This window comes from Myotis nattereri (genome assembly GCF_964212035.1).
Source record: "Myotis nattereri genome assembly, chromosome: 9".
Taxonomy (NCBI): Eukaryota; Metazoa; Chordata; class Mammalia; order Chiroptera; family Vespertilionidae; genus Myotis; species Myotis nattereri.
The window spans coordinates 20,225,766-20,287,045 of NC_138084.1; the positions used below are offsets into that span (position 1 = coordinate 20,225,766).

A 61,280-nucleotide genomic window follows, 5' to 3' on the forward strand; every position below is an offset into this window, starting at 1 on the left:
GGGGGGGGTGCAGGAGGCAGCCAATCACTGATTCTTTCATACTATTGATGTCTCTGTCTCTTTCTCCCTCTCCCTTGCTCTCTGAAGTGAATACAAATATATTTTCTAATTAGATAAATAAAGGGAAGAGTGTTTCTGCAGAACTCAGTCCAAAGAGAACCATTTTGCAGATAGAGGTTCTTAAACTATTTAAATGGAACGCCCAATCTGGGGGGGGGGGGGGGGGAATCCTCCTGTGGAATTCAAAAGACCCCAGTCACAGCAAGTAGGCACTTGCCTTAACCACACACCAATCTGACTCCATTTTTATATCCTTTGTGTCACAATAGTCCTTTTCTGAATATTTCACATCCACTTGTTTATCTTGGGTACTTAGAACTTGTATACTTAAAACATTGCTTTTATGTATTTTCTAAATTATTATAATTTACAGAGTAAAGAATAATTAAGTGCATGCCTGTGCAATAAGATGTCATTTTGGACACACTGGCAATAACCTAAGCTATTCATGTGGTCATAACAACTCACTGGTTTTCAGACCTAATACCTGCCTCTATAAACCTGAATCCATTAAGGGAGAGTAAACACTTTCTGAAATAACAATTTTCATTTTTCCAAGCTACATGAGGAAGAGGAAACATGATTCAATGGATTTGGGAAATGGCACCAGAGTGAAAGAATTTATATTTCTGGGACTTACTCAGTCCCAAGACCTGAGTTTGGTCTTATTTCTTTTTCTGTGTTTTGTGTACATGACAACTCTGCTGGGAAACCTCCTCATCATGGTTACTGTGACCTGTGAGTCTCGCCTTCACACCCCCATGTACTTTCTGCTCCGCAATCTAGCCATCCTTGACATCTGCTTCTCCTCCATCACTGCTCCGAAGGTCCTAGTAGACCTTCTGTCGAAGATAAAGACCATATCCTATGCAAGCTGCATGACACAGATGTTTTTCTTCCACCTCCTCGGTGGGGCAGACATTTTCTCTCTCTCTGTGATGGCCTTTGATCGCTACATAGCCATCTCCAAGCCCCTGCACTATGCGACCATCATGAGGAGGGGGCGTTGCACTGCCCTCATTGCAGCCTCCTGGGCGGGGGGCTTTGTCCACTCCATTGTCCAGATTTCCCTGTTGCTCCCGCTTCCCTTCTGTGGACCCAATGTGCTTGACACTTTCTACTGCGATGTGCCCCAGGTCCTCAACCTCGCCTGCACAGACACCTTTGCACTTGAGCTTCTGATGATTTCCAACAATGGCTTAGTCACTACCCTGTGGTTCTTCTTCCTCCTGGTATCCTACACAGTCATCCTAATGATGCTGAGGTCTCAGGCAGGGGAGGGCAGGAGGAAAGCCATCTCCACCTGCACAGCCCACATCACTGTGGTGACTCTGCATTTTGTGCCCTGCATCTATGTCTACGCCCGGCCCTTCACTGCCCTCCCCACAGATAAGGCCATTGCTGTCACCTTCACTGTCATCTCCCCTCTGCTGAACCCCTTGATCTACACTCTGAGGAACCAGGAAATGAAGTCAGCCATGAGGAGACTGAAGAGAAGACTCATGCTTTCTGTGATGGAATAGAGTAAGCATCTCCAACCTCTTCTTCACCAAGGATTCCTTTCATGATTTTTCCTACAGAGTCATACTTCTGTACTCAAATATATTGTCAATAAACCAACTACACTTACCAGATGACATTTTATTTTCCTGTTTAAGTAATAGATTATTAATAACCCAACCTTCTGGTAAGCATGAAATAACTAGTATTATAGGATTAAGCTAATTGATGTATTTCCACTCAAGGACAACTATAAAACAGCGAAGAAATTAATTGAATTCAACTCCTTTTTCAAGAGGTAAGTAAATAGCCCAAACCAGTTTGGCTCAGTGGATAGAGGATCAGCCTGTGGACTGAAGGGTCCTGGGTTTGATTCCAGTCAAGGGCATGTACCTTGGTTGTGGACACATCCCCAGTAGGCAGCTGATTGCTCATTGATGTTTCTGGCTCTCTATCCCTCTCCCTTCCTCTCTGTAAAAATCAATAAAATATATTTTTTAAAAGAGGTAAGTAAATAGAAGCCTATCGATAGAGTGATTTGCTCAAGAACTTGTATAAATTCAATTACAGAGAAGTCTCCAGCTACCCAATCTACTGCTCTTCCGCCATGTGAATGTAATTTATTACATTACTAGATCTGTCTATGCCAAATCCTGTTCTAGAAAGCTCTCATGATCAGTGCCTCTGAAATACACATACCTGGGTACATGTCGCTTATCACAGATTAAGAAATTTTCTCCATTTAGTTGAACTCCATATGGTCTTGTGACCTAACAGGTACATAATGGTTGTCGTCCTGCATTCTTACCAGGAATGAAAAAGCTTGAGATTTCCCATAACGGCCTAACAGAATTTATCTTATGCAGTACTAGACATGTCAGATTCACAGTCTACTGGAATGCTTAGACAAAGGCAGAACCTCAGGATCCTACACCAAGAGCAATCCATTCTCACTATGCAAGACCTGATTTCTCCAGGTGCTGCCTTACCAGAGCCAACCTCAGATGGGCTTTACTATTGAGGATCTACACATTCTTCCCACCAGAGAGAGAAGGGACATGTTAAGGGAAGTAAAACTCTAATCAGTCTATCTTCCAATCTGCTGGTGTTTGTAAAGAGGCAGTCTAGGCTAGCACTTTCATCTGGGGAAGCATGATAAAAGTAAAGTGAAAAGGAAAGCATTCTAGCTGAAAGCTCTGGGATCTGAGTCAAACAGACCTGGGTCCAGATCCTACCTCTGCCATCCACCAGCTGTGAGCAAAGTATTGTAACTCTTCACAGGCCATAGTTCACCTATATAAAGGTACTTATAATATTCATCTCATGGAGTTATTGTGAAGATTAAAATGAGATGATACATGTGAAGATTAAAATGAGATGATACATGTGAAACATATGATGCCTGGCAGATGATAAATGCTCAAAGAGTAGTATCATTATTTTTAAAAAATATATTTTATTGATTTTTTTTACAGAGAGGAAGGGAGAGGGATAGAGAGTTAGAAACATTGATGAGAGAGAAACATCGATCAGCTGCCTCCTGCACACTCCCCACTGGGGATGTGCCCGCAACCAAGGTACAAGCCCTTGATCAGAATCGAACCTGGGACCCTTGAGTCCGCAGGCCAATGCTCAACCCACTGAGCCAAACCGGTTAGGGCATCATTATTAATATCATCCTTACTGCACTGTTACACTCTTCTCCTACGTGGCCTATAGTCCTCATTATTTAAAAACAAACAAATAAACAAAAAACCTGATGGGTCCCTGGCTGGTTTGGTTCATTGGATAGAGCATCGGCCTGTGGACTGAAGGGTCCTGGATTTGATTCTGGTCAAGAGCACACACCTGGGTCGTGGGCTTGATCCCCAGTAGGGAGCCTTCAGGAAGCAGCCAATCAATGATTCTCTCCCATCATTGATGTTTCTATCTCTCTCTCCCTCTCCCTTCTTCTCTGAAACCAATAAAAATACATTGTTAAAAAACTGATGGGGCCCTGACCAGTTTGGCTCAGTGGATAGAGCATCGGCCTGTGGACTCAAGGGTCCCAGGTTCAATTCTGGTCAAGGGCATGTACCTTGGTTGCGGGCACATCCCCAGTGGGGAGTGTGCAGGAGAGAGCTGATCGATGTTTCTCTCTCATCAATGTTTCTAACTCTCTATCCCTCTCCCTTCCTCTCTGTAAAAAAATCAATAAAATATATTTTTTAAAAAAACTGATGGGGATAGAAAGCATGGGAATGTATATTAAATTGAAAGCATCTACCATCTTAAAATGTCTATTTTTCTGTCATTAAAACTTGACAATAAGTTTGCTTGCTATTTATACAGCTTAGAGAGTTGCTCTAAAGCTGATGACATAGAGCATTGGAAAGATTCATATCAAAAAATTTAATGGCTCCAAGATAAATCCTGGCTTTGAGAGTAGAAAAAAGAGAGCAGACCAAGACATCAGACCTAGGAGATATAAAAGAGCTCAAGGAGAGTTAGTCAAAGAATAGTGAATGCTGAAGACAAACTTAACTGATGTCCCTCCTGGCATCTGGACTAGCCCCATAAGTATTCATAAACTAACTGGTTTAATTGTTCGCCATTCCTTGTCTCCTGATCTAACTTTTTACAATATTAACTTACTTCCCCTAATATGCAAAATCTAAGAATAATTTTTACTTTTCATCATGCATAGGTCAGGTAGCTCTCTGGTCTCAAGAGTCCGCAGGCTTCTCTTTTTGAAATTGCCTATGAAAAATGCATAACACAGACCACCTTATAGTCCATTTCATGAATTGTGTTCTTTCCATTCCTTCCTATCTCTTGTGACTCACTCAAGTCAGATTTTTGTCGCTATGTCAGAATTGGGTGGCACCAAAGATGTATGGGGTCTGAATCACTGTACCTCAGAAGCATAATCCCTGTCACAGCACTGCCCCTGAGACTTCCTCAAACCCGTGTAAACACACAACATAACCTGATTCAATAATTCAGGGGAAGGGGAAAGAAATTGCATTGGATTACAACACATATCATTTATCTGGATGGACATAAAATCACAAGCTGCGCTGCATTCCTCCCCTCTGAAAGCAGTTTTTGTCAGTTGATTAGAGCGCCATCCCCATACACCAAGGTTGCAGGTTTGATCCCTGGTCAAGGCACAAACTACAAGAATCAACCAATGAATGCATAAGTGGAACAACAAATTGATGTCTCTCTCTCTCTCTCTCTCTCTCTCTCTCTCTCTCTCGCTCTCTCTCTCTCTCTCTCTCTCAAAAGTCAATAAATACAAATTTTAAAAAAGAAATCAGTTTTTGTTATTTCTTAAGCTTTGCTGCTAAGAGCCATAGAAAAGTCAACCCATTCTGGGCATACACATGGCTTTCAAACTGCCTTTTCCTGCCTTGCTTCCTGAATCAAACATTTTAGCAGTCAACCTTTCTGGCTGCCCATGAACCCAATAACATAATTCTAAAGAAATTAAATTGATGAACATCAAGATCTGTCTCTATGCTACCTCTAAGTGAGCTGTGGATCTCAGAGATGCAGACTAAAATAATTGCATGGGGCAATGTACCCATCACATAAACTGAAATTGCACATATAAATCTACACTGTCCAGGCCCTGAGAGCTTCTCTGACAGCCGCCACAGAGCTTTGATTTTCCCATTGCTGCCTTTTATTGCAGTTTCATTTCTCAGCAGGTTGCAGCCAACCCCCAGGGAATCTGATGCAGGTGCCTTGGGCATCACCACACTCTGAGCAGCACTGCTCCAGGTCAGTGCTTTCAAGCTGCAGATCCTGAAACTCTAAGGGGTGTGATGCCATTAGTAGGTCTGAACATGCACTTTTTTTTAATGAAGTAGAATAATCTAGGATAAAATAGAAAAATCCCTACTTAATCAAATATATTTTTTAAAATTGTTCCTTGAAACCTTTATTTCAGACACACGTATGAGTACAGTGGTCTTGATGTAAATAAAGTGTATTTATTAGCGTGTGTTTCAGTGAAAAAGGGTTTGAAAGTCACTGGTCTAGGACATCCTCTCTTGTTACCATGCCCTCGTCCCCTTAAATATGCAGCAGCATACCTCATACTCTGCTCCTGCCCCTGTACTAGATCCGTCCAACGTCAACATTCAGGGAATGTGTAACAGTCACGAAAAGGAGTCAAATCCTGGATCCTGAAGGTCAGAGAGCCTCTATGACTAAACCAGGCGATTCATCAAATCTAAAAGTCTAAGAAAGTAGGGGAAGGGGAGGCCCCCAAGGACTTCAACACCATCAGAACCAACCTCATGGGCCTAAGAAATCACTCCATAAAGCCATGTGTCTTTGAGAAACAAGTGAAGTTGTTTCCAGTTCTACTGATATTGAGGCTGAAGGCCAGAAACTATTATAGACATTGTATCCAAACTGTCATGGACCAGCACCAGATGTTCTTTAAAGATGATAATGAGCTCTCTTCCGGGGACGGTGACTTCTGTCTAGGTATTCACCATGGTCCAGCGTTTGACGTACCATCGGAGGCTGTCCTACAACACAGCCTCCAACAAAACCAGGCTGTCCCGAACCCCTGGTAATAGGATTGTTTACCTTTATACCAAGAAGGTTGGGAAGGCACCCAAGTCTGCATGTGGCGTGTGCCCAGGCCGACTTCGCGGAGTGCGTGCTGTGAGAGCTAAAGTTCTAATGAGGTTGTCTAAGACGAAAAAACACGTCAGCAGGGCCTACGGTGGATCCATGTGTGCTAAATGTGTCCGCGACAGGATCAAGCGTGCTTTCCTTATTGACGAGCAGAAAATCGTTGTGAAAGTGTTGAAGGCACAAGCACAGAGTCAGAAAGCCAAATAAATTTAAAAATGAAGCTTTTTTGAGTAATAAAATAAAATAAAATAAAGATGATAATGAGGAAAAGGGGAAAGTCTTTTTAATTTAAATAAAGTATGAGGGCAGAGGGCTTGGAGTCCATCCACAAAGGAGGGAGGTGGCTTTTGGGATTATCCCTCAACTCAGTGGTAGCAGCAACATTTAAAAATAGCCCAAACTAAGTGAAATAAGCCAGTCAGAGAAAGATAAAGATCACATGCTCTCACTCATTTGTGGATTATAATGAACAACATAAACCGATGAACAAAAACAGATGTAGAGACAGAGAAGCATCGATCAGATGCTCAAACCTCAGAGGGAAGGTAGGGGAGGGTGGGGGTGAGGGGGAGAGATCAACCAAAGGACTTGCATGCATGCATATAAGCGTAAGTGATGGATGTGGACAACAGGGGGTGAGGGTGAGGGCAGGATTGGGAGGATGAGGGGACATTGGGGGGAATAAGGACACATTTGTAATATCTTAATCAATAAAGGGAAAATAAATAAAATCTTTAAAAAAAAATAGCCCAAGAAAGGCTTAGGAGGGAGCAGGCGGAGGGCCCAGCACACCCACCTGGGTTTGCTCTCTGGCTCTTACCCCTGTGCCACTCAGACTCCTACCTTCCCTCCAGGCTGGGGGACAGGCGTCCTGTGTTCCAGTGTTGGCTGGAACAAACAGTAAGTTTCTTAGCAGCCTTCAGGTTTCTCAGGCGCTTTAAACGGAGTTAGGGTCTTCCTAGGGACGCGGCTTTGGGCTGCTGGAAACGGAGTTCGCGTTGCTGTTTGTTCTGGTCTCTCTGGGCCGAAGTTGATGGACGTGGTTGAGAGGAGCGCTCGGAGGAGCCAGGCTAGAGTTTGGTCAAGGAGAAAACCTTGGTCAGAGAGACATCGTGTAAAATGCAGGGCTGTTTGAACTCTACCACAAGCATATCTTTTTTCAAAAAGTATTTTTAATTTAGGTATCAGTGGACTTGGAGTTAATCAACAAAGGAGGGAGGATACCCAACTACTAGTAAATGGTGGCACCTGCAAGGTTGAGAAGGGAGCAGGAGGGCCCAGGACTCCCGCCCTGACACCTGCAGGCAATGGCGCTGGCGCCGCGGCGCGCGGTGACTCGAGTTGGGTCAGGGCGCCTGCACCTCCCGGGAGCTGCCACACGGGGGCAGCCTTGTCGGCCGATCTACGGAGGCGCGCAGGCAAACGGAGACGGCGTGGCGAGACTAAGCGTGGAACACGGGACGAAACCGCAGCGTCTCCTGCTTCCTGGAGCAATAAAGGAAGATCAGACAGACAGAAGGAAACCCTACCCCAAGGTGTAACAAAATGGCTCCACTGGGGCTCGAACCCAGGACCTTCTGCGTGTAAAGCAGACGTGCTAACCGCTACACTATGGAACCGCACGTGGGGCGCTTGCTCGCCAAGACGGAATAACTCCACACAAAGACCTTTTTCTTTCCGCTGTGGAATGAGGCTGAAATGTGATTGATGTCAGGCGATCTTTGAGGGAAAGAAATATTCAAAAGAGTTTCAGACTCTCAAACACAACTCCGATCCACGCTTCTTCTTGGCAACACAGAGGACACGATTTCTTGGAGAAAAATATCATACCCTGGCCCGCCAGCGAGCAATCCCCGGTAGACACCACTCCTGCCATGATGTAAGCATCGCAGGAAACAATGCTGCTGCTTGGCTCTGTGGCGCAATGGATAGCGCATTGGACTTCTAGACAGGTTAGAGGCATTCAAAGGTTGTGGGTTCGAGTCCCACCAGAGTCGTTTTTGTTTTGATACGGGGGAGGGAAACTAGAAGTAAAAAGAAAAAAAGCAGAAAAAAACCCTACTCATTTAGTAGTAAAATCTCTAATCCGACTAGCCCACCATGAAAAGGAAAGAAACTGGCTCCAGTGCTTTTGTAAGGTCCTCATTGGTGAAGGTGTGAGAAATCCCACTACTCGGTCTTTTTGATGATTTTCATGTGGCTCCAGAATTTCCGTTGACTGAAGACGAAGAAAATAGCAGGATGTGATAAAGTTAATGAGATACTTTTCTCTCTGTACATTATTGTTCTTTTACATCAGGAATAAAAATTTTAAATTGTCCTGCAACTTTTCAGCAGCTCAGTCCTACTCAGATTATCAATCAATAAGAATAGGCTGGATAGGTTCCTGGGTGGCTTAATGGATAGGGCCTTGCCTTCAAGGATTAGTGGGTTTTGTGTTTTTGTGGGTTCAAACCCTGTCTCTGCTAGAAGCTATTCTGCTTTTACCAAGCAGAAACAGGAAAAATTTTTCCAAACTCCCGAATATGTAACCATGGTTAACTGTGTGTCTGTTGAGCAAGCCTAGGTTTTCCTCCAGGAGACAGTAGTCAACACAGTTAAGTGACAATGATCTTCCCACCTGAAAGTTAGTGACTTTTTGCCAGACATGGTTTGAAAAACAGAAAATGATCTGCGTGAAACTATCCTACATTATGGGGGAAGCACACTGTGCAGTAAAAACATTCACTCTCTGACATTAGTTCTTTCTTAAGATCCTGCCATGTGACAAGTACTATTCTAAATCCTGGGATTGTGGGCATGCAGAAATAAAAAATGCAAAACTAAACAAAAAATAACAGCAACAGAAAAGACCAGGTCCCAACCAACAAGGTTACTGCCCTGAGGCGTTTTTATGACAGGATAACAGAAGGGAGAGATGGTTAATAAACAAGCAAATAAGTGGAATCTCAAGCGGCAATAAACGCTGCTATAACGAAAATAAAGCGGGGTGGCGCGGTAGAGTGGCATAGAACTTTCTCAGGACAAATTTATTCCATTTGATGATGGAATCATTCACCTTGACAGGAATGTTCTCCCCTTCTCTCTACCAAGACCAGTTCTGCCCCTCATCCGACACTAAAAGCCTTCCCTGACCTTTGGCCCGCATCCAACTATCCATTCATTCATTCAGCAATGGTTTTTGAGAGCTTGCTGTGTGCCAGCCACTGAACCAGGCACTGGGGATATACAGGGAGTTTCTGTCCTCACAGCAGAAACATTCTAGAGGAAAGACAGACCCATTAAACAGGTGTTTAAGGTCAGTTGTGATGGGTGCAACAGTGACAGGCTCAGAGCCCCCAGTACCTAATTCCTTCTGGAGATGAAGCAGGGATCTCTGGGGCAAGTCCTGATCTCTGCCTCTCTTTACAGCAGGGGTCCTCAAACTTTTTAAACAGGGGGCCAGTTCACTGTCCCTCAGACTGTTGGAGGGCCGGACTATAGTTTAAAAAAAAAAAACTATGAACAAATTCCTATGCTCACTGCACATATCTTATTTTGAAGTAAAAAAACAAAACGGGAACAAATACAATATTTGTATTTGCATGTGGCCCACGGGCTGTAGTTTGAGGACCCCTGCTTTACAGATAGGATGGAACTTCTAAAACAAAGGTGGGAAGAAAATGGCATTTCAAGTGTGTGTGTGTGTGGGGGGGGGGGGATGTGACATAAAAAAGCGGAGGGTGGCACTGTGGTGTGTTAAAGGAAATACAAAGAGCTCCAGTTAACTGTCTCTATGCTAAGCAGACTACTAATATACTGTATTCAGTGTTTGGCTCCTGTCAGTCTAGTCTGTCCTAGAACAGGAAACGGGTCTTCATGCTCTCCTGCATTCAGAGCTGCACTCAGCAGCCATTGTGACGGCAGGACTGTTGTAAGAAGCTGAGCCAAAGGCTCACCAACTGCCCCCAGGACTGACCTCGTGGCCCAGGAGGCTGTCTTCCAGGGGGGCCTGGATTTAGTGTTCTTGCTTGAGCCCAGATTTGTCATCTGATTCTTAGGGCCCCACATCTTTATTTGTGGAAACTGTACCTAATTCATTTGTGATTTTTCAATACCAGCAACTCTCCGACAGAACCTTGAGGACTGGAGGGATTTCCTGCTGGGAAGGAAATACCAGCTTTTAACATTTCTCTGCTGGGATCTGTCGAACACACGGGATCTGGGATGCTTGGTCAGAAGAGCTGCCTATGTGATCGCAGAAGGTGGAATAACTTAACAGATTACTTCTTTTTTTGTTCTTCGTTTAATTTATTACAAGAAATACATGCTTGTTTTTTTGAAATCCAATAATACAGATGTACCTGAAGAAAATGGTAAGAGCCCCCCCCATTTTCAAACATCATATATATGCCAAATATATTAATATATATAGTTTAAGGATACATATACATATCTTTTAATTTTTTTCATAAATATAATACCATGCACATTGTTTAGCACCTTGTGTTGTTTTTGCTTTACATGGATATCTTTCCGTACGGATCACCTTTTATTTTATTTTTTAAAAAATATATATATATTTTATTGATTTTTTTACAGAAAGGAATAGAGACTTAGAAATATCGATCAGCTGCCTCCTGCACACCCCTTCCTGGGGATGTGCCCTCAACCAAGGTACATGTTCCTGACCGGAATCGAACATAGGACTCTTCAATCCGCAGGCTGACGCTCTATCCACTGAGCCAAACCGGTTAGGGCCAGGTCACCTTTAAAATATTGCTCATAGTTCCGGGTACATTTCTGCATGAAAGAATGCAGACCTCAGGGTGCCCTCACATAGTGGTGTCCCTGAACTCCCAGGAGGACTGAAATGCTTGTGAGGCTCCACCCCGTAGGATTCCCTTCCCGAGTGTTCACCCAATGCCTGAAGAAATGGCATGGCATGGCATGGCATAATAAAGGAGCAGGACGAATGAAAAAAACAAGACTCATTAATTATGTCCGGGACACAGCGGCCCAGGGTAACAGGACTCCCTAAAACTATAAATGTCAGCCTCTAGCTTGTCTGATCAAAGCCTCTCCAATGACAGCTTCAGGAAAACGTTCAGTCCTCAGCGCACGTGCTTTCCCGTGGGCTCAGGAGTCTCTTCCAAGCCTCCAGGGGCGCAGTCACCACGCTCAGCCCTTAGGCATCACCAGCCCCTGAAGACTTGGCGGCTCCTTGATTCCGGCGTTGGCCCGGTCCCCCGGGATCCGCAAGGCGGGCCTCCTACCATCAAAGCTTGGACTGGGTGCTTCTGTTCTTCGTGTCTTCCGCCCCATTTAGGACCCGGGACCCGGGACCGGGACCCGGTCTTTGCAGCTCCGCAAACTTGCTCGGGTTCCGGAGCGCGGCATGCACTCAATGAATGTCTGCCCAATAAACTGTTGGAAGCCTAATCAATTATTCGTGATGCTCCACCCACAAGACGCTCCCAATCTGCAAAGATTGGGATTCGGCCAAAACTGGGATGAGAAATCCCGGGACTGCTCGAGGCCCGCCCAAAGGTCCTCCGTCTGGAGAATTCCTCCTGAAGGGGCGTTCAGCTCCCTTAAGACGCGGAGGGACGGCAGGTCAGGCAGTCTGCCTGTGGTGGGAGAAGAGGAGGAATAAAGACTCCATTCCGCCGAACGCCTGCTCGGTTTGATTTTGTACTTTCACTTCTCAGTGAATCAGCCAAAAGATTCAGAATTTTAATCCAATAAGAACCGAACGTGGCCACTTGGCCTATTTTACTGCAGATTGGTGGGAGCAAGTTCCCCTTGTCAGAGCCCGGATAGCTCAGTCGGTAGAGCATCAGACTTTTAATCTGAGGGTCCAGGGTTCAAGTCCCTGTTCGGGCGGGTTTGTTTTTATACGCACACTACACTCTCCATTCACAGTGGATGAGAAAAACTTTCAAGTCCAGCGAGTTGACTGCACTGGAAACCAAACCCAACACCTTTCACCTATAACCCCGACGTTTTAGCCACCCCGCTACTCGTTACCAATTAATATCCAGTAGTCTAACTAGAGTGAGTGATTAAAGGACCGGGTGAAGATCATTGCGAGGTTTATGTTTTCTTTTTTCTTTCTTTTTTTTTTCCTTTACTTTCTTTGGTTCATGATTTCTTTAACAGGCTCAAGCTCTTAGATTCCTCAGTACTAAATACTGTAGTCTCGTTGTCAGGTGCCTGCTGAGACACTATAAAGAAAGACATGAACCCAGTCCTAACCAAAGATAGGTCTGCAAAAGACCTGCCGAAACCCGGGATCGAACCAGGGACCTTTAGATCTTCAGTCTAACGCTCTCCCAACTGAGCTATTTCGGCAAGCTTGAGAAAAGTTCCTATGCTGTTCAGGACACTTTTTTTTGTTTGTTTTTTGAGTTACATTTATTAAAGCTGAGGACAGTGAAATAAGGAAGGCCCTAGAATAGAAGACCCAATAGGAGAGAGCCTAAGCGGGGCTGCTTTTGGCTCACTGAGAAATAAAGTGAAAGCAGTGAGCCAAGGAGGGGCGGCTGCTATCAGCTCAGGGAGAGTCAGAGAAAAGGGGGAGCCTTGGAGGGAGATTCAGGGGGTTAGCCCGGGAGGAGCTGCTGCTGCCCATTGCTCCCCTGGTTGCAAATCTCCTGGGGTCCCTTGGAGTTTAGGAGATGTAGGTCTGAGAGGGAAGAAAGGCCTGGGCCTGCTCCCGCGAGGGAGAACAAGCTGTTCAGGATTTTTTTTTTTTTTTTAATCCATCATCATCCTTTCAATTTCTAAGTTCACCTTCCAAATTTAGCTCTGAGGTTTTGAAAGCTGTGAATGAGAAAACAGACCACAAAATATGCCTTGTAATGGTGAAAGCTAATCCAACGTCTTTCCCCCACTCTCTATTTCCCCATAACAGCAATTTTCCATAGAAACTACAAACAGGTATAAGCTCAACCTCTAGACATGATTGGGGTCTCTCTTCCTTCTAGTGAGGAAACTCCGTCTGTGGGGTGGCTTTCCTTGTTTATCCTCTCTGCTCCATAAACTTGCTTCCGCTTGAAACTCTATGCTGGCTTGGGTTTTAATTCTTTCTTGCCAAGCCAAAAACCATCTTGGCTCTGCTGGAGTCGCCCACTAGGGACTCGCCCCTTTGGCATCGTTACCAAAAGGCTTTCTTCCACCCAAGAACCCAGTGATTTGAGGGATGAAACCCCTCATCAGCTAGCATCCTGGCAAAGATTACAGCAAGTGGAGGGCATTTAACGGGTCCAAAGCAATACTTCTCAGTTTTGCCTTTTTCACCAAACCGGGTTTTGTAGGAGGTAAGAGCTGGGCCTCACTCCTCTCGCCCACGGCCCGCCTGCCAAGGAGGCGGAGAAAGCATTCCTGAAGCGTGTGTTCCATCACCTTTGCCTTGAATGCAGGGGCTCATCATCTTAAGAATGTTGTTTTTTTTTTTAATTAGGATCCTGTCCAAAGCCTCCAAATTCCCCTCTCTTCTGTCACCATCCCAAGCTAGTGTGGGCAACTCTGGAAGCCTGGGGACAGGTGAGAATAGGAAATATCGGACCCCCTGAGAAATCCAGTTCGCCCAGACTGGAGTTTGAGTATCTTCGCCCCAGGATGGAGGTGGGGGTGGGGTAAGAGGTGCGCACCCAGGTCAAAGCGGTCCGAGGATGCGATGTGCAGTAGTGGTTTGCGACTTAGTAAATAAAAGTAGTTACATTTGAGTTTCAGAGAAACAACGAATATGTATGTACTTTGTAATCGCAATATTTGTGAATGCTTATATTAAAAAAAAAAAATGTTCGCCAAACTAGATGGGGCTTCCGATCCCCACCCTCACCCGATCTCCACTAAAATCTGTCCCAAAGGGAAAAAAACACACCAAACAGTTCATTCCCTCCATGTCAACCCATGCACGCGCGAGTGGGACTGTCCACAGGGTGGCGACCTGGGACTTTGTCATAAAAAAGAGAGATCTGGAAAACCCTTGGTGGTGGCGTCTAAAAGCACTGCCGAAACCCGGGATCGAACCAGGGACCTTTAGATCTTCAGTCTAACGCTCTCCCAACTGAGCTATTTCGGCGACGCCTGGGCGGGGCCGTTCCTCATATGTGTAATAAACATTTGTTTCACTGTACCAAACTAGGTCAGTACAGTACAGAGGTCCGATCGGAGTTAGGCATTCAATAAATATCACAGAGGTGAGGAGATAGGACTGTTATAAGCTAGAAGTAATAACTACTTTTACTTTTCGCAGTTGTTTTATTAACTGTTCTGCAATCTGCTTTCCTCGTTTAAAAAATAAATCATGGACTTCTTTTCATGCCAGTTGTGTAGAATATTTTATTCTTTTTAACCCATACACAGTATTGAATTGTATGGATATAACACAATCCACTTAAACAAATTCCTAATGATGGACATTTTTACTCCCCCCTCCTGGTTTTCATTATTAAAAACAATATTTCAATAATTATCATTTTGTATTTATGTGTTATTCTTCTGAGAAGGCAGATTTCCCAAGGTCAAAAGATAGGAACATTTTGAATTTTTCACATAATTGTCAAATTGGACTCAGGAAATGTATGGAAGAGGACGGTAAAGCAATTTGTAAAGATTTCAAATGTGGACTTACAATAGTACCTCCAGGTGAGGCATACATAGTCATTATACCTCTATGTTAAAAGCATTGATTTGCTAAACCTAAATATTTAAAATATACCTCAATTTTTGTAAGTCCACATTGGCATTTAAAATTTTTTTAATATATAGACACTGTTAAAGAGTGGAATTGGCTCAGACTACTCTCAAACTTCTGGAAGCAAGCTGTGGTTTACTAATATCCCCTAATATGCTTGTTGTATTCCACCTCCTCCCATTTCATAATTTTGCATCATTTGTGTTTGTATAACCAGGTGGGGCAAAAGTGGATCTACAGTGGTTCATATGGAAAATAATACAATAATTAATAAATAATAATATCAGAATAAACTCTGTTTTATGCACTCACAATCATAAACGTACTTCTGCCCCGCCCTGTATATGTAATTGAACTAGCCTTGGCCCTCACTGAATCAGAAGCTCTGTTGATGGGGCTCAGGACTACATATTTCTAAGCTGACCAGGTGATTTTAATGTGCAGCCTCGCTCAGCACCCCATTCCTCAGTTCTCATGCGAAAATGTAGTAGTTAATGTCTTAATCGCTTGCGCCACCTCTCCACAGGTACCTCCAGCTCAGTATGTCCAAAAATGAATCCATCTTTCCCTCTAAACGTATTTACCTTACAACCACCTTCCATCTAAGTTTCCCAAGCCAGAGAAATACAAATTCCTTCCTCCCTTGTTCCGTCCGTCACCCATAATTGTACCCAAGTGCCGGTCATTTTCAGTTCATTATTTCTGGAATCCCTCTACTACTTCAGCGGTTCTCAACCTTGGCTGCACATTAGAATCACCTGGGAATCTTTTTAAAATCCTGATTTCTGGGCCTCATCCTCCGGAAATTCTGTTTCTTTGTTATGGGGTGGGGCCACAACATTAGTAACAAAGAAACAGAATTTCCGGAGGATGAGGCCCAGAAATCAGGATTTTAAAAAGATTCCCAGGTGATTCTAATGTGCAGCCAAGGTTGAGAACCACTGCTCTACTTCTTCTCATTCTCAAATCTTTTCCAACCTCTTAATTGATCTTCCTACTACAAATTAGTTTCCACGCTGGAATCCATCATCCAACTTAAAAATCTTTCACTGGCTCCCTCGCTGAAAAGAAAAACCAAGGCTTCTTTACACGGTACATGGAGACTTCCCTAAGGGGCTTTCCCACTCTTCAGCATCATATCTGTGCTCTCTCCTTCACTCTAAACTCTAAGCATCCATACAGCCATCCACACTCAGGATGCGTTCCTTGACTTGGCTCGTCATCTTTGTCCATGCAGCATTTTTGCTATTACCCTTCTGCTAACCTCCATTAAAACTTCAACTTTGAACTTCCATACTGTCTCCTAAATTCTAGAAACCTTCTCTGGCATATATCTTATCCCCTCCCTCCCCATCTCTATAGGCTAGTTGCTTTCACACCACTTATCGAACTGGATTGTAATTCTTTGTTTACCTGAGCTCCTTCTTGCCATTTGTATCCCTAATATATGTTACATAACAGGCTGGAGTAAATGTTCAATGAATGAGGACATTCCTAGCCATCTCAGGGCCAATTGGTTCTTTACTAACTTCTAAAATCACCTGGTCGCCTGCAGGTGTGGCTCAGCGTGGACCTATGAACTAGGACAGCGGTTCTCAACCTGTGGGTCGTGACCCCTTTGGCAGGTGAACGACCCTTTCACAGGGGTCGCCTAAGACCATCCTGCATATCAGATATTTACATTACGATTCATAACAGTAGCAACATTACAGTTATGAAGTAGCAACGAAAATAATTTTATGGTTGAGTCACAACATGAGGAACTGTATTTAAAGGGCTAGAAGGTTGAGAACCACTGAACTAGGAGGTCATGGTTTGATTCTAGTCAGGACACAGGTTTCCAGCTTGATCCCCATTAGGGGCATGCAGGAGGCAGCTGATCAATGATTCTCTCATCATTAATGTTTATCTCTCTCCCTTCCTCCCTGAAATCAATACAAAACATATTTAAAAATAAAATCACCTGGTCAAACGCAGGAGATGTGACCTCGGCAAGGCTATATATTCTGAGCTCTTTAGTTCTTGCCTTTAAGGATGCCTCATCTGGCCACCCTAGCTCCTTCCCCTAAGAGATCGCTGTGAACTAAAAGAGGGGCACTCTACTTGAAATGAGTAGAGGGGAAAGTCTGAGGAAAATACAACCAGATTATTTTGTGAGTTTTGGAAGAGAAAACCATAAAAGGCTTGGAATGCTTCCCACAGGGCAGGGCAGACTACTGGGCAAAAGCTTTATAAACTTTTAGAAGTGAGCTCTAAATTTTTATGACAATCTTAGTGTTTCACAAGGTATACCTTAATAGTGAATAAATTCCAAAGATTTTTTTATGCCACCTTGTAGGACTATACATTGGTTTTCACTCATCTTGCTATAAGTCAAGCAGACCCTTGAAATATATGGGATTCATATTTTTGTGGGACTTCAGAGGTCCCTCACAAGAATAGCAATTTCTGAGGGAGAAACCAAGATGGCGGCATAGGTAAACACCAGAAATTGCTGCCTCGCACAACCACTTAAAAACTACAACTAAAAGACAAAACAGACATCATCCAGAACCACAGGAAGGCTGGCTGAGTGGAAATTCTACAACTAGAAGGAAAGAGAAAAGCACACTGAGACTCAGAGGAGGTACGGAAGTAAAGTGCAGGTGCACGTGGTAAGGGCTGGCAACTGAGGACACGGTTGTCTTTGTCAATCGGGAGTCCCAAGCTCCCGACGGCTCTGAACTCCAGTTCCGGGTGAGTCTCTGAGGACCCAGACTCATACTGGGAGAAAATGGACTGTCTGGCATCGGGCGGAACTCAAGGGCGGCTTTCTCTGAGGTGCTTGCAGCGATTACCACAGGACACTGAGAACTGGGACCTCTAAGGGCAGGACTGAGGATCTGCCATACTGTTTGCTCCGCCCTGTTGATTCCTTGAGACCCCGCCCCACCCAAGCTGTGCACAGAGGCTTTTGCATATGAAAGGCCTGGCCCTTTGCAATCTGAAAATTACCTAACAAACTGCAGCTGGGTCAGAGAGACCCAGAACTTCCAAAAGAAGGCCCAAGGCCCCACAGCAGCTTGCATTGCTTCACAGCTGGGCCTCATCTGGGCACCTCCAAACCCCAAACAAGGAAGAGGAACCTGCAGATCTCTCCGTAGCTCCTCCTGGGTAGCCTTAGGCAGAGGCTAAATTAGCACCTCTCTAGAGATCCAAGAGCCAGTGTATCCAGTGGTCAGAGTGTGATCATCCAGATTACAACTCCTCAGACCCATAAGGGACACACTCAGGGGGCAGACTCAGTGAGCACCAAAGCCCCACTGAAGCAAGTCTTGCCCCAGAAGGGTGTCTCCAGCACAGAAGTTCTCCCACTATAGACAGAGCTGATTCTCACAGCCAATTGGCCTGGAGGTCAATTCCTCCCAGTGATAATTACAATAATCAAGGCTTAACTACATCAAGACTGTGCACAAAGCCCACAAAGGGGTGCACCAAGAGAGTCCACCTCAGGTAATTGGGGAGGCAGAGCCACTGGGCCCTTTAGGACACCTAGCACAGAAAGCCACTCTATCAACACAGGGAAGCATAAAAAATGTGGAGACAAAGAAACAGGTCACAAATGACAGAAATGGAGGAAAGCAAACTACTGGATATAGAGTTCAAAACCACACTTTTAAGGCTTTTCAAGAACTTTCTAGAAACTGCTGATAAATTTAGTAAGACCCTCAAAAAGTCTGATGAGACCGCTGGTAAATGTAGTGAGACCCTCAAGAAATCTAGTGAGACCCTCAAGGTTATGAAAAAGGACCAACTAGAAATTAAGCATACACTGACTGAAATAAAGGATATTATGCAGAGTTCCAACAGCAGACTAGCGGATCCCAAGAATCAAGTCAAAGATTTGAAATACGAAGAAGCAAATAACACCCAATAGGAAAAGCAAAATGAAAAAAGAATCCAAAAATACGAAGATAGTGTAAGGAGCCTCTGGGACAGCTTCAAGCGTACCAACATCAGAATTATAGGGGTGCCAGAAGACGAGAGAGAGCAAGATATTGAAAACCTATTTGAAGAAATAATGACAGAAAACTTCCCCTACCTGGTGAAAGAAATAGACTTACAAGTCCAGGAAGCACAGAGAACCCCAAACAAAAGGTATCCAAAGAGGACCACATCAAGACACATCATAATTAAAATGCCAAGAGCAAAAGACAAAGAGAGAATCCTAAAAGCAGCAAGAGAAAGACAGTCAGTTACCTACAAGGGAGTACCCATACGACTGTCAGCTGATTTCTCAACAGAAACCATGCAGGCCAGAAGGGAGTGGCAAGAAATATTCAAAGTGATGAATAGCAAGAACCTGCAACCAAGATTACTTTATCCAGCAAAGCTATCATTCAGAATTGAAGGTCATATAAAGAGCTTCACAGATAAGGAAAAGCTAAAGGAGTTCATCACCACCAAACCAGTATTATATGAAATGCTGAAAGGCATCCTTTAAGAAGAGGAAGAAGAAAAAGATAAAGATACAAATTATGAACAACAAATACACATCTATCAACAAGTGAATCTAAAAATCAAGTGAATAAATAATCTGATGAACAGAATAAACTGGTGAATATGATACAATCAGGGGCATAGAAAGGGAGTGGACTGACTGTTCTCGGGGGGGGGGGATGTGGGGGGTGCGGGAATAGACTGGACAAAAATCGTACACCTATGGAGGAGGACGGGGTGGGGGGGGGCGGTAAGGGCAGAGGGTGGGGTGAGAACCAGGTGGAGGGGAGCTATGGAGGGAAAAAAGAGGAACAACCGTAAAAGTCTGAACAATAAAGATTTAATTTTTTTAAAAAAAGAATAGCAATTTGTAATTTTGCTGAGTCATAAATTTTGATTGTGGTTGAACCCCTTAGGATCCATATCCCAACCCATCATGTCACAGTAGCCCATTAAAGGATTAAAGAAGGGAGTATTAAAATGTTTCAGGTATATTTGACTGCTGCTAGTGGAGGAAATTACTAGTATATACCACAGTGGTATTCAAGATTGCAGGATGCAGCTCTAACAAATGTAGAGGGTCTACTGGGATGGTTTTTAGCTTCCCGGAAAAAAAAAAAAAAACACTGCTGAAACTTAACATCTGGTCCAGCATTGGGAATCAGACAAATGACTTAAACAGATAAATGGCCTCTCCACAACCAGGCTAGAAAAACATCCCTGACAACGAGAGCCATGACACCTTAAGGAACCTGAGGCCGGACTTCAAGAATGCTCCTTCCTACAGGTGGAGCCCCGCCCCCCCCCAAGATGGCACTATCCACAGTAAGTCCGTGGAAACAGAAATGTGAACTTCTGCATGATGTGATCTAATCCAGGAGGAAACAACTATCAGCTGCTTTCCAACCCAGTTTCTCCCAGAACACAAGGTTGTAGGGGTCACAAATTCTGGGGTTAAACAAACTGGCTTTGAATTCCAACAATGTGACTGACCAATCAGCTATGTGACCTTGTGTGAATTTGTAGGTTAGCCATTTCGGTGCCTTTCTTCATATTCAACATGGTGATTGTAACATTAACCTCCTCAGATTGTTAAAGTGTAAACCAATGCGGAGTTCCTATCTCAGTACACACACACACACACACACATGCTCAGTAGGTGTGCAGGCCTCCACATCTCACAGGGCGGGAACTGTGCTTGCTCCCTAGGCCTCTCCAGGCCCCTTTGATTACTCTGCCCTGCTCCTCCCCTCCCTGAACTCTACAGAGAAAACCTAAACGAGCATTTTCACTGTTACTTCTCCCCAAGGTCTTTAAATACTTACTTGCTTACATTTCAAAATATAGATTTGAATTCCTGTATGAAACAGCTCAGAATTTAAGAACCTAAACAGGAAGAGAGATTAAGTTTTTGTTTGAGGTGAAACAGGCCCAGAATCAAGAACCAAGGTGGGACACCGACGATGACATTACTCTGAAGCGGGGGGGTGGGGTGGGGGGGGGGTGGTGGTGTTCCAGCGTGCTGTTCAGCAGCTGAAACACCTGGAGATCTGAGCCGTTTTTCTTTCGGTTTGTGAAGATCATCATCCCAGATCCCCGAGAACAGATCACCCCTGGGCCTGCTCTCACCACCATTTCCTACCTAATAGAAGTGAATCAGACAAACAATATTGACTTTTTAAAAATTATTTAATTTAGTAGTTTTCTTGGAAAAAAAAAAAGGCAAAACAACCAAAAATATATAGTTTTGTTTTGTTTCCATGTGATTTTATTTCACCTGAAGGACTGGAAGCTTCTTCCATTGGCAGGAATCTGACTGGGGACCAGGCTGGAAGTGTGGTGGCGGGAGAAGGGGGGCAGGAAGAGAGAAGTTCATTGAGTCAGGATTCCCGCTGTCTAAAGCCTGATTCATCACGTCTTTGCTTTTATGGGCCTCCCTGAAAGAAGCCCAGAACAGGCCCTTGTATATGTTGGGCATTGGCCTCTTCATAGGAAAATCCCCAGCAGTGGCCATTCTCAAGTTCATCACAGCTGGGAAGGGAGGAAGGGCAGTGGGAAAGGACCAAGAGTGCGTTTCCCCGTATAAATGGTATAAATCCAGCTTTCCGGAGGGCTGGCTTCCTCTGGAATGACAGTGGCCCCTGGGACCCACACTGGCTGAGGCTCAGCAGTTAAGGAACAGAAATAAAAAACACCAACAAAAGGCATACAAGGAAGGCACCTCAATTTGTGATCCTCAACCAAGGGTGGGTTGCAGGGGGTGAGATTTCTGAACAAGACAACTCAAACAAAAACAGAACAAAAATGGAGGAAGCCAGGGCCCAACAGGGGTTCTCTTACCCACCCCGTGTGATGCTGCTTCCAGCCCCATGTCCTCTGAAGTAAGTTCTTTTGGGAGTCAGCTGTGGGTGCTGTGATTTGGACAAAAGCAGAATTAAGTGGGAAATTACCCTCCTGACTTTCGACCCGTACTCTTCCTGACAAAAGATAGAAAAAGGCAGGAAAGAAGTTAGGATTTCATTTTCAAGAGTCAGGTAATTAGAACAGACTTCAGACAGCAGTGGGCACCCCATGACACAAGCCAGGGGTAATGTCCCTATTCAGTAGCTGCCAGACACAGCCCTGCTCAGGTTCTGCCTGTCTGTCCTTACAGGATGGAAAGCAAGAGGGCCTGACCCACATCCCCATGTCCAACAGACAATCCCAGGGAGACCAGATATCAAAAACAAGATTCTTAATGGGAATAAGGAAAATCAAACAAAAAATTAGATTTTTCTCTACATATATATAATATACAGTTATTTAACACATTATTCCATAGGTGGCTCCAGTCCGTGGGGTTTGAGAGATGGTGACAACTTTTATTCCAGATGAACTGCTTCTCTCAAGTTCTGCAGAGCAGAACGGGACAGGTAATGTTTTGCTCCACTCTGGAGCACAGACCCAAACTGGTGCTGTGCCAAGAGAGAAGAGAAGTGAGCAAGGCAATGAAGGATGGGGGTGAGGAGGAAGTGGGAAAGCAAAGGTGGCGGCAGTCTTCTTCCAGCTGCCTGTGTTCTCAGAAGTTCTCCGCCTGAGCAAGTCCATAAAACCCCTCGTGAGGACACTGCAACCCTCCGACAACCACCGAAGTGACCTCCGGTTGCTGACAAAGAAGATGGAGAACAGCAGAGGGTGTTTTACGTGAGTGAAGATAGAAACTTCCAAGAATGTAACCGAATGTTCCAACCTTACAGAACAATCCCCCTGGCGAGTGTTCCAAGATGCAGTTATCTGCGCACGGACACCCATGAGAGGGGCACCCTGGTGAACGTTTCATATCGTCATGCCTAAGCTCCTCCGCAGCCATATGCCTCTGCTGGTGAGTCTTATGTGTTTCTTTTTAAAGGAACTTCTTAAACCAGCTCTTGCTCTGAGCAGCACCAAAATGCCCCTGCATCATAATCGAGTGTAGATCTTGGCTGAGCAGGACACGACAGGGGAGGCTGGATGACGTCACCTTCCACAGGGGCAGAGGGAGAAGGAAGAGCCAAGAATACCTGACTTTGCAGATGTGGAATAACACTACCGTTCAGCCACTAAGCCTCTCCCTTACGAACATGGGTATCTAGTATGTTGATTTCAGTTTCAATCAGCTAAGGCAACCAGCCAATCACCACCACTGGTGTCTGCTTCTGGTGATTGATTTGGAAAAAAATGATTGGTTAAGACAGACAAACTCGAGGAAAGCCCTGGGTAAGAGGGTCCCAGCAGCCAGCTTTCCCGCACATCCTCTGTCCTCTTGGCCTTTGACTGCTCCTCCTTTTCGTTACTGTCAGTTCAGAAGATGTCGGGGCAGGCGGTCCACTCCTGCTTTTCTTTACACTCCCAGTATCCTCCCCTGTAAGTATGGGTTAACTCCTTGGTAATGGGGTCCTTCTCCCGCTTAAACCACAGTGCCTTGTAGGGATCGTAGGGTGTGCCTAAACAGGAGAGTGAAGAAAAACACAATTAGAGTCGCAAACACACTGGTAGCCTCCCCATATCAAGAACCAGAGAAGCGGGCAGGTTTGTTACCATCCTCCGTGGCTTTCACAGCTTCTGCTTCTCTCTTCTTTCTGGAGAGCCTCTGCTTTTCTTCCAGGCGCTGCTTCTCAGCATTGGCTTCATCCCAGCGCCCATTTTCCATCAGCCTCTGGTCGGGCCGCAATCGGCTGTCTGTGGGGGCAGTGCCAGCTTCCCAGGCATTGAGAGTCAGAGCAAGCTCTGAGAAGTAGTACATGTATTCTGCATTCTTCCTAAAAGTAAAGGATGAGAAAGGAAAGGGGTCAGGCTGGAGCCCAGACCCCAGCTGGATGAAGACAACAGCACCGGGCTGTTCTGCAAGGGGCAGACTTAACACCATGGCCCCCTCCCCGAATTGAGACACCCAAACTGAATCATCCCTTGGCTTCCCCCAACACCACTCAATTCCAGTTTTCTGGGCTTGTGTTGTGCTCGGCTGAAAGTAGAGAGAAATTCATCAGGAACAAGGAAACATTCTACTAAATGAAAATTCCTATTTCTTCTGCTTTCTTTTTTGCCCTCTTTCTGGGATAATCTTGGCTCTTACTATGGACTGAACATATTAAACCTGACAGGCAAACGGCTTTCATCTTAATTTATTTCCAAAGTCCTGAACATTATCTCAGGAAGTTTCCATTGGTGCTGGGCCTTTAGGCTAAATTGTAAACAGGTAGTAGGCACTCTCTCCTCCAGCCACTTCTGAAGAGTTTTGCTCTAAATTATAGAATAATGTCCTTCTGAACCACATTCCAAAGGACCTATAGAAAGCACCAAATATGGTTTGGCAGATTTGGGTTGGTTAATTTGAACTTTCTTGGGGGAAGGCATGCTACAACTCCAGTTACCCAGTGCCAACCTTCTGGTGATTTCTCCAAAGGTTCTGACTTCTTCCGCTCAGCCCCTCACATAATGAAGTGGGAAGCAACACAGCTATGTCATCAATATCACCCCAAGGTTGAGATCGCAGAGGTACCTGGGCAGACTGATACTCACGGCAAGGGGTTCCTTTTCCACAGCATGACCCTGCTCTCCTCTGCTTCACAGCTTCTCTGTCGAGCATCACCCCCATTTTCCCCAGCGACAGGCTGGACTTTGAAACAATCCATTTTCTCATCCCACGTCCCCAGCAGGATAAAGTGAACCTTCCCTGATGGATCTGTCACTTCCCCTGTCACCTGCAAGGATGGAGAGCAGGGCTTTGGAGTACAGACCATAGTCACCCAGCTTACCTGCTCTTCTGCAAACCAAAGTCCTAGGGTAAATACTGGTTAAAACCTATTAGGAAAAACACCATGGAGTCATCCAAATTATTTTGTTAAATTTTTTTAAGCTGCTTAAAATAAGCATGGCATGAGTTAGATGAATTTTTGTTACAACAATACTATGTAGGAAAGGGCCTGACTGGTGCTCAGAATTATAGTATTTTCTTCTCTCCAGAATACACAGAGAGCCACAAACAAATTTAAATCCCTAACTATTTTTCACTCTCCCTTCTTCTACTAAGGAATAAACACACCTCTCGCTCAGACTCATTCCCACGGCCAAAGTGCCTGTGCCTTCTTCCTGTAATCCTTTCATTAGTCCTTCCTCTAGTTTCCCACGTTGTCTCTCATTGCTCTTGAGTTTTACTTTTTTTACTTGTAGTCTTTCCCAGAAAAGAGAAGGATTTGGTTTAGCAATGCAATGTTGTCTCCTTTCTTGCTAACTTTCTCCTTTACATCTTCTTTTCTTATTTAATCATAGACAGATAGATAGATAGATAGATAGATAGATATAGATCTATCTATCTATCTATATATATATATATATATATATATATATATATATATATGTATGTTTTGGAGATATATATATTTAGACACACACACACTCTCTCTGTCTTTCTCCCTCTCACCCTCCTTCCCTCCCCATCCATTCATCCAACCGGCTATCCCAGCCCCAAAGGAGTAGGCTTTCTAAGGGATACACACTAAATGAAAAAATTTAAATTCCAACTTCTCTTACCTTTCTTGCTACATCCCGAGAAAAGTAGCTATAAGGAACAAATTTAAGATTGCACTTGTCTCCTGTCTTGTGATTTATAATATCAATTTCACCAGACTATAAAATGAAAAGAATCAAGGATTAGTTTTATTAATACTGAATGATTTGAATATATGCCAACTCCATGCCTCATAATTCTTACTTTACTATCTTACATTCCAGCACTCCCTTGCTTTAGACTCAGGTCTCAGCCAACCTTGAGATGCTATGGAATCCCTTTGTAACCTTGGTATCCCAGCCTGGGATAAAGACCGAATGACCTTTGCTTTGGTTTTCTTTGAATTGTGTGTCACATGTTAGGTGCCATGATTTGACCTTCAGTACATATACTGATATTCATGTCATAATTTGTTTTTCCAAACCAATTCTCACTGGAACCCTTCAGGAACTCTGTGCTTAAATCAAAGTATTCTAGTCCTGGCCGGGTGGCTCAGTTGGTTGGAGGGTCGATCCATACACCAAAAGTTGCAGGTTCCTGGCTGGGGCACATGCTTAGGTTTTGAGTTCAATCCCTGGTTGGGGAGTGTACAGGAGGCAACTGATTAATGCTTCTCTCTCACATCAATGTTTCTCTCTCTCTTTAAAAATCAATAAAATTATATCCTCGGGTGAAGATAAAAAAAAAAGTATTAGACTCACAATTTCAAAGTTACGTGTTGCAAGCCTTTCTACACTTTATTCCCCACATCTGCCATGAAGCTTTTCCTGACAGTTAAGACAACGTTCCCTCTCTTTTCTGAATTTACTGCAAAATCATTGTCTTAAGCACATACCGACAATTAAGCATACATTAGTACACCTCTTCCCATAGAGTATTTTAAAAAATATTTTTTTCAGACAAAATCTGTTTATAGGTGAATTATTTTGTCAGACTTTCCACCTAAACAAATTAGTCACATATGCAATGATACAATAACTCTTCGAAGGACAAAGTTTCATTTGACTTTGTATCCTTAGGACCTGATACTCTGCCTGGTAGTAAATGTCTAATGAATAATGAAAGAATGAAGAGTGAGAGTTGTGTTTTATTATTTTCTTGTATCCTTCACAGTGCCCAATAGTTCTAATAGTCACTGAACGTTACAAGTTGGTCATCCTATCTAATAATAGACAAACATAGTAATTGACCGTACCTTCGCCACCCCTTCCATTGGCTAATCAGCGTGATGTGCAAATTAACCACCAACAATGATGGCGGCTAATTTGCATACTGCAGGCAGGGCAGGACAGCACGAGCCGCCAGTGCACCACCATCCAGGGCAGGCTCGCCCCCGCCTTGCCCCAGAAGCCGCCTGATATGGTAAGTAACTCTATCAGTAAGCACTCTGAAAGTCAGTGGCATAAATGTACTAATTAAAAGACAGATTATGGGGGTGAATCAAAAACAAAACCCACTTTAAATATAAAGACACATATACATTAAAAGTAAATGAATTAAGCTGCAGCCTGTTTTGCTCAGTGGATAGAGCATTAGCCCGTGGACTGAAGGGTCCCAGGTTCGATTCCAGTCAAGGGCATGTACCTCAGTTGCTGGCTTGATCCCCAGTCCCTATCAAAGCATGTGCAGGAGGCAACCAATTAATGTGTCTCTCCCTTTCCCTTCACTCTCTCTAAAATTCAATGGAAAAATATCCTTGGGTGAAGATTAACAAAAACAAAGTAAACAGATTAAGTAACATTAAAGAGATTATAAGAAAAATATATTCCAAATTTTGTTAGTTGTATAATGGTTATGTTTCAATTATTAACACCTAAGAAATTGGGTGAAGGGTACATATAATATGCTGTAGTATTTTATAGTTTTTTTTACATGTATGAGATTATTTCAAATTAAAATATTAAAAAATTAAAAATTAATAAAATATTAATTGAAATGTATCTGCATTACATGAAAAATCTCCTAATTGCTTCTAGCATAATTTAATAAATTGTGCTAAAATTTACAAGGGTTCAATGAAAAAATATCTTAATTCTAAATGATATAATAGAAAATATATAATAGTGCAGTTATAAGCACTTATCTGAAAATAAAAATTTAAAGAAGTGAATTTAAAGAAGGGATTAGCCAAAGAAAATATATGCACAACCCATGGACACAGACAATAGTATGGTGATGGCCAGAGAGAACTGGGGGGCAAAAGCTGGGTAGAGGGGGCAAAAGGGGGGAAATAGGGACATCCTATATAATAAAAGGCTAATATGCACATTGACTGAACAGCAGAATGACCGGTTGCTATGATGCGCACTGGCCACCAGGGGGCAGATGCTCAACGCAGGAGCTGCCCCCTGGTGGTCAGTGCACTTCCATATGGGGAGTGCCACTCAGCCAGACGCTGGTTCATGGCTGGCCAGCACAGTGGTGGTGGCAGGAGCCTCTCCCACCACCGTGGCAGCACTAAGAATGTCCAACTAACGGTTTAGGGGGCCTAAGCCTTTAGTCGGACATCCCCCGAGGGCTCCCTGGCTGCCAGAAGAATGTCTGACTGCAAGCTTAGGCCTGATTCCCTGGGGAGTGGGCCTAAGTTGACAGGTGGACATCCCCCAAGGGTCCTGGACTGTGAATGGGCGTAGGCCTGGCTGAGGGACCACCCCGAGTGCACAAATTTTTGTGCACCGGGCCTCTAGTTTATCATAATAATTTGTGGTATAGAAACTCGGGGAGGTTAGGATGGGGCAACTGCCTAAGAGAAATTCCTCAGGAGAAACTGATAAGCCAGTAACAACAGTCTGGGCTTCAGGAACATGTTGGGCATGCTCACTCACCTGATCTATCCACAACTTGCCAACGATAATGTTGTGCACTGTTGTGGTAACTTTCTTCCAAGTGTAGTGGTGGCCAGTTTCCTTGAAAATACAGTGGATGGTACCTGGAAGCAGAGAGAGATATACAAATTAAGCCCAATCTTAGAAAAAATATAGCACCATGTTAGCTAGAAAAACAATGGATTTTCTTCTTTTAATATTTCTTACTTTTAAAAGGAAAACAGTAAGTTAAAAAGTAATTTATAATCTTTTGTTGTTGTTAATCCTCACCTATTTTTTCCATTGATTTTTAGAGAGAGTGGAAGGGAGGATGAGAGACAGAAAAGAATTGATGTGAGAGAGACATATCAATTGGTTGCCTCCTGAACTTGTCCCATCCGAGGGCCAGGGATCGAATCTGCAACCGAGATATGTGCCCTTGACCAGAATCAAACCCGCAACTCTTCAGTCTGCAGGCCGACGCTCTAACCCAGGGGTGGGCAAACTTTTTGACTCGAGGGCCACAATGGGTTCTTAAACTGGACCGGAGGGCCGGAACAAAAGCATGGATGGAGTGTTTGTGTGAACTAATATAAATTCAAAGTAAACATCATTACATAAAAGGGTACGGTCTTTTTTTTTTTTTTAGTTTTATTCATTTCAAACGGGCCAGATCCGGCCCACGGCCCGTAGTTTGCCCATGGCTGCTCTAACCACTGAACAAACAGGCTAGGGCAGAATTAATAATCTTTTTTTAATAATCTTCTTAAATGATGGAAGCACTGACTGAATTTCTTCACTTGATTTTAAAATTTGTGAATAAAACATAACTGATGACAAATACTGACAACTGATACAGCTTAGCGAGGAAGCAAGAGTACACAGCGTAGAAATAAAAAATGAAAGCAAAACCTCCAATCTTTTCTCCACCTGTGACCGCCATACTAGCTGCAAAATGTCTAGGAATAGGTCAAATCTGAACTAACATGTAAAAATAGGGCCAGGCCCTATTTTTTGGTAACTAGCTGTGTGACTTTCAGCAAATCACTTATCTAAGGGCCTTAACAATAAAAAAGGAGTAGCGGATAGAGCTGTGGCTTTGGAATCAGAACTGAATTAAGTTCTGGCTCCACTACTCATTAGATTTGTGACCCTGTGTTGTGTAATAAAGAATTTGTCTGCTTTTTGTCCATGGTTCCTGGGAAGAAACCTCTACAACCTTGGAATTTCCCAAGTGATAGCAATATTTTGTTATTCCTGGGGATCCTGAAAGTTTATGTCAAAGAGTCATCACGGTAGGGCCCTAGATAGCTATGCTAACAAGATGGTTCAGGATGAGGGCAGGCCAGAAAGACTAACCATGACTCAGAGTTACCTGATAAAGGCTGGATCTCCCAACCTCCTGGGAATGATATTCCCTTCCCTCCAGGAGGGAAGGGGGCCTGGACATTGAGTTCAATCACCAGGCCTATGATTCAGTCAACCACGCCTATATAAATGAAACCTCTGGACAGTGAAACTTGGAGGCACGTCCTGGTGGGTAAACACATCAACGTGCCAAGAGGGTCATGCTCCCTGATTCCATGGGGAGAGGGCATAGTCTCTATGTTCAGGGCCCTCCCAGACCTCACCCTATGTGTGTCTTCATTTGGCTGGTCCTGATCTGTACCCTTTGTAATAAAACTGTAATAATGAGTATAACATTTTCCTGAGTCCTGTAAGTCATTCTAGCAAATTATTGAACTTGAAGGATTCGTGGGATCCCCTGAATTTATAGTCAGTTAGTCAGATGTGCAAGTGGCCTAGGGTTCTCCATACTTGTGGCTGACATCTGAAGTGAGGGCTGACTTATTAGAGACTGTACCCTTATCTTATGTGGTTGGTATTAACCTGGGTGGTTAGTGTCAGAACTGCATTACAGTACTACACCCTGGGGATGTTTTTTTTTTTATTGCATATAACAATTTCTCTCACACCCACACATAAATTCTGTTAGCTTCCCTGGCCACTGGGGTCTGTGAGAGGGGAAGTCTTCTCCTCCCTTCCCCAGAGGAACGGCTCCTGAGATGGCCAGACAGAGGGTGGTGTCAGGGCCACGAGGAGTGTGCCTGTGGCCCTCTTCACTCCTAGTCCAGGGGACCACCCTCTGTACAGTCAGGAGCTGCCGTGGCTGAGCATATGAGTGTGAAAGTGGGTGTCCCCATGCAAACCTGTATGTCTGTTCCCGGCAGGCCCCAAGCAGCAGACGAGTGCGGTGGTTTAGAGCAGAGACTCTGGAGTTAAAATCCCAGCTCTTGTGTTCCAGTTGAGCTCTAGCTGTGTGGCCTTGGGCAAATTGCCTAACCTTATAACTTGAGACCAAGATTTTTTTTTTTCCTTTTTCTTTTTTTTTTTATTATTAGTTAAGGTATTACAAATGTGTCCTCATCCCCCTCATTAACCCCAACCTCTCCCTCCCCAAGATTTTTTTTTTTAAATATATACTTTTTAATTGATTTCAGAGAGGAAGGAAGAGGGAGAGAGAGACAGAAACATCAATGGTAAGAGAATCATTGATTGGCTGCCTCCTGTACGCCCTACTGGGGATCGAGCCTGCAACCCAGGCATGTGCCCTTGGCCGGAATCGAACTTGGGACCCTTCAGTCCGCAGGCCGACGCTCTATCCACTGAGCCAAACTGGCTAGGGCCCTGGGGATGTTTTTAACTTTTCTAGGCCTCAGTTTCATCCATCTGTAAAGTTGGGGTAATCATATCCTGTGCAGTAAATGTCTGTTTATTTACTCAGTAACATGCTAGACACATAATAAGCACTCAGTGGATATAATCTCCTCCTGTTTCTATGAGTTAATCTCCAATGAATACCAAATCAAAATCAGTTAGTTGTTTGAATAGAGGTGACTGAAAATTCAAAATAAAAAAATTTAAAGATATGTACATATATTTTTATTATTTTGAATCATATATATGTAAAATAACAATCAATTCCCTCTGTAACCACTAGTGAAAAGGACACATGTGGCTTGGTGTGCCTTTCTTGCACAAAAGGTTAAAGTATCCCTGGTAGCTGCAGCAGCAGATGATGATGACAATGACATTGACAATAATACTAGCAACTCTGTGAGAGCACTACTGTGAACCAGACACTGTGCTAGGTTCTCCTCATATCCCATCTCACTTCATCTTCACAACCATCTTAAAAATATATCCAAATCTCTTGCTCAACACCTCTCCCACCACCACTGCAGACTAAAACACCATCCTCCCTTGCCAGAACCTCTGTAACAACTTCTTTTTGGTCTCCCAGCTTCCACTTTTGCCCCCTTAAAGTCTCTAGTCAAAATAATGTGTTTAAAACATGGCATATCAACTTAACACTGCGAAAAAATCTCTCAATGACTTCCCACTGTATTTCGAACAAAACCCTCTCAACTCATCCATCATGTTCCTCCTCACTCACTCTGAACTACCTACTGTAGCCCTGTTGCTTCTCAAATAGGCTATGCTTGCCCCCAACTCAGGGCCTTTATCTTTCAGGTTCACTCTGCCTGGAAAGCTCTCCCCCAAATCATCTTTTGGTTGATGTAACCTTTTCAGGGAGGATTTCCTTGACCACCCTATCCAAGGAACCACACACAGACACACAGACACAGACACACACACACACACACACACACACATATTTCTCATTTACCCCTATCTCCACTTTATTTTCTTTGTAGATTTACCACATATAAAGTTATTTATATATTTACTTTTTGTCTACTTAAGAAAAGAATGCAAGCTAAATGAGAGCAAAATGGCTTTTGTTCACCACTGCACCCACAGCACTTAGAATATTTCCTGGCATATAGTGATACTCAGGTAACTGTTGATACTTCAGCTATAAACACTATTTGTTTCCTGTGGCTGCTGCGACCAATTGACACAACTTAATGGCTTAAAACAACACAATTTATGCTCTTACAAGGTGGGAGCGGGCTAGAAGGGATCAATAGTGGAAAAGCAGGGACATATGTAATACTTCCAATAACATAGATTTAACTTAAAATATAATAATAAAAAATATATAAATAAACACAGAGCCATTTCAAATGTATGAAGAGGAAGATAGCCACTTCCAGAATGGTGGAGTAAGGACTTCCATGTATCTGCTCAAAAAATCAACAAGAGTGCTAGCAAACATTATCAGAATCAAATATTTTAGATCTCTGAAAATTAAACAAAGGCTTACAATAATTCAAACAGCATTTATTCAAGACAAATGGCTGAACCTCAGTAAGAAAAATGAGCTACGTGGCAGGCATGTTAACTTGCTCTCTTCCCACCCTCCTTTCACCAGATTGACAGTAGCCTTGATTTCAGCCTAGCAGACATTTCTGGGGAGCCTCACACTTCACCAGTAAGTATGAAGCTCCCTAAAAGCCCCATCTTCAAAACACTGTCATTACCTGGCCATTGTGGTGGTTCCTGGTAAACTCCCACTCACAGGGCTTATCTTTATTTGACCTGACTCAGCGCCTGGTCACCTTGAATAGCCTTTTTCCTGGGGTGATTATCAAAACCATCAGTGGCAAGTGATGCTCTAACACAAGAGCTGCCTGAAATGGTGATAAGAGTTGCAGTAGTTGAAGAAATATAGGTCAGAAATTACCCAAAATTGACAAACTCCTTAACCTACACAGCCAAGAAGCTCAATGAACTCCATGTAGGATAAACTCAAAGAGCACACACTGAGGTCTATCATAATAAACTATTAAAAGACAAAGACAACATCTAGTAGGTTTGGCTCAGTGGATAGAGCATCAGACTGCAGACTGAATGGTCCCAGGTTCGATTCCAGTCAAGGGCACATGCCCAGATTGCAGGCTCAATCTCCAGTGTGGGGCATGCAGGAGGCAGCTGATCAATGATTTTCTCTCATCATTGATGTTTCTACCTCTTTCTCCCTCTCCCTTCCTCTCTTAAATCAATAAAAATATATTTTTAAAAAAAAGACAAGGACAAGACAAATCTTGAATCTAAGAAGTGATGTACTACATAGAAGTGCTCCTCAATAAGATTGTCAGAAACCATGGTGGCCAGAAGGCAGTAGGATGTACATTCAAAATGCTAAAGGTAAAAAATAGTCAAACCAAAAATTCTATATCCAGCAAACATATTCTTATTAAACAAAGAACATAAGACATTCCCAGCTAAACAAAACCTGAAAGAATGCCTAGCTAGCAGGTCTGCCCTTCAAGAAATACTAGTCCTTCAGGCTGAAATGAAAGGACACTAGACAGTAACTTAAATCTACATTGAGAAATAAAAGAGATCAGTAAAGAAAACTACAATCAAACTATATAAAATACGGTACAAATGTATTTTTTGCTTGCAACTTTTTTCTTCTATATGAGTTAAAAGACAACTGCATAAAGGAACAGTTACAAAACTATGTTAATATGTAAAAAAAATACAGTTTGTATGAAAATAAAAGCACATGGGGGGGGGGGATGAGGACACATTTATAATACCTTAACTAATAATAATAAAAAAAAAAGAAAAAAAAAGAAAATAAAAGCACAAAGGAGGGGAAAGGTAATGGATCCATATAGGTGGCAAAGTTTTTGTGCACTATTGAAATTAAATTGGTATTAACCTGCACTAGATTATTAGAAGTTAACTGTAATACGCAGGATACCCACTATGAAAATATCTTTAAAAATACAGTAAAAGGGGATGCTTTCCCCCTCCCCATGTGGGAGTCTGTACTTGTTCTTTAATAAATTCCACCTTTACTATACAAAAAAAAAAAAAAAAATACAGTAAAAGAAATAACAAGGGAACTAAAATGGTAAATTTAAAAAATATCTACTTAATACAAAAAAGGTACTAATGGAGGAATAGAGGAACAAAAAAGACATAGGATGTACAAAAAAATACCAAATAGTGGATGTAATCCTTACCTAATCAGTACTTATAATAAATGTAAATTGATTAAACACTCTAATAAAAAAAACACTTAGAAATTGGGAGAACAGCCGAAACCGGTTTGGCTCAGTGGATGGAGCGTCGGCCTGCGGACTGAAGGGTCCCAGGTTCGATTCCGGTCAAGGGCATGTGCCTTGGTTGCGGGCACATCCCCAGTGGGGAGTGTGCGGGGGGCAGCTGATCGATGTTTCTCTCTCATTGATGTTTCTGGCTCTCTGTCTCTCTCCCTTCCTCTCTGTAGAAAATCAATAAAATATATTTAAAAAAAAAAAAAAAAGAAAAGAAAAAAAAAAAAAGAAATTGGGAGAACAGATAAAAGGGGATATGAAGGGGATTTTTTAAAAGATATTTTTATTGATTTCAGAGAGGAAGGGAGAGGGCGAGACAGAGAGAAACATCATTGATGAGAGAGAATTACTGATAGGTTGCCTTCTACATACCCCCATTGGGGATTGAGCCTCCAATCCAGGCATGTACCCTGACCAGGAATTAAATTGTGACCCTCTGGTTCATGGGTCGATGCTCAATCACTCAGCCACACCAGCAGGGCTATTCCTATTTTTTAAATATACACACGACCCTCTTAGAGATCCTCAGGTGGCCTCGCAGGTGAAAAATCATATTACAATATGACCCTAGTTCTGAAAATTAGGTGTGAACATCCAGGTATTTACTACTATTAACTTAATACTTCTGAAATTATTAGCTTCAAAGATAATTAAACAATTAGAACCTTTTTAAAGGTCCCCATAAAAGATCAAGACCAAAAGTGCTTGATCTCCTTTTCATCTAAGAGCCTTTTGCATATTAATCATGAAGTAGCAGAATTAACACTCCAGTTTCTTTTCTCCTTTTGTAATTATAAACATTCCTGGGTTTTTTCCTGGCTAATTTCTAGTTTTCACTATAACTGCCATATTTTCTGATTCTGAGAGAAAAGGAACTCATTAAAAAAAAAAACAAGTGCTACTGAAACTGGTTTGGCTCGGTGGGTAGAGCGTCGGCCTGTGGACTGAAGGGTCCCAGGTTCGATTCCAGTCAAGGGCGTGTGCCTGGGTTGTGGGCACATCCCCAGTAGGCGATGTGCAGGAGGCAGCTGATCGATGTTTCTCTCTCATCGATGTTTCTAACTCTCTATCTCTCTCCCTTCCTCTCTGTAAAAAATAAAAAAAAAAACGAGTGCTGCACTAGCTGGTTTGGCTCAGTGGATAGAGACTCCGCCTGCAGACTGAAGGGTCTCAGGTTCAATTCCAGTCAAGGGTATGTGCTTGGGTTACGGGATCAATCCCCAGTAGGGGGTGTGCAGGAGGCAGCCAATCAATGATTCTCTCTCATCACTGATGTTTCTATGTCTCTCTCCCTCTCACCTTCCTCTCTGAAATCAATCCTATCTAATAAAAGAGAAACATGGTAATTGGTGTACGACCGCTACCCTTCCCATTGGCTAATCAGGGCAATATGCAAATTAACTGCCAGCCAAGATGGCGGCCAGCAGCCAGGCAGCTTGAAACTAACATGAGGCTTGCTTGCTTCAGTGACGGAGGACTCCAAAGTTCCCCGCCTGCCGCTGCAGGCCTCTGAGCTGCAACTCTAAGCAACTATGTAACAAATATAGAAGCTAAACAAAACCCCAGAAACCTGCTTTAGTCTGCCTGGCTTCAGTCAGCAGGATCACAACATTGTAAGCAAAGGCCAGAAACCTACTTTCAGCAGCGGAGGCCTAAGAGCTGGAGCCAAGCCTCAGAGCTAAAGCTGGCCCAGAATAAAAAAAAAGAAAAAAAGGAGCAGTTGGGAGCTTCAGTCACCCCCAGCCTGAAAACAGCCCTCAGCCCCTCACCCAGACTGGCCAGGCACCCCAGTGGGGAACCCCACCCTGAAGGGGGTGTGACCAGATGCAAACAGCCATCATCCCCTCACCCAGGCTGGCCAGGCACCCCAATGGGGACCCCCACCCTGATCCAGGACACCTTTCAGGGCAAACGAGCTGGCACCCACCCGTGCACCAGGCCTCTACCCTATATAGTAAAAGGGTAATATGCCTCACAGCACCAGGATCAGCAGAGCCGCGAGGCCTCCCGGCACCGGGATCAGTGTGACAGGGGGCAGCGCCCAAACCCCCTGATCGCCCTGCGGCTCTGTGTGTGACAGGGGGCGGGGCCACAACCTCCCTATCCACCCTGCTCTGTTCGTGACAGGGGAAGGCGCCCCAACCCCCTGATCAGCCCTGCTATGTGCCTGATAGGGGGGAGCTCCCCAATCCCCTGATCGCCCTGCGGCTCTGTGTGTGACAGGGTGCGGCGCCCCAACCCCCCCATCCCCCGACGGGCCCTGCTCTGTGTGTGACGGGGTAGAGCCATAACCTCCCCAACGGCCCTGCCCTGAGTGTGAGAGTGGCGGCGCCCCAACCCCCTGATCGGCCCTGCTCTGTGCGTGACAGGGTATGGAGCCCCAACCCCCCGATGGGCCCTGCTCTGTGAGTGACAGGGGGCAGTGCCCCAACCCCGACTGGCCCTGCTCTGTGCGTGACAGAGGATGGTGCCGCAACCTCCCCATCGACCCTACCCTGAGCGTGACTGAAGGTGGCATCACAACCTCCCGATCGCCATGCTCTGTGCATGACAGGGGCGGCGCCCCAACTCCCCAATCGGCCCTGCTCTGAGCCTGACCAGGGCCTGCACCTAGGGATTGGGCCTGCCCTCTGCCACCCGGGAGCAAGCCTAAGCCAGCAGGTCGTTATCTCCCGAGGGGTCCCAGACTGCGAGAGGGCACAGGCCGGGCTGAGGGACCCCCCTCCCCCCACTGAGTGCACAAATTTTTGTGCACTGGGCCTCTAGTAAAAATATATTTAAAAAAAAAAAAAGATGATTGCAGTGCACTAATCAAACACTGCAGCCAGGCTTCCTGGAATATGGAACCAGGACACAGAAAGCCGTAGGAGCTCAGGCAGGTGCTGTCAGATGACTCTATAGAGCTATTTGGTTTCTCTCTGCCTGCTTTGGGCTTCTTTTTATGTAGATCGACATTTGCTCTTCAGCACACACATGGCCAAACGTGGGCTGCTCTAGTTCAACAGAATATGGAGAATCTCTGCTACATTTCCCCTATAATACAGACTCTCTAACATTGTTTATTAGGATTCCTATTCTCAGGCCTGGTCTTCTTGATCTTGGAGCAAAATTAACTTGTCATCCAATAGGATCTTTCATGTTTTGTGTTTGTTTGTTTTTAAATCTTCACCCAATGATATTTTTCCATTGATTTTTAGAGACAGTGGAAGAGAGGGGAAGAGACAGAGAAATTTGGATGTGAGAGAAACACATCAATTGGTTGCCTCCTGCACAAGCCCCAACCACTGCTCAGGCCAGGGAGGAGCCTGCAATGGAGGTATGTGCCCTTGATGGGAATCGAACCTGGGACCCTTCAGTCCGCAGGCTGGCACTCCACCTACTGAGCCAAACCAGCTAGGGTATGGATCTTTTAAAATAAAATTTCCTGCCTTAGTCGGTTTGGCTCAGTGAATAGAGCGTAGGCCAAGGACTGCAGTGTCCCAGGTTCGATACCAGTCAAGGGCATGTACCGTGGTTGCAGGCTTAATCCCTGGCCCTGGTTGGAGTGTACGAGGAGAGGCAACCAACTGATGTGTCTCTCTCACACTGATGTTTCTCTGTCTTTCCCCCTCCTTTCCACTCTCTGAAAATCAATGGAAAAATATCCTTGGATGAGAATTAACAAAAATAAATAAAGTTTTCTCTTACCTGGAAGTCAACCTTTACATAAATGATATCTAACCCATCCGATAGAGGAAGAGAGGGTAGAAAGGAGAAGGGGGAGGGATAGCTGAGAAATCTCACCTTGTAGTCACAATATTTTTTATTTACAGAGAGAACTCAATTGCTAGGGTAATGATAGAAACACCAGTTAAGAGATAGAATCCTTTTGTATGTTAAAATTTATATTTTAAAATAGTACTTAAAGATGCATTAAATATAGCTAAGAAGACAAAAAATGTATAATTGGATAGGTCCTTAAAACCTCATGCCTCCTCACTCAATCAACAGCTGAGACGTTAAATGACTTGTGTAGAGCTAGCAATAAGGTTCAGGGCCCAAATCAGACTTTCAGTCTCCTGACTCTACCATGCCAGAGGTTCCTTATTCCGGGCGCACTAGTTCTTACAAAGATGGTGGCCTTACCAAGGGGCATAATGGAGAGGTATTTGCCTCGAAACTTGCTGGTGATTTTGATTTCCTGACGCAATGTCCAGCCATTTTTTGACTCAGCATGGTGTGCAGCAGCCGGGGGATGATGACTCACCTTGAAGAAATCAGTGATTCAAATTAAAAAGAAAGGAAGGAAAAGGAGAAGGTATTACCTAGTAACTGGTGGTGAACACCCGAAATTCATACTTGCCATTTTTACACTTATACCAGCGTAGAAGCCTGAAGGAAAAAAAGGAAGTGTGGGATGACAGGGACTGGAATTTCTGCAAACACAACACCAGGGGAGTGATGGTGGGGGGAGGGGTGGTGGGGGGAGGGGAGCGGAGGGGAGGAGCAACCAACAAATCATGCCTTTCTTAAAAAAGAAAAAACGTATCACCACCCCGAGGCACCTTTACCTGCTCACAGATGGATCGGAACCCGTTCTCTTCTAATCGGTCTAGTTCAAAAGTCTCCCCAAGGAGTGGGTTGAATGGCTTGCTGGTACGGGAGACAGTAGTGGAGTAGGAAGACACGGTGAAAGCTGCAACATAACAGAGCTGTTCTAAAGAGTTCTCACATTTTGCAGCTCGATCTAACAGCTCATGGTATTCCAGATCTTCAGTAAGGCGCTGAAGCATGGATAAGGGTTCATTAAAGTTTACCTGTCAGGAGAAAACAGATATAAAAACTTTGCCCACACATCTATTGGAGACAGATTAATTTTTCTGCAGGTGGAGAAACATACTGAGTTGTCATGGTGATAAAGCAAATCACTAGGAAGAGGCCTTTGCTCGGTAGAACAACTCTAAGACCTAACCTGGAAGCAATCCATTCTCTCTAGTCAACTGTTCATGTCAGTGAGTGGTATACACCACCTTTTCATTTACTATAAACTCTTTGCGATGGGAACCATGCCTCCTGTTCATCACTGCATATGCAGTTACCAGTGCCTCACACAGGAGACTATCATCAAAATAGGTAATGAATGAATAAAAGAGGAAATGTATTTTAGCACAAGTATACCCAAAGAGGAAATTAGGTATTTAACATTGTTGAGGGAGGAAAGAAAGAGTAGTAATTTTTAAGTATAGGCATGTCCTGGCTAGTGAAACAAAAACATTACAAAAGTTAGCTTTTACTCCTGGACCAGATGATCTCTAAGTATCGGTTCAGTTCTTCATCAGGCCAGGATTCTGAGTTCTTAGCCCTGAGGCTGGACAGTTGTTTTCTTGGACCTGGAGTGCTCTTAATGGGACTTAGAGCCAACTTAGGGCACTCAACCACTGAATATCTGTGTATTTCTGCTGGGGAGAAGACAGATGTTCATTCACCTGCGCATTCACTTACTCATTCCACAAGTATTTATGGAGCCCTCATGTGTGTCAGACCCTATGCTACTCACTGGGTGTAGAGAAGGGAACAAAAGAGACACTGTCTTCCCAGTATCCGCCTTAAAAACAGCATTACTGTCTAAACTGACTGGGATTTAAGATGACATTAGTTATTTTTAAAAATGCTATACAAAAACAAAAAAACAAACCGTTTCAGCTTCTAGGCTAGCCCATAAAGCTTACTTAATCTGCAATACAGCTGAATAGGCCTGGATATCACTAGCTGGAGTTCTGAGTCCAGGAAACAGAGGAAGGAAAAAAAATTCCTTTCTAGTGAATAGAGCTGGCCTACAGCAACATTTCTGTTAAACCAAACCAAAACACTCTTCTTTACAGTCCATCTCTTTTTCATCTTTGTCCAGCCTCCTACCTGCCAATCCCTGAGCCTGATCAGACTCCCCTCATATTTACTGTCCTCCCGATTATAAAACATCTTGTAATTTAAAAATTACATAGGAAGCCCTAGCTGGTTTGGCTCAGTGGATAAAGTGTCAGCCTATGGACTGAAAGGTCCTCGGTTCAATGCCAGTCAAGGGCACATACCCAGGTTTTGGGCTCAATCCCCAGTAGGGAGCATGCAAGAAGGCAGCGCATCAATGATTCTCTCTCATCACTGATATTTCTATCTCTCTCCCTCTCCCTTCCTCTCTGAAATCAATACAAATATGTTTTTTAAAAATTACATATGAAGGAAAAAATTTACCTGAAATGCCATCTGCCAAAGATAACCATTACTTGATAACCATTAATATTTTTTATGTTGTTTCTATGTATTTGTACATGTCTAGGTAGTATACTAGAGCCTGCTTTTTCTCAGAGGAATATACCAAGCATTTCTCTGTGAAAATTTCCCAATGAAGACAGAGCCACGGGACCAACATTAGAACACTGCTCTTATAGGAAGTAGAATCTACCCTCCCTCAACAAATAGCACCACTCTCCAAAGTCACCCTCTTGGCCCTGACAGAAGAGCACTGTGACAAGAAACATGCACACAAGAGGGGGACAGACTGACAGAGCTTCCATCTTCCAAGGTGCTGATTAACTATGCCAACAAAATTTCTCATTGGCAAAATTTCAGGTGACACTAAGTAATATTTCCCAACATTCAGAACTGGGGGTGGGTGGTATCCTCTCCAAATGGCTATAAGACATCTGAGCACTGCCTGAGACTAGAATCATTGCATTCTTAAGCTATCATTGCTTTTCACACATACACAACCCTGGCCCTGAACTGTTCCTGGAACCATAGTTTCTCTAAAAGTACCAAGCTTTTTATATCAGTCATTTTATCCCTTGGAGGCCTAACAGAAAAACAAACGAATCTGTGAATTTTAAGTGGAAGGAAGCAGAGAACTGGTAGCAGAGAATTGGTTATATAGCTGATGGACAGTTGGGCAGCCCAAAAAGACAAGCTGGAGATGAGTAATAGCAGGGACAGAGAAAAGCAGTGGTGTTACTGTGGTCCAGAGCCTGAGGCATCAGGCAGAAGCTAAGACCCCTGTAAGTACCTTGGAGTTTCTCCCTACTCCAAACTCCTCCTGGTGCCTGGCACTGGTGGAGCTTCCGTGCCAGCAGACACAGAAGTCCGAGCAACATCCTAGGGGGACCAGCTTTCCTATGACACAGCACAGGGCAGGGCAGGGCGAGGACTAGACCTGGAAGCAAACAGGTACAGGACTGCACATTCCTAGTGGCAAAGTCAACAAGGAACTAATGGTAAAGGAGGACGGGGAGGTCACCTGCACTCGGAAGTGGTTTCTAAGCAGGGTCTGCGTTTCCAAGGCTGTGGAGACCTGCCTCTCCAGGGCACCTTCCCAAGGCGCTTCCTTCAAGGCACCAGACAAGTGGGGCATCTTTTTAGGCCCCCAATGAACCAGTTATTTTGTTTCACTCAAGGCCTTTTCTGGAGGTCAACATTTTTCTAACAGAAATCATACACACTGGGCGGGGTGATAAAATGGACACATATGTAATACCCTTTGTAATACTTTAAGCAATTAAAAAAAAAAAAAAAGAAATCATACACACTTACATATAAATTTATTTGTTTTCCAAGACCCAGTTAACTAACCACTTCAACATTTGCTAAACAGTGTATGTGCTAGGTACTGGGGAAGCATCAAGGTTACAAAGACAATAAGACAGAGTCTCTGTCCATGAGGAACGCAGTCCATGGTCACTGGTCCATAAGCCCCACGAGGGGAGGAGAATGCTCTCTGTATTTCTGTATGCCACAGGCCTGGCTATGGGTAGAACCTGCAGCCACACTCCACTATCTATTCTTCCCTCCTTCTACAAGTAGTAGAACCCCCAATTTTTAACTAGGTTATGCTACCAAAAATAGTCTTCATTGCCAGCCTCTTCCCCAGCTAGCTGTGGCCACATAACTAAGTTCTGGCCAAAGAGATTGAAGTGCAAGGTTTTATGCAATTTCCAGGAGCAAGCCCTTCTTTTCTTTCCTTCCTGCTGGCTGGAATGAGACCCTGAAGGCCCACATTGGAGCCGTCACGTAGGACCTAGAAACGGAGGCCACAGGTGGCAGAGCAAGAGGACAGAAAGAGCCTGGTCTGGACACTGCAGAGCACAGTACCAGCCCTGAGCCACCTACTTCCTGACTTTCACATGACATGAGATAAGCTAATATTTGTTTAAGGCAGGGGTTGGCCAGGCTCTTTCTGAAAAAGGTAAAATAATAAATATTTAAGCTTTGAGGGCCATATGGTCTCTATCACAATCATTCAATTCTGCTCTTGAAGGACAAAAGCAGCCACAAGAAGCAATCGAATAAGTGTCACTGTGTTCCTATAAAACTTTATAGACACTAACATCTAAATTATATATATTTATCACGTTATGAAAAATTATCCTTCTTTTAATTTTTTCAGTCATTTAAAAACATAAAAACTGAAATTTATATAATCTTATTAACCAATGTCATTCCAATAAATTTAAACAAGCAAGTGATATACACTGCCCAGACATAAACGATAGAACCTGAAGCACAGGAGAGGTAACATCTCACCCTGACCAGATGCATGGATGAAACTGTGCTGAATCCTGAAGAAAAGGGTATTTATTAAAAAAAAAAAGAAAAAAAAAAAAAAGTGGCAAGGGTGGGTGGGAAGCTGTTGAAATTTCGAGCAGAAAGAGCAGTGTGTGCAAATGCCCCGTGGGAAAAGACAAGATGCCTCCGAGTACCTGAAGGGAATTCCTAATGATCAGAACACCTGATGTGTAAGCACAGCTTGTCCTCAGGGAGGAAGTAGCAAGCCCACCAAGGAATCTGGTCTACTCTCAAAGCCATAGAGGTCTAGTGAAGGACTTTCAGCTAAGGAGTGACATGACCACATAGTCAACAAAAAGATCACTTTGACAACAGTGTGGACAGACTGGAAGAGGGCGTAATTGGAGGCAGGGAAGTCAGCCCAAACATCATGGCAATGGTCCTCACCTGCTTGGTTGAACTGCTTTTGTTTCTATGCTCCCCAAACATTTGTATGCACAGTACTTCAAACAACACTATCATAGGAAATATCTTCATGTTTGTCTCCTTTAAACCGCATATTTTTTGAAAATAGAGACTATTATCTTTGCATGACTAGCATAGGAATCTGCTCTTAAATAAACTACTGACACAATGCATCTGATTCTAGGTGATCTGGAACACACCAGATCCACAGCTCACACTGGAGCAGATCACTGTAAGGGACAAAGGGTAACAAAGACCATTGCACAGATTGCCACAGCCGTGGGAGGGACCGTCACAGCAGCTCCCTTCCACTGAAGCCTGGTGTAAGAACCTCACCGGCATGGGGATCTTAGAGAGTTCTTTTCCGATGCAGTTCTTCATGATGCTCCACAGATTGAGACTATAGTTGGGTTTGTATGGTATTTTAGTTCTCTTTTCCTTCTTGGTCTCTTCCAGCTGATGCTTGTACTAAGAACAAAACAAAGCCATTCAATCTCCCACAAAGAACAGAAACCCAGTATTATAACCTTCCCTTCCCCCATGCTAAAAAGTATTTCTAAAAAAACAACCATCAGTACTTTCTGTTTCTCTTGGTGCGTTACAAGCAAATCCTTGAGAATCACACCTCAAGTCCCTCACTTCAGATAACTCCCAAATAAGAGTTACCTGTTCATCAAGGCTGATGTCACTGCTGGCTCCACTGATGTTGCTGCCAGTACGTCTACACGGATGGGAAATGTATGAGAATTAGAACAAAGACCAGAACTAGAGTTTGGTCCTCGCCATTCTTTACAAAGCAGAATGCTAAGCATGCTGCACAAACTTAATGGGTGATCGAATGACACGTAGAATAAAATATGTCTGAACTTAAAACATCTCTGGTCAGGTAAAAAAGCTAACAGTTTCCACTTACTCAAGGAAAAGGTCCTAGATCTCAGTATGATACTCCCCTTGTAGCATTTCTAACCTGTGGATGGTCAGATACGTTCATTCTTATCAGGATCAAAGATAACTTACTTGTGGCCCAAATTTTCAGGCATGGTGATGATCTCAGGAGCATCAAAAAATTCATTCTCATCATCCTCATCACTCATGTCTCCTTTGCCGGAGCAGCACTGATCTGCAAGGAGAAAAGCCTTGTTTATTTACTTTGGTCAAAACGTGGCTCAGCAGGATTTTAAATACAAGTCACAAACAAAGCAACAAGTGGTAGAAAGCAGTGGAAAAGACAGAGGAAATCCGTGGCACCAATTGCATTTCACATGAGTCACTGATTCCGGAGAACTTGGAGTTCTTCTACCAACTGCAGAAAACGCCCTGGCTCCATTCAGAACAGGCTACCCAGAAGCCCAGCTTCTTACCTTTGCCTGGACCCGCACTGCCAGAAGGGTGTGCCGGCAGCACCGTGGCTCCTCGGAAAGCCCTCTCCAGATGGTTATGCTGCTTTGCCAACTGCTCCAAGGTCTCCTCCAGCCGGATCCTCTGGTCTCGCTCATACTGCAGTGACTTCTGCCATTTTTTACTATGGGTCTGGGCTAACGTAAGAAAATCTCTACAAGCCTGTAGGGGAAAGAGTTAATAAGTGTCACTCAACTAATCAGAGACACCCCTCAGGCCCTGTGAACCCATTCTGGGAACTTTACAGGCAGATTACAAAGGCAGACTTTCCCTGTTAATCCCCAGTAGCAGGGACAGCCAGCTCCAAGAGGCAATGAAGGTCGACTCCAGAAAACAAAATGAGCATGGTTGTCACGGTTCTTTCATATTTTCCTGGTCATGAGGACTAACCAAATGCCAAGGGAGCAATAAACCTAGAAAAAGTATTTGTGGCAACATCACAGAGGGCAGCTATGTGAACTACACCGAAAAAAAAAAAAAATCTATCGACTGAAAGAAAGAGGAGGAAAAGCATAGGACTGTTTTCAATAAATTCTCCACTAAACCCAAGTCACCTAAAGCTGAAGAATTCAGGCACTGAGAGTAGAGAATCTGCACTGAATTGACCAAATATGGGGACACTGACTTTGTTTTTATTTTGGTCACTAAGAGAAACAACTGACCATAAAAATTAGAAGCCTACCTGAGGAATCAAAGGAAGGCTCTAGAGACAAAACACAAATCTGATCAGATCACTGGCTCCCTGCTGGTACTGGGACCAAATCAAAATCACTGGTTATGAATATAAAGGACCCTTCACAGGTTACCACCTGCTTTTTATCCTCCTCGCCAGGCTCCTGGTGATTCCCATTTCCTGGAGCGACATATTTCTGTCAGGCCTGCCTAAGTATCATAGCATATGCTATTCGCTGTGCTTAGAATGCTCTCTCCTCCCCCTTTTCTCTACTTGGCCAAGACCTCTTCATTGTTTCAGATCTATGGCAAATGTTTTTCTTCTGTGACACTCCCCCACCCCCCAGTCGCTTAAGCACCCAGTCTCTTCTGTACATTTCCACAGCACTTGGCACACACCTCTATTCTATACCAGCCACAGCAGCCGCATGACTGATGTACAGTATATCCAGATGTATCATACACAACTTGAAGACACAATTTATGGTTAATTCATATACTTATCTTCAGCTCCTTAGTAGCTTTGTACATAGTAGGAGCCTGATAAAGTTTGCTTCATAAATAAATAAAGCAATGTATATTTAAAATTAAATGCCCTGTTCTAGAGAAACTATAAGGTAAGTAAAATTTCTCCACCCATGGTTTCGATTATTGCCTCTAGGCTAAATGACTGTGAAATCAGTAATTCTAGCTCTGTGCTCATGGAGCTTTCAGACCAGAATATCCAGTTGCCTATTCAGTGGCTCAAAGTAATCTTAAAATCTGTGGGTCCCAAAGTGAACTCACCATGTTCCCTTTCTGACTCTGCTTCTCCCTCGGTGTGCCCCATGGCACAATCATTCCAGGGCCCTTCCACGTACCCAAGGCAAAAAACCAAGCCACATCCTTGATTCTGAGTTTTTAGTCCCTCCCACATCCAATTATCTAGTCCTATCAATTCTTCTTTAATGTTTCTGGAATTGCATACTTCTTTCCATCCTCCATACTCAGAGGCAGAACATACACTGGAGTTGGGTTGTTGGGGCTCTAATCACAGCTCCATCTCACTATCTAGCTATATGGAACTCTAGGCAAGCAATTTAACCTCTCTGTGCTTCATCTTCCTGATCTGTAAACAAAAAGTAACAACAATAACTACCTTAACCATTTGTACGCCATAAGCATCTATAGATGCAAGCAGCAGACCTTTTTTAATTGAATTCAAATTAGTGTGGTAGTGAACTGGTTAAAGAGCTGCAGCTTCATATATAAAGCATTTGGAACCAATATGGCTCACAGTAAGCATTCAACAAGGTGTCAGCTATTACACGAAGTCTGCACCAAATCGATCTTAACCTCTTTTAAGGCACTACTACCAAACCCAGTCAGTATGATCTGCACCTCATCTTCTCCACACTCAATTCCTTTCCAGTCTCATCTCTAACTGCTACTTGCTCCACTAATAATCAATTACCAGCAGTTCCCAGACTTTGGAGAGAAGGAGGAATCTGCTTAGGCCACACCTCTACCTGGATCAACTCTTCTCTTTCACTTCCTTTTAATAATATTGATCACAACTAATATTTAGTGAGACACAATTACATCAAACATTTGCTAAACACTTTATGTCAATCTACATATATAAAACCCTAATATGCAAATAGACTGAACTGCGGAACAACCCAACAACCGGTCACTATGATGTGCACTGACACCAAGGAGCGCACGCAGAACATGAAGGGCATCGGCCACGGCGGGATGGTGGAGCAGGAGAGTGGGGGCACCAGACCAAGGCGGGGTGCTGGTTGCTGTCATTGGGGCGAGCCTCTGGTGATTACTGAAAATTCTTTGCTCTCACATGCTGCGGTCCCGCTGGGCACTTGCACCTGCACCTGCTGCCGGCACCAGAGTTGCTGCTCGACCCGCTGCCGGTGCCCAGCGCCAGCCCCAATTACTCGGTGCTGTCAGCAGGTGCAAGCGGTGGCTGCTGGTCCCAATCGCCCCTCAGGGCTTCTCCACCTCCCCTGCTCCTGAGGAGCAATCGGGGCTAGCAGCCGCCTCTCACACCCACTGCCGGTGATGGCCCCGCTCGCACCTGCTGCCAGTGCCAGAGCTGCTGCTCGCACCCGCAGCCGGCCCTGATTGCCCCTGAGAGCTCTCCACCTCCCCCTGCTCCTGAGGGGCAATCGGGGCAGCAGCTGCTGCTCACACCTGCTCACAGCATCGCTCCACTTGCACCCGCTGACGACACATGGTGAGCGGGGCCAGCGCTGTCAGCACGTGGGAGCGGTGGTGGGAGGGACCAGGCAGGGGCGCGGAGACCCGCCCCTGTGCCCACCGCAGCCTCACGACCCACAATTCCTTTCAAGGTGCACGAATTCATGCACTGGGCCCCTAATTATCTAATAAAAGCCTTTCAACAACTTTGTGAGAAGCTTACTAGTATAGTCATCATTTACCAAAAAGGAACTGAGGTTACAGAGGAAGTAGGTTGCCCCAGGCTATATAGTTAACCAAGGCAGCGGAACTTAATTGCCTTTTTCTTTTTTAAAAAATATATTTTTATTGACTTTAGAGAGGAAGGGAGAGGGACAGAGAGAGAAATATCAATGATGAGAGAGAATCACTGATCCAATGCCTCCTGCATGCCCCCTATTGGAGAACAAGCCCACAACCCAGGCATGTGCCCTAACCAAGAATCAAATCATGACCTCCTGGTTCATAGGTCATCACTCAACCATTGAGCCACACTGGCCGGGCTAACTGCCTTTTTTCATAGGCAGGCTCTCTTTGGTCTTTCAGAATTCAGCTGAATTCTAATTCTATACGCTATATCAGCAGCCTGTGCTCATTTCTGTCATGACTTGTCACAGTCCTACTGATCTGGTAACTTCTCTGTCCCCTCATCAGAGAGTAATGTTCCTGAGGGCAGGGACCACACCCACATCTGTGTTTTTGGTGTGTTTTTTTTTAAATATATTTTATTAATTTTTTTACAGAAAGGAAGGGAGAGGGATAGAGAGTTAGAAACATAGATGAGAGAGAAACATTGATCAGCTGCCTCCTGCACACTCCCCACTGGGGATGTGCCCGCAGCCAAGGTACATGCCCTTGACAGGAATCTAACCTGGGACCCTTTAGTCTGCAGGCCAATGCTCTATCCCCTGAGCAAAACTGGTTAGGACTGTGTGTGTTTTTTTAATTTATTTTTTTATTGTCTAAAGTCTTACTTATGCCCACATCTGTCTTATATTCCTTAGCATAGTGCCTAGGAGACAAAAGGTACGAAATAGATGTCCACTTAATTAGCAAACGGATATAGTAACAGTGTCAAACTTAATCCCCTGCTTAGATTCACTTTGGTAGTAAAAAAAAGCTACAGCCTACGAAACTGAGTAAAATGTATTCTTCCTTTGGGATAAAAGCCCCTTCAGGGATGTGATGTGCTAATACTGTAATTTCCAACATGCATATTACACTATAGGCCTTGCCACTATCACCTAAAAGGTATAAAGGAAAGACAGTGATAAAAAAACACATTTTAAGCAATAACCAGCTATGAAAGGGGTACAGGCAGTGCACTAGGCGAGAACAGAATAAAACCCAACTTCCCCCTGACTCCCAAGCAATCATTCCCTGTAACACAACTTAGGGAAGAACTGCCCCGGGGAACAAAGATGAGCACAGTTTCAAAAGTAAAGTCTAAACTAAACTTTCAGTTTTATGAGAAATTTTTTAATCAAGAGGTGTTTTATTTAGCAAATTTTTCACATCTAGAGTAGAAAAAAATTGTCATGGAGTAGGATGCTCACCTGACAAGGATAAGAGGTGACATTCACTACAGGAGACTTGGGTCTGAGTTGTTCTATTACTTATTCACTATTCATTGGACTGTATGACTTATGAGGACCAGCAGAGCAGGTGTCATTAAGAAGTGCCACAGTCTGGAGAATGAGCACACGACTACACCTGAGAAACACAGCATCAGTGCTGATGTGCAGAGTCCTGGAGACAGCTGACCTTCCCGCAGTGGACAAGACAACTGTCCTTTCTACCTTCTGTGAGTCAGAGCTCTGAAGATGAGAAAAATTAAACTTCCCCTTTGTCACTGGGAAGACCTTTGATCTCTAGGAGCCACTCAAGAGCCACACTAGTTCTAAAATGTCTTATTACCACTCCCCCAACAAGGGAAAATCTGGCCCTAGTGAAGTAATTTCATCCTATTTAATAAGGTAAGAAAATAAACAACAACCCCGCATAAGCCTTTTCTCACAGAGTCCCCTTCTCACTTACATTATGAAATGTCTTCTAGGGTTTGTTCTCAAGTTGAAACTGCTAAAACAACCTGCCAGGTGAGAATCGGTTACCAATAGAGGAAAAACAGCACTGCTTAAACCAAGTATTCATTGCATACTGATCGCCCAGGATCTGAAATATATCACTAATGCCCATGGGGCTTTGGCTTCATCTAAAGCCTTGCAGCCAAGCAGCAGAAGTACCCCAAACCAGCAACAGCCACTAAGACAGACGTCACGAGGAGGCAGAGAGGTGGCCCCTTCTTTTTAAACAAAAGTGCCCAAAGCTGAGTGTTATTGTCTTACCACCCAAAATTACCCTTGAAATCAAGGAGTAAAGATGGAACAACTACTATTATAAAGCTCTCACTTGATCCAACCCCCATTTACCACACCGTGGGTGAGAATGCATTAGCAACATAGGGATCAGACTTCAACTTAAAGCTCAAAGAACTTGACAATGGAGGGGCCCATGAGATCTTTTAGTTCCAACAGATAGATCTAGCTCAAAATAAATAAAACCACAATTCAGAGAGTTACAGGATACAATTAACATCACCATCAGATGTTCTGCTGGTGCCAGAAACAGGACTGGCACTATGGACTCCTAACTAACTCCAGCAGCATCCTCCTGACCATTTGAGCAGAGCAGGAAAGTCATTCCATCTGTTCCCCCCATTCTATTTCATGCAACAAACAATGTAACTTAAATCCCTTGAGCCGCAAAGCAGGACCTAATGTCCTGTACTTTATCAATTACAATTTCCTGGCATTTTGGAAGAATTACATTTTGAAAGAGGGAAAGGACAAAAAAGCCACACAGGCACCATCTGCACTTACGTTGATCATGGCATTGGATGTGATCCTGAAGAGTGTGGCCCGTTCGTTGACCTGCTTGATCTTCTCGTTGCTCTCAGCAGGCAGCCTCAGGGACTCCAGCTCACTGAGGGAGCGCTGCAGCGCGGTGCCGTGCTTGGCTATCAGGTCATTGCATGTGCTCAGGTCCTCCACTTTGCTGGACAAGGTCCGAAGGGTATTCTGCAGCTCTGTCTTGTCAGTTTGTGAGACAGACTCTTCATCTCCTGACTCATCTGCAGAAGCAAAAGGTAACTTACATGATTCCAGGCCCAGAAGTGAGAGCCTGAACCCTGCCAACTCTACCTACAACCAAACTGAAACTCCTCCCATTGTGCGTTCTGACCACCCGACAGCTTGCCATTACCAGACTTCTCCACAGTGTGGCCCGCAGCCCACCTGCATCACAAACACCTGGAGTTCTTCTTATAGGTGTACTCACTGGCCCCACCCCCAGGGACTTTGATTTGGCTAGTGTGAGGTAAGGTCCAGAAACTTGCATTTCAAATAAGCCCCTCAGGTAATTCTGATGCACACTGAAGTTTCAGAACCTAGAGATCAGGATGGAAAAGCTAACTGGCTCCTGGGGTTAGGTATGAATTACTGAGCCTTTACACTTTAGCATGAGGGTTCCAATCCAGCCCCAGCTGATTATTACTGCAAATCCACTATCACTTGTTAGGTGTTCGGTAGGCCCTGTATGACATGGGCTGAGAATCACAGTCTAGCTCCTTATAAACAAAAGATTAATTAATTTATTTGTCTTTTCTGAAGAGGAGAAGAAAATAAAAAAATTATCTTTTCTGACATTAGAGCAACATTGCACTGAAATCAATGCAAGGTCTTCTGTTAAATGACTCTCCAATAATAAGTCAAGCAGACAGCTATGTTGTACCTCTCGCTACCAGATCTGTACTTAATACTTTTGTAACTGCAAAGTGTTTCTCCAGCAGTGGCACCTCTTTGGGGCAGGGAGCCAAACATCAGCACTAAAATCAAAACAAAAGAAGTAAGGAAAGACCTAAACGCAACTGCTAGGCCGAGAGGCAGGGCCAAAATGAAAACATAGCCTGTTACCAGAATGTTTACAAAGCAGTGAACTTTCCTTTCACCGCCTAGATAATAAATACGGTATGGGAAACGACAGGGGATAAAGAAACAACAGGTGAACACAAGGCAGCAGATGACCATCTTGGTCAGCTCCAAGTGAACAAGCTCAGTATGCTTAAACTATCAACATCTATGGGGGAAATCCTACCATTTTCCTTGAAGAAAAATACAAAGATTATCAGATTGCTCTTTTTCAGTGAAACTAAGGTAGCAAAATGAAGATGTTTCATAGAAAATGTCACATAAGATGTTTTTGGCAGTCTACGAAGATTGTTTCAACTCCACTAACAAATAGCTAAGGAGAAATCAGGAGAAAATTAAAAAGTAAGATAAATACAAATTGTGAGTTGTAATAATCCTAAGAGTGATCTAGCAATAAAATAATCATTTCTCATAATTGTAAGATAGTCAATTGGCATTAAAACCCAAAGGATAACTGTTTATGCCTATATGTCATAAACCTCAACCTCAGCAATCCTGGCATTTGGGCCAGATAGCTAACTCTTTGTTGTGGGTGGCTATCCTCTGCATTGCAACAGCTTCAGTGGCCTCCCTGGCCTCTACTCACTACAAGCCAATAGCACCAGCACCTCTCATCTGGGACAAGAAAATGGCTCCAGACATTGCTGAGTGTCCCCTGTAAGGCAGAACTGGCCTCACTTGAAAACCATCCCTCCAGGAGAAACACTGCATGATGTACCCGAGACATCTAGGTGATAGTTGATAATTAAATGACAATGAAGGATAAAATAAGATTTGTGCGTAAGAGGAGCAAATGAAAAGTTTCCCTGACAGTGTTCTTTGCTCCCTACCTGATTCTGCCAGCATCTTCACAGCCTTGGCCTTGGCCAGTTCCAGGGCCGTCACCCAGCGCTGCCGCTCCACTTCTGAGCTGGCCTTCAGATGGTAGGTCTGAGCACCCCCATTGGAGATGATGAAGTTGCAGGAGTCCTCCACAGTGATGTTGGCTGTGGCCAGGTTGATGGTACCACGGCAGGTGTGTCTCATTTCTGCCTTTGACCTGCAATAACGAGGCAAAGACATGCTAAGTAGAAAGCTGTGGGTGGTTTGCCCTTGATCAATTCCATTTCTTTTCATAACTTTTTTTTTTTTTTTAAATATATTTTATTGATTTTTCACAGAGAGGAAGGGAGAGAGATAGAGAGAGTTAGAAACATCGATGAGAGAGAAACACCGATCAGCTGCCTCCCGCACATCCCCCACCGGGGATGCGCCCGCAACCCAGGCACATGCCCCTGACCGGAATCGAACCCGGGACCCCTCAGTCCGCAGGCCGACGCTCCATCCACTGAGCCAAGCCGGCTTCGGCTCTTTTCATAACTTTTGAAAACATAGTAGTCTTAAGGAGCAAATTCTAATATTTCCCTGAAATTCAAGAACCAGTCAGTAGGGATTTCCTTTCAGAGCCCAAGTATTGTTTCTGAGTCAGACTGTATTGCTCTGCTGTTCTTCTCACCCTTAGCAGTTTAAAAAGAGGCTTCATTGAAGTATAAGGATAAACTATAAATTCAGCAATTTTAACTGTATGATTCAGTGAGTTTTGACAATGTACATAACTGTGTAAGCACCTCCACAATCAAAATATAGACTATTTCCATCTCCCCAAGAAGTTCCCTCATGCCCTTTTGCAAGTAGGAATTACTTTTTATTTAGAAAGTTGTAATTATAAAATAGTGCTTTATAAACTCATGCATTTTACATGTACTGAACAATCTCCCCCAAACGTAACTCAGCCTAAATGAGACCTGTCACACTGCTTAGAATTGTACTGCAGAAGTATAAGGCACACTTACATGATTAGAGTATTAAATACTGACTACAGTTCAAATGATATGAAATAGGAATAGTTTTCTGTGGGAGAAAAGACAAAATAATCATAAAAGAATCATCAGGTGTCTAATCTTTCTCTGCCAGGTTCTTCCCTAAGGTCCATTGACCTCTACTGGTGGCAACTCCTAAGCCATCTATTAATAGCTAGGAAAGATTCAGCAAATCTGTTCTCAGAGGGCTGGGTGTAAAATTTTTCCCCATCGCTACTGGCAGTTCTATTCATAGACTAACTTTTGAACTTTACAGGACCGCTTGGTGACAACAAGCTACAAGAGACTTCACATGAGCTATCAAGCTGCTAGCACAACTGGGTGTACAGTGTGAACTGTGCTAATTTCCCCATCACCCGCTGGCTATGCCCAGGGACCTGCCTGTTGAGACCGCAGTTTTCCCTGACCAACTTGGAGCATAAAGAGGTCAAAGTCCTTTGCCAACTGCCATAGTGCAAAGCAGAGCCATTTCCCTTTCACTGGAGCCAAGCGGCCAAACACACCTGGCACATCCAGAATCTCTGCAAGCCAAAAATGACACACGCCCGTCCTCAGAAAGTGACTAGGTGTGTTTGAGAGAGTTGGTTTCTTGTGCTTAGGAAGATAGATTCCCTATTGTTCAGTTTGTCACATGAAACTGGTTTTTCATCCTCAAATGCACAAATGAGCTGTATGGGATGGCCAGGGGGTCTCAACGGACTGGGCCACTTTCCATCCTCTGCACCTGCCACACTGTAATGTGAATCCCTGTTTTTTCTATTCTTCCCTCCCCTCCCCCTCCCCCAAGCTTCAGTTACATTATGAATAATGCAGGCCGAATTACAGACCCACAGCTGACTGTCCGCTCACCCTTGCTTTCTACTCCTAAGGTGTTTCTTGGGCCTTCTACCTCATTCCTCACAATGTGTTGGTACTTTTCACAAATCACTTCCTAGGAATCTCTGCCTGTTCATCTTCATGAACGAAAAAGTTTCTCAAATTATATAAAGTCTGTAGCAGTTTCAAAAATACAAAGAAATCCTGGGAATAAGGTAGCCTTGACCTCAGGGCTCTTGGGTTTGGGCAAATACACCAATGGCTATACATGATTATCGAAGCTGAAAAAAGAAATTACTTCCAGGGTCCAAAGTAAGTTCTTCAGGCACTACAATATTAGGTGGTATTTTCTAGCTAGAAATTTCTTCCCTGAAAAGGCCAGTTGAAACAGTAACTCCATCTCTAGAAGCTAGCCAGGAAAACTAATACCGTGGGCCTGTCATGATGTGTCTGGGAGAGCTGGGATTCTACATTCGGTTTTAAATAACTGGCCATCTGTGTAACTAAGTATGTAAGGAAGAACAGGATACATAAAAAGAGGCAAGTGGTGTTGCCAAAGCCTCTTAGGATAGTTCATCAGAGGACAGGTCTAGGAAGAACAGGATCTCAGTTAAAAAGAAAACAGTATTTTTTTAAAGGCATGTGTATAGGAAATGACAGGTTTTCGAGGCATGAAAAGCAAGAGGAATGACAACTTAGCCAAACAACTCTAGGAAGATGGGAACCGGAAGAACTCTATTAGGTAGAATAGACTACCAACATAGTTGGCCAGATGTATTTCAATGTGATTTTGAGGGTAATGCATAGACTTGATAACTCTGGATCCTGTTGCTTGGTTGATTTGTGGGTGGTACTATCTTAGCTGGCAAGGACAGGCCCATGGCATAGTTCCCAACATGTGGTTTGGTATGTTTTGGAAGGAGTTTTATCTGTGGTCAGACAGGTACCACTAGCTCTTGTAAGAGAGAAGTCAAAAATGGTTACAAGTACTTGAAGAGAACACATTAAGTTATTAATGTCCAATCAAAATCAATATTGATTAGGACTGGTACTGATCAAAGAATCAACTGGCTGGGAAAGTGGATCTGGTAAGAACTTGGATGAGGAAAAATGATCATACACTAAGACCCTTGGCTGGTATACACTTTTGAAAATGGGGAATCAGTATTAACAGTGACTTACAAGTCAAATTAAGATATGAACCAACTGAACATTAGAATGATGGTCAATTAATTTTTTAAAATATGTTTTTATCCACTTTAGAGAGAAAGAAAGGGAGAGAGAGAGAGACATTGATTGGTTGCCTCCTGCAAAGTCGCACCCCAACCAGGGATGGAACCCACAACCTGGGTATGTGCCCTGACTGGAAATCGAACCAGTGACCCCTCAGTGCATGGGACGACACTCAACCAACTGAGCCACACTGGCCAGGGCTGATGGTCAGCTTAATAGATAAACATGAAGTTGAGTAGGGGAAAAGCTTTGGAGCAAACACAATTTTTTATTTTTTATCTAACCTTAAAGTCCTAGATAAGTAATTAGAAGAGGTTAAAATTAAAATTAATTCTGAATATAATAATGCAAATAATATACAAAACCGGTTACAATTAATGTCGCTTAAGCAGTGAGGAGGCACTAAGGCATTTTCCACTGTTCCTAACTCCAATTAAACCTCCAACTCGCACATTTGATTTCCCCTAAAAATTTTCTAAGGGCCAATAAAATAGAGTTAATGAAAGAGATTCTTTACCCTAACTCTCCTGGTGGCAGAGTGACTACTGGCAGAGGAAAAGAAATAGAGTGAGCTGCTCTTAACAGCAGCGTTCTGTGACCCAAATAAGATGGTCTTCATAAAAATATTTAATTAGAAACGCCATTACACTAAGCAAAGTCTCCCTGTATACATTTTGTATATAATAAACACAGTAACCATGAGCTATAAACTTAGTTGCTATTGATACTTAATTATCTCTGTATCTGATTCATGTAATACTAACCTAGGTTTTAGGTTATGTTGGTGTGAACAGAACTAGTTTCAAATCCTGACTCCTCAAGACTTTGGGAAAGTTGCCCAAGCTAAGTCTCAGTTTCCTCATCAGGAATATGGGAATATCTCCTAATTCCCAGGAGAATTTTGTTGTACCTAAAACACCTATCCAAACTGTCTAGCCCTCAGAAAATGTTTACGCCCTGTCCCCATATCCGGTATCTTAACCCCTCTATCTATAGTAACATGAGTAGCCAAAAACATGTTATGTTATGGCAAGTCTGTGACCATAAATATATAAGACATACATTGTTGAACAGAAATAAACCATACCAAAGACATTCTTTTTTTAATAAACAAACCAAACTAGCCAGAGACCCCAGAAATATTACTGGATGGAAGACTTAAATCATTCTCATGGGAGGAGGTGGGGCAAGCAAAAATAAAAGCAGTACTGGAGTGCACATCTTCATTCTGAGCTGTCTGCCTAGGAGAAAACATACCCAAGTCTTGGAGAGATAAGGAAGACAGGGGATAGATGGAGGCCACCCTGTCCTTGTGCCTGAATGTGGAGAGAGCAACGGCGGGTCCATCAAGGGCTGCTAATAACCTTGAAATTTGGAGACTGGGCACAGACAGCTAAAGCTAAACCTTGGGACTTTTATGCTAAGTTCCTTGGGAGCAGTGCCTGGGTTTTGCTCTCCTATATGTGTCCCCTGGCACCTACAACAGCGTCCTCGTGCAGAATTAATCACTGTACCCACGTGCTGGTGGAAACATAATGGAAAGGCCAGGGGCCGAGGGGTAAGGTATGGCACCGAGGCTGGGCAACCCAGGTAGAGGGGTACGTCGTGGGGCATGCTCTCTCCGTGACGGTGGGCTCGGGTCGCGGGCTGTCAATGCGCGCAGGTGACGAAAGGGGGCCCGGGGCGACCCTGGCTGCGGGGCCGGCTGGAGAGGGCGACGGCGAGGGAAGGTGGGCTGCAGTAGGGGGACAGCGCCCCGGAAGCAGTTACCTGTAGTAGCTTAGTAGCCCGTTGCTCAGCACGAACCAACGCCGCTGGTAGCCTTTGATATAATTGGTCCATTTGAAGAGCCAGCCTTCTCGAGCCGAGCCCGAACCCCCAGCGACCGAGCCGCCCGAGCCGCCCGAGCCCCCGGCCGGAGGTGCTGGGGCTGGGCCTGCCGCCGCCACTGCCCCGGCCCCGGGGCCCGGGCCGCTCGCAGACGCCGTGGCGACAGTGCCCGGCGCGGCCCCAGAGCCTGGCGCCGAGTCTCCGCGGCCGCCTCCGCTTCCCACCACCGGGGGACCAGTGCCGCCACCGCCCGGAGCTGCAATGGCTGCCGGGCCCGGCCCCACCACTCCTCTCAGCTCCGTCGCCGCCATGAGCTGCCACCGCCCCGAGACACAGAACCGGAACCGCCTACGAGAGCCGCCGTCGCCGCCGGAGCGCCGCACACAGCCAGCGCATCGGCCGCCGTCGCGTAGCGTCACCGCCCCGCCAGGCCCGCCGGGGGAGGAGGGACCGGCTGCCGGGAAGGAGGAAGTCAATTGGTGCCGCTGAGTGTCACTTGTGGAAGATCCCTAGGACATTGGCATTTTCCTGGGGCCTGTCATTCCATACAACCCTCTGAGAGTCCCGGGTAGGACGTGTCCGCCAGCCACGTCATTGATTGGTTCTTATGAAGGCCAATCAGACTTATGTAAAGCTCATTGGTGCTTTCCTGAAGTCTCCAGCACTTATGGAGGACTCGAGAATTCAGAGTGCCCGGCCAATTTGATCGTGGATTGGCTCGTGTTTCCGCCACTCATTTCATTTTATGTTCCCGTCACTGCCACGTCACCCGCTCCCATCATTCTTCCTAGCGTCCCTCTTCCGCCCTAAGGATTGGTGGTTGGTATCAGCTGCTCAACCTCTTCTACCATTGACTGCATCAGTTGAGGAAAAAGGGAGGTGTCTCATTGTCACATCCCTTACTTTCATTTCTTATTGGTTGTTATAAATGGCACTCACCTTATGGCCAATGAAAGAAACGTATTGGAAGAGGGGCAGGCCGAAACAGCCAATAAAATCTGGGATGAGCGCCCGGGGGGCGTGTCCGCCTGTTTCTTGCTTTAGGGGAATTGGTGGGAGTAAAAGCAAGTCAGTCTCACTAAAGGGTTAAGTGCCGTGTTGGAATCCCTCTTGCTGAGCTAAGACCTCTGTAGCTTTTTTGTTAGGAAGAGTGATTCTGAGCAGTCAGTCTCCCCTTTTAGAGCACTCTTCCAGCAGCTGGCTAGGATCTGGAAGCCCAAATTTCTGGGGAACCCAGAAATAGCTTCCCTCCTTGATCCACGATCCTCCTCCTAATGACCTTCCCTGGTTTTCGTATTGCACCACATCTTTATCTCTTGTTTCTAATCCTTTTATATATATATATGAGAGGGAGACAAACATCAATGATGAGAATCATTGATTGGCTGCCTCCTGCACGCCCCCCACCGGAACCGAGCCCACAACCAGGTCATGTGCCCTGACCAGGAATGGAACCTTGACCTCCTGGTTCATAGATGCTCAACCGCTGAGCCAGGTCGAGGGGCTCTCGTTTCTAATTCTGTCCCACGAGTTGCCCACGTTAATGACGAGAAAACAGACTCGCAAGGACCTGACTTTATACGTACTTCACAGTGATATCTCTTCCAGACTTAAAGACTCTTGTTGATTTTAGCACAAGCGCACCTCTGTGCGCGTAACTTCGCACCAATTTTTTAAAATAAATTTACTTTGTTCATACATTTGTGAAAGTAACATATTCAGTACTTCATTTAACATTTAGATGCTGTAAACTACTGTTAAAATGGAGCTTTGGGCAATCTGTTATATTTTGCTAGTTTAGATAGGCAATGGCTGTTAGACGCTGTAAAACAAATTGCTTTTCCTTGGTAACATGCTTCCGGGTATCAAGAAAGTAAAGACAAATGTTTTTCATAAGAAGAGACTTATTGAATTCAGGAGAATACATTTTGAAAATCTGCAGGTAGATGTAGGCTATTTGGTATTAAAAAAAGTTTTTAACTGAATTAAAATGAACCCATTTATGCTTCAGTCCTGCCTTTGCTACTCACTGGCTCTGGGACTTAGGGAAAGTCATTTATTTAAGCACTCCAAGACTCAATTTTCATTTCTGTTAAGTAGAAATAAAACCCTACAGGGATACTATTGTGCATCTGAAAGTGTTTGATACACTGTAAATAACTACACAAATGTGCAGTGTGTTGTCAAATACACCTCTCAGATTACATGCCAATCAGAAAGACATACTTTTGTAATGGAGAAATCTGGCTGTATCCATCTTAATTCAGTTATTCAATTTAGCATCATTAACCCTGGGACAATCAAATTTTTATGAGGTCCCTGGTGTGCTGCAGCATGAACTATACAGCATCACTTAATGAAGGTTTTTTGTTAAAATGTTCAACCTGAATCCAATCAAGCCTTTATATCTGACCTTCCCCTTACAGGGGCTAGCAGTGGTTCTCAACCTTGGCTGCACATTAGAATCACCTGGGAATCTTTTTAAAATCTTGATTTCTGGGCCTCATCCTCTGGAAATTCTGTTTCTTTGTTATGGGGTGAGGCCACAACATTAGCAACAAAGAAACAAAATTTCTGGAGGATGGGGCCCAGAAATCAGGATTTTAAAAAGATTCCCAGGTGATTCTAATGTGCAGCCCAGGTTGAGAACCACTGGGCTAGAGGAACCAGTTAGACACGCTCAAAGAAACAATGGGAAACAATCAGATACATCAAGAATGCTAGGAATTCTATAAGACAACCAGTTTTATCGAAGACAAAATCACAAAGATTGAAGAAAATTGATGGCATAAAAAAGAGTCGGGGTGATTGCTCTAAGTTTCCAAAAACTTAAAAGACAACCAAATACTTGAATGAAATCTGGTTCTGGGAAAATAAACAGCTTTTTAGACATGTTTGGGATATTTGGGTACATTTGAAAATTGGCTGGTATTAGATATTAGGCAACGATCACATTTGTTCAATGTAATATTGGTATAGTGGCTATGAAGGAAAGCATCTTTAAAATTTGAAGAAATGTTTAGGCATGACCACTGTTAACAGTTTGAGAATGTATATGTATATAGTCATATGGATTTTAAATTTTTTTTAAAATATATTTTATTGATTTTTTACAGAGAGGAAGGGAGAGAGAGAGTTAGAAACATCGATCAGCTGCCTCCTGCACATCTCCTACTGGGGATATGCCCGCAACCCAGGTACATGCCCTGGACCGGAATCGAACCTGGGACCTTTCAGTCCGCAGGCCGACGCTCTATCCACTGAGCCAAACCGGTTTCGGCTGGATTTTAAATTTTAATGAAATATTTGGACACCTATAGTTATTAGTTTGCTAGGGCTGCCATAACAAAATACCAAAGTGGGATGACTTAAACAATGGAAATTTATTTTATTACAATTCTGGGGGCTAGAAGTCTGAGATCAAGCTGTTGGCAGGGTTGGCTTTCTGGTCTCTCAACTTTGAGATGGCTGTTTTACTCTTTGTCTGCACATGGTTTCCTCTCTGTGTCTGTGTCCTAATCTTCTTATTAGGACACCAGTCCTATTGGATTAGAGCCCACCCACACTAATGACCTTATTTTAATACCTCTTTAAAGGCCCATTCTCCAAAAACAGTCACATTCTGAGGTTCTGGGGCCTAGGGCTTCAACATGAGGTTTGAGGGACACAATTCAACCTATAAGATCCATAGGATGCATATGATATATGAAAGTTATAAAACACAATAGTAAAAGTAATACCCATTAATCCACCATTCAACATAATACAAACTAACCAGTTTCCTACATCTTTGTGCCAATACCATTCCCCTAAACACTCCCAAAGCTAAGCACTGTGTTGTCTATTTTCAAAAAATTTATTCTCAGTCACTACCTTTTAAAGGCTCAGTCTCCTCATCCTCATCTTTTTTCTTTTTTTATTCTGGGCCAGCTTTAGCTCTGAGGCTTGGCTCCAGCTCTGAGGCCTCTGCTGCTGAAAACAGGTATTTGGTTTGTTTGGGTTCTATAATCGAGACACTGTTTCAACT

The 61,280-nt window shown here is 44.0% G+C and overlaps 3 protein-coding genes across 3 annotated transcripts; 2 read left to right on the forward strand and 1 right to left on the reverse strand.

Annotated features, from left to right (window-relative positions):
- Window positions 1-647: 647 nt before the first annotated feature.
- Window positions 648-1,583, forward strand: OR4D11 (olfactory receptor family 4 subfamily D member 11; the record flags this gene model as incomplete). The annotated part of the gene is made up of 1 exon (XM_081098447.1): window positions 648-1,583. The coding sequence occupies one exon, from the start codon at window positions 648-650 to the stop codon at window positions 1,581-1,583; it is 936 nt and encodes a 311-aa protein (XP_080954573.1).
- A 4,468-nt stretch (window positions 1,584-6,051) lies between these two features.
- LOC308525139 (large ribosomal subunit protein eL34-like) lies at window positions 6,052-6,431 on the forward strand (the record flags this gene model as incomplete). The annotated part of the gene is made up of 1 exon (XM_081099910.1): window positions 6,052-6,431. The coding sequence occupies one exon, from the start codon at window positions 6,052-6,054 to the stop codon at window positions 6,403-6,405; it is 354 nt and encodes a 117-aa protein (XP_080956036.1). The 3' UTR covers window positions 6,406-6,431.
- A 14,599-nt stretch (window positions 6,432-21,030) lies between these two features.
- OSBP (oxysterol binding protein) lies at window positions 21,031-57,574 on the reverse strand. The gene is made up of 14 exons (XM_081099429.1): window positions 57,194-57,574; window positions 52,346-52,554; window positions 50,409-50,659; window positions 44,586-44,784; window positions 44,242-44,344; window positions 43,891-43,945; window positions 43,561-43,692; window positions 38,778-39,023; window positions 38,353-38,473; window positions 28,211-28,314; window positions 25,409-25,504; window positions 24,398-24,579; window positions 23,417-23,637; window positions 21,031-23,322 (listed from the first exon to the last, which is right to left on the reverse strand). Exons 1-14 carry the CDS (start codon window positions 57,562-57,564, stop codon window positions 23,180-23,182), a joined length of 2,433 nt encoding a protein of 810 aa, XP_080955555.1. The 5' UTR covers window positions 57,565-57,574; the 3' UTR covers window positions 21,031-23,179.
- Window positions 57,575-61,280: the final 3,706 nt, after the last annotated feature.

What these genes read in the sequence shown, in the direction of transcription:
- OSBP (XM_081099429.1), bottom strand. Translation starts at nt 57,564, where the DNA reads ATGGCGGCGACGGAGCTGAGAGGAGTGGTGGGGCCGGGCCCGGCAGCC. An exon ending in GAAGATGCTGGCAGAATCAG is followed by an intron (nt 50,660 to 52,345) that starts GTAGGGAGCAAA and finishes TTGCTTCTGCAG; the next exon opens with ATGAGTCAGGAGATGAAGAG. An exon ending in TCTCTAAGATCCCCATGCCG is followed by an intron (nt 39,024 to 43,560) that starts GTGAGGTTCTTA and finishes TTCTCCTGACAG; the next exon opens with GTAAACTTTAATGAACCCTT.